Here is a 66,119-nt window from a genome sequence, read left to right on the forward strand (position 1 = left end):
ACCAGAATGCCGCTGCAGCAGTGACAGGCGCAATGCATGCAAGAGGCTGTAATATAAAACCTTGTTGAACAAACATTTTCTTAAGGTAACCCTCTAATTTTTTATCCATTGGATCTGAGAAAGCACAGCTATCCTCCACCGGGATAGTGGTACGCTTGGCTAAAGTAGAAACTGCTCCCTCCACCTTAGGGACCGTCTGCCATAAGTCTCGTGTGGTGGCGTCTATAGGGAACATTTTTCTAAATATCGGAGGAGGGGAAAAAGGCACACCGGGTCTATCCCACTCCTTGCTAATAATCTCTGTAAGCCTCTTTGGTATAGGAAAAACGTCAGTACACACCGGTACCGCATAGTATTTATCCAGCCTACATAATTTCTCTGGGATTGCCACCGTGTCACAATCATTCAGAGCCGCTAACACCTCCCCTAGCAACACGCGGAGGTTCTCAAGCTTAAATTTAAAATTTGAAATTTCTGAATCCGGTCTCCCCGAATCAGAATCGTCACCCACAGAATGAAGCTCTCCGTCCTCATGTTCTGCAAATTGTGACGCAGTATCAGACATGGCTCTCGTGTCATCGGCGCGCTCTGTCCTTAACCCAGAGCTGTCGCGCTTGCCTCTTAACTCGGGCATATTGTATAATTCTTCTTTCATAACATTAGCCATATCATGTAAAGTGATTTGTAAGGGCCTTGATGTACTTGGTGCCTCAATCTCACGCACCTCGCGAGCGGGAGACGAAGGTACTGACACGTGAGGAGAGTTAGACGGCATAACTTCCCCCTCTTGTCTGGTGATAATTTCTTTATCGGTACAGATTGACTTTTATTCAAAGTAATATCAATACAATTGGTACACATATTTCTATTGGGCTCCACATCGGCTTTTAAACATAATGAACAAGCAGATTCCTCTGTATCAGACATATTTAAACAGACTAGCAATGAAGCTAGCAAGCTTGGAAATTACTTTCAATAAGTCTACAAGCAATATAAAAAACGCTGCAGCGCTTTTAAAAAACACAGTTGAATAACAAAGAACTAATTCAGTTATAGTCAACAATTCTTTAAATGTATTAATTAGCAGAGGATTGCACCCATTAGCAAAAGGATGATTAACCCCTCAGTATCCAAAAACGGATATCAAATTAAGATTTAACGCTTTTATCACAGTCAAACACACTGTCACAGGTCTGCTGTGACTGATTACCTCCCTCAAAAATGAATTTTGAAGACCCCTGAACTCTCTAGAGACGTCCTGGATCAAGGAGGAAGAAGCAGGAAGACTGTGCTAGAATTTTAACTGCGCAACAAGGCGCTAAAAAAAGGGCCCCTCCCACTCATTTACAACAGTGGGAGACCTGATATAACGGTTTCTATGCAGAAATATATGTTAGCCATGTGGAAAAAAATCATGCCCAAAAGTATTTATCACCAAAGTACCTCACAAAACGAATAACATGCCAGTAAACGTTTTAAAAAAAAACTTTTTTTAATGTCATGCAAAGTTATCACTAAGCCTGCTACCAGTCGCTTCCACTGCAGATAAGGCTTAAGCATTATTTCAGTATTAACAGTATTTTCTCAGTCAAATTCTAGTCCCTAGAAAATAACTCTACTGTGCATACATTTATCAGCCTGATACCAGTCACTACTACTGCATTTAAGGCTGTGCTTACATCATACGGGTAACAGCAGTGTTTTCTTAGTCAATTCCATTCCCAGAAAATATTGTACTGCACATACCTCATTTGCGGGGGACCCCGCATGCTATTCCCATTTTCTGAAGTTACCCCACTCCTCAGAATGTCGAGAACAGCCAGTGGATCTTAGTTACGCCTGCTAAGATCATAGAAAACACAGGCAGTTTCTTCTTCCAAATACTGCCTGAGATAGAAAAACAGCACACTCCGGTGCCATTTAAAATAACAAACTTTTGATTGAAGAATAATTAAGTAAAAACTCCAACTCCTCTCGCGACCTCCTTCTTTGTTGAGGGTTGCAAGAGAATGACTGGGTATGACATGTGAGGGGAGGAGCTATATGGCAGCTCTGCTTGGGTGATCCTCTTGCAACTTCCTGTTGGGAAGGAGAATATATCCCATAAGTAATGGATGACCAGTGGACTGAACACACTTAACAAGAGAAATCTAATTATATATATATATCAATAATAAGCCTGACTTAGTGATATGAAATACAAAAGACCTTTATCTAGCAAGTAAAATTATTTAATTATTTAGCATTTGTAACTAGTTAAAACTACACATAATATATATATATATATATATATATATATATATATATATATATATATATATATAACTTAAAATACCAAATAGGTTCTTTAAATTAGTAGCTGCAATTTAACTGTAGCAACAAGATACCTTTGATTTAAATATAAAAGTATGAAACAACCTTTTATACGTTATCAGATACACCAAATTGAATGTTCAATTTTTTTTTTTAGATAGGTTCAGTTCACCTCATAAATTAAAAGAGGTATTTTTGCAATTTGGATAAGGAAGTTAGGCCCAGATTTGCTTTATATAGACTGTGTCCCAAAAAGGCAGCAAGGTTATCAGTCAAAATTTTAGCAAGCAAAAGACCCCTTCTTTCTCCTTGCATGAGGTTATATCCCATGATACACCCCACACATTTTTATTCTAATCATTGGTGAATATTGGAAGCGCCCTTACTGAAACTTGTCTGATAGGCCCTTAACAGAGCTGAGCATTGATTGGCCCTCGGAGCTGAACATCTCATAGGCTTACTGGGATCATACCAGTTATAGTCCATTATGGGGCAGCAGATAACCAGAAATGCAGTCTCATTATCAATTTTGCTAACAGTTTACTACATCTTTTTATTGTATATTTAATATACTCACTATTTCCTGATATTAATAAACTTATCAGGTTAACATACATGTCCCATCTAATATAACTTATCATGTATCTAATAGAGACTAAACATGAGTATATTACTTATCATATTTTTGAATATGAGGGACTAGTGGTATAAATCAATAAAATATATATGTCTATCTGACTTATTCTGTATATCAGCTCATTTGATATACTGGTACATATTTCATTTCCTAGTCACATCTTATATCATAGATATACATGAGTATTAGTGTTATTTATTAATACATGTCTCAACAGTGTGTCTCATTAGTGTTTAAGACATGGGTTCAACATCTATGCATATGCATTTATATGTCAAATCATATCATCTTATTAGATTTCTGGAAAACAAAGAAAAATGTATTTATCCTGAAATAAACTGGTTAAACATTTTTAATTGATTACATAGCTACTTATTAAATTCAGCAAATACTTATCTAATATGTTATTGTCAGGCTTTTTATTTCAGATCCACAATTATATACATTTTTATACAATACTGAGGTATACTTGAAATTTAAACATAAGTTGTACTTTTAAATGAATTTCAAAGTTACAATGCAACATATGTTTCTGCTTAACTAGCTTGATGTGCATCTGAGGTTCGGGGGCAATTAACAGGCCTGTGCTAATTACTATATCCTCAGAATTCCGTTTGCATATCTGACTTATGTAGAGAATCTTGTCTCCAACACCCCAGGGTGCATCCAGGCTTGTGTAATTATCAGGCCCATGTTTATCCTTCATGTGGAGCTATGAGCTTCAAAGGCTAAATGTTTATTATCTATCTTCACTAATTGAACAATTGTATCATCCCTTTTGTTTTCTCTTAGATGTATTGAGCAGTGAGGGGGCATGGGCTATAGTGAGACCAATTCATAACAAATTAGATATTAGCCAAAAATGAGATATTAGATTCAGTGATACATCTGTAGTTTATTCAATGTTATTTCACAGGTACCCTGACAATATATACGCTCCCAATGAAAAACAGAGTGAATTCTTTATTCAGATTTCATATCTTCTTACACAATGGTCCCAAAATAGAATACTCATAGCAGGAGACTGTAATATTTCTATGTCTCCTAATACAGCCCCTAGACAAGGTGTCTTATCACACAAGAAGCTACAACACAATCGCTATATTAACAGCATAAGAGAACACCTCTCATCTCACTCCCTCAAAGATACCTGGCAGACGTTATATGGTACCACAACTGACACCACTTTCTACTCTGCAGCACATTAAACATACACAAGTATTGATTACATATATGCATTCTATAATATCTCTCCTATTAGATGGGGTTCAGGACAGCAAAAGAAAAAAATCATGGACATATGACCCACAATACTTCCAACAGCCTTCAGCTCAGGACCAAATATTAAAGCACCTTAGAGAATATTGGGACATAAATGTAGACACCCCCTTAAACCCACTTTAGACATGGGCCGCTCACAAGGCATACCTAAGGAGCTTATTAATACAAGGAAAAACAACACACACCAGATGGTTAAAACATCAAGTAGCTAAGCACCATCAAGAAACAGCAAGCTTGGAGAAGACCCACAAACTAACACACAGTAATACCACCCTACAAACACTACAACAAAAGAGAACCGCATTAGCTAATTTACTAACTAATAACACCTCCAGAGTAATACATTAACTAAAAGTACAATATTATATTTTTGCCAATAAGCCAGGATAGATTTTTAGCTCATAAGTTACAGGAAAGGAATAGAGCACTGGCTATTCCCCTTCTCCAAAAAACAGACAACAGTATTACTTCATCTTCCCAGGGAATAGTTGACGAATTTGCGTTATATTACGGAAAGCTATATAATGGACATAAAACTACCCAATCATCAGAAACAGACAAGGCAACACATAAACTCCTCTTGGATGCCCGACTACCAGTTATTTACGATAAAGACAGAGAGGCCCTGAATGCCCCCATAGAAGTCACACAAGTTATTAAAGATCTAAAAGTAGGTAAGGCGGCAGGGGCTGATGGATTCCCAGGGGATTATTATAAACTGTTTGAAAGGACCATATTACCACACCTCACAAAATTCTGTAACCATCTTTTAGAGGGTTGTGAGATCCCATCGGAGTTACTGGGAGCCAAAATCGTGGTTATCCCTAAAGCGGGAAAAAAAACTAAATTATGCGCTAGCTACCGCCCTATATTGCTTATCAATCAAGAACTCAAGATATTCCCTAAAATATTGGCCAACCGCTTGAAAATGATACTACCGCGCCGGAGGTCTTGAAGATGGGGTTGCTCCTCGTCGGATGGATGAAGATAGAAGATGCCGCTTGGATGAAGATGTTTGCAGGTCCGGATGTCCTCTTCTGCCCGGATAGGATGAAGACTTCTGCCGCTCCGGATGTCTTCTTTTGGTCCATCGCTGCTCGGCTGAGTGAAGACGACTCAAGGTAGGGAGATCTTCAGGGGGGTAGTGTTAGGTTTATTTAAGGGGGGTTTGGGTTAGAGTAGGGGTATGTGGGTGGTGGGTTGTAATGTTGGGGGGTGGTATTGTGTTTTTTTTACAGGCAAAAGAGCTGATTTCTTTGGGGAATGCCCCGCAAAAAGCCCTTTTAAGGGCTGGTAAGGTAATAGAGCTGTTAACTATTTTAATTTAGATTAGGGTAGGGAATTTTTTTATTTTGGGGGGCTTTGTTATTTTATTAGGGGGCTTAGAGTAGGTGTAATTAGCTTAAAATTCTTGTAATCTTTTTATATTTTTTGTAATTTAGTGTTTTTTTGTAATTTAGTTTATTTTATTTAATTGTAGGTACTTGTAGTTAATTGATTTAATTTATTTATTGATAGTGTAGTGTTAGGTTTAATTGTAACTTAGGTTAGGATTCATTTTACAGGTAATTTTGTAATTATTTTAACTAGGTAGCTATTAAATAGTAAATAACTATTTAATAGCTATTGTACCTAGTTAAAATAAATACAAAGTTGCCTGTAAAATAAATATAAATCCTAAAATAGCTACAATATAATTATTCGTTATATTGTAGCTATATTAGGGTTTATTTTACAGGTAAGTATTTCGTTTTAAATAGGAAGACTTTAGTTAATAATATTTAATGTATTTCGTTAGATAAAAATTATATTTAACTTAGGGGGGTGTTAGGGTTAGACTTAGCTTTAGGGGTTAATTCATTTATTAGAGTAGCGGCGAGGTCCGGTCGGCAGATTAGGGGTTAATATTTGAAGTTAGGTGTCGCCGATGTTAGGGAGGGCAGATTAGGGGTTAATACTATTTATTATAGGGTTTGTAAGGCGGGAGTGCCGCGGTTTAGGGGTTCATACATTTATTATAGTGGCGGCGAGGTCCGGTCGGAAGATTAGGGGTTAATAAGTGTAGGTAAGGTAGCGGCGACGTTGGGGGGGGCAGATTAGGGGTTAATAAATATTTTGTAGGTGTCGGCGATGTTAGGGGCAGCAGATTAGGGGTACATAGGGATAATGTAGGTGGCGGCGGTGTGCGGTTGGCAGATTAGGGGTTAAACATTTTTATTAGAGTGGCGGCGATGTGGGGGGGCCTCGGTTTATGGGTACATAGGTAGTTTATGGGTACTTTAGAGCACAGTAGTTAAGAGATTTATGAACCGGCGTTAGCCCAGAAAGCTCTTAACTACTGACTTTTTTCTGCAGCTGGAGTCTTGTCGGTAGAGGGTCTACCGCTCACTTCAGCCAAGACTCTAAATACCGGCGTTAGGAAGATCCCATTGAAAAGATAGGATACGCAATTGGCGTAAGGGGATCTGCGGTATGGAAAAGTCGCGGCTGGAAAGTGAGGGTTAGACCCTTTCGTGACTGACTCTTAATACCAGCGGGCGGTAAAAAGCAGCATTAGGACCCCTTAACGCTGCTTTTGACGGCTAACGCAGAACTCTAAATCTAGGCGTATATTTGTAATAAAAAATGATCAATAAAAAAACATTTAAACATAAATATACTAACATTTTATTTAGAGGACACCGCTGAGATATTCTAATGAACAAAATAACCAATATTACTGGAGGACAATCCTGAGATGTACTAATATTATAAAGCTTTTTTAAAAGTACATTTTGAATTGATTGGTCCTTTTTCAGACCCATTCATCATGCAGCTAATAATTTATGTTGTTAGTTTGCTTTAAAGTAGCACAATATGAGTCTCTGGTCTTTTAATAAAATTCTGATTATCTTAACTTTGTGATGGTATAATCTAGATTTTGTTAAAAGACACTGAGAGGAATATTTTCTCACCCTTATAATACTGGATATTAAAGGGACAGTCTAGTCAAAATTAAAATTTAATGATTCAGATAGGATATGCAATATTAAACAACTTCCCAAAGTACTTTTTATTATCAGATAGTCTGTTTGGTCCTTTTTCTCTGTGTTTGCAAAAGTATCCATCTCATTGGCTATTTATCTCTGTTCAATTTTTTAAACATTGTTTTGAATGTTTTATATTTAATTATCTATTTAGCATTACTTTAACTGCTGTGTTGAGTAAGAAAGGAAAGGTAAAGAAAAATATTCGTATGTGTATTTAATAAAATCTAGATTATACCGTAAAAATGTTTAGGAAAATCGGAATTACTCTTTGCTTGTTTTTTTTCAGTTACTCTGCAATTTACTGGTATGAGCTTATACAACCAGGTTGTAACAGTACTGCAACACCTCTTCCTCTAATTATCCTATATGCCATTTACTATATTGAGTATATCAAATATATTAAATGTACACCAAGATGATGATTATGTGGCCTATTCAAACTACAGTAGATGTGCCTTCCATTACCTGCTGCATTGCTCACCATATATTTGGGTCAAGCCTCACTACTTAAAAGGACACAACAGTTTAAAAAATAAAATAAAATTGTAGTTTAAACACCTCTAGAGACTCTTTTTTTTCTATGCAAAAACCATCACTGCCTATAGATGTAGCAACATTTTTACGTTCAGTAAAAGTGGGCAATACAGCTTCAGATTAGCTGTACCACCCAGCCTGAACAGTAAGGAAAAATAGGCAATTGAGAGCAGCCACGGGATAAGGTAAGGCAGCATACACAGGGGGATAAAAAATAGTTTATTGGGGCATACCGGAATTAGAAGAAGGCCATAATTCATCTAAAATAGAATCATCAATCAAACTAATAAGTTTAAAAATTATTTTTTTATCCCTTTTAATCCATACCAGGAGTATACAAGTGTATTATTTACTTTCAAACCCAATTTTTTTTCTTTTATGATTTACATAGCGCATGTAATTTTAAACAACTTTCCAATTTACTTCTATTATCAAGTTTTTCTTAATTTTCTTTGTATCCTTTGTTGAAAGCAATAAATTAAACTCAGGAGTGTGCACATGCCTGCAGCACTATATGGCAGCAGCTTTCCAAGAATGTCACACATTTGCAAGAGTACTAAATAGCAGTATTTTTTTTCTTGCCATGTAGTGCTCCAAACATATACATGCTACCTACGTATGTATCTCTTCAACAAAGAATACAATTGCATATTTGATAGCAAAAGAAAATTGGAAACTTTTTTAAAAATTGTATGCTCTGTCTCAATCATGAAAGAAAATGTAGAGTTTCATATCCCATATTTTTTTTAGGTTTGTTACTCACCTAGATACAATCTGGATGTATATACACAGCAGATCTGTTTTGAGTGCCACCTTGGGCACTTGTGCAATATTTTCACCACTCTGACCTAATAATAAATTAATATTGGGAGGTTTGCATTATTTTTAAAAAAAAAAAAACAATGGGTGACACATTAAGTCTTGTTCAATAGTTCAGTGATGGCATAAATCCTATTTCTCTTTACACACTAAATAGGAGTAATATGAAGAAGTGACGTATTCACTCATGTAGGGGTTAAAAAGCAAAAAGAAAGGAGGGAAGAGAGTGTACGGAAGAAGAGCTTGGTGGACAGATATTAGAGAGGGAAAAAAAAAGGGGAGGGGGAAAAGATAAAATTTTGCACTTATGGGAGGTAAGGGGGAGGCGGTATCAAGATAGTGTGTGGGAAGCTCTAATGAAATGTAAACCCAAAGGGTGTTAGACATGTTTTAGAGATTTTTACCTTCTCATGTTAACATCATAATTTTGTGGGTCTCTATTCTTCCCGTTTTCAGGTAGTGGAACCTTTACAGCTGGAGTAGGTCCCTAACCCTGGCCTTCCACTCATGTAGATCTGGGGTTTGCTGTGTTTTCCAATACTTGGGAATGAGTCCCTTAGCCCAGTTTAGCATCAAGAGGAGCAAAAGCTGTTAGGTATCCCCAGTAACTTTGGATAATTCAGGATAGATTAAGTAGTTTGGTTTAGGAGGGATGATGATCTTCAGAACCCTGCCGATTTCTGTAAGCGTCTCCTCCCAGAAGGTACGAATGTACGGGGAGGACCACCATATGTGCAAGAGAGTGCCTTCCTCTCCGCAGCCTCTCCAGCACTACCCACTTGTGTTTGGGTATATTTTCTTTAGACTTTGGGGAGTCAGATACCATCGGCTCAAGAAATTATAGTGCATTTCCTGAATTCTAGCTGACACTGAGGACTGCTTCCCTTTCCCAAAAATGTTAAGCCACTCTTTAGTATCCAGATCCAAATCTCTGTGCCAAGCATTTATATATGGTGGCAGAATGGCATTGTTCTTTACAAGCAAAAGCCTATAGAGTAGTGATATTAGGTCATTTGGACTATGGGGTGTAGAGCAGAGGTTCTCAAAAGGTATTTTTTGCCTACTCAGTGAGGGCCTATCTTTATGTGCATTATAATAATGAGTTGCGTGACTCGGAACCAAGAGGAAAACATCTGGCTATCCCACTCGGCTAGTTCTTCCTGTGTTTTGAGTTTCCTGTGATGTAAGGCAATTAGTGATAGAGTAGTCGATTAGGGAATATGTACATCCCGGTATATGGGGTCTGCATACAATTCCCACATCTGGATTCTCATGGATCGGTGTTAAAGGCGAGTGAGGGGTGGAGATATGGCTCTCCACCCGGATCAACTTGTCCCATGTTGAAAACACTTCCCCAATTAGGTGGTATTTTTTAATCAGGTTAGGGTGGCGAGTCGGGGACACCCAGGCCAAAGAGCCAACGTTCCCCCTTTGGAGTATCTCCTTGTTGAGCTGTATCCAAGCCTTATTTAATGAGCCGAGCGTAACACCATTCAAACAACAACTGCAGACTTATGGCTCTGTGATATTCATCCAGATGAGGGACTCCAACTCCTCCTCTATATCTGGGGAGATAGATTGTTTTCCATCTAATTCTGGGCCTGAGTTCATTCCATATGTAGGATTCAATCGCAGTTTGTATCTGGTGTAGAATATGTGAGGCCATGGATAAGGAAATTGTCTGCAAAACATATAGCATTCTTGGCAGGATGTTCATTTTGACGACATGAATGTGTCCCAGCCAAGAGATACTTTTATTTTTCTAACTGGTAAGGTCTTGCAAGACCTCGTCTCTAATACACTTATAATTTTGTTAAACTACTTCATTTAAGATAGGGGTGAGGGTGATACCCAAGTATTTCACAGAACTGGAAGCAACTTTAATTGGGCAATCCGATCGGAGAGTATCAAAGGTTTCGGGATGCTCAGTGATATTCAGTATCTCTGATTTTGAGGGATTAAGGAGGAAGTCCGAAACCGCTCCATATTCTGTAAACTCAGTCAGTGAAGCCTGAAGTGATGGGATCGCATCTGATATAGTCACAAAACAAAAGTAATGTCCTCCAGCACTGGTGATAGGAGTGCAAGCCTGGGGAGCTACTGCCAAAGCTCCAAATCAATCACTGTGTAGAAAAAATTCAAGCAGCTTGATTTTTTTCTACACAGCATCTGATATAGTCAAAAAGATGTCATCCGCGTACATGACAAGTTTTTGCTCGGTGTAACCTATTGTGATACCTCTTATATTCGGGTTAGCGCGGATCCTGATAGGGGGACTTATATTGTGAGGGCAAACAGAAGCTGAGAGAGAGGGGACAACCTTGTCTTGTTTCATTATTGATTTTGAAGGTCATCAATTGCCATTAATGCGTATTTTCGCATTAGGTGTGGAATATAGTGAGAATATTCTGTTAATGAAGCTATGACCAAAACCCAGTTTGACCAGGGTGAGGCGCATAAAAGGCCAGTTAACCTGGTTAAAGACTTTCTCTGCATCTGTTGAGACCAGTGTAAGAGGAATAGAGATGTTGTGAGCATGGGTGATAAGCTGTATGACTTTGAGAGTATTATCTCTGGCTTCACAGGCGGGAATGAATCCCACTTGATTCGTGGAGAATAGTTGGGAAAGGAATCTGTTTAGGAGAATGGCTAGAATCTTCACATCTGAATTGAGCAGAGATATGAGCCGGTAGTTTTCGGGTTTATTGGCTGGTTTATCCGGCTTAGGGACTACAGTGATGTGGGCCTCCAGCATTGTGCTAGGAAGGAGAGGAGTCTCAGATAATTGGTTGAAGATGTTATTCCATAATACCCAAATACATGTTTAAACACTTGAAAGTGATGCAATATAGCTGTAAAAAGCTGACTAGAAAATATCACCTAAACATCTCTATGTAAAACAAGAAAGATATTTTACCTCAAAAGTTTCTCAGTAGCCACATCCCATTGTAAAGGACTTCTAAGCAGCATATCAGTATGTCTGTCCCGGGACAGCCGAAGGGTTAAGCCTCGTGCACTCTCATGTTATTTCCCTATTCAGTATAAGGAAGTTTACAATGAAATCTAATGAGAGTTAAGTGAAATCTCATGAGATCACAGTAAAATAGTTCATGACCTCAGTACTGCTGATGCTGATTGGCTGCTGTTAATTTCTTCATTCATTCTTTTTTTTTTTTTTTTACCTGCAGCTGGGCTGCAGCTGAGTATAACTTTTTACACAGAACTTACTCTGCTGAGCTGAGGAAATTGTGAGGTAAAATATCTTCCTTTTTTATATTGTGATCCTCAGATGATATTTTCCTGTCAGCTTTTTACAGTTATACTGCATCAGTTTCAAGTGATTTAGCATATGAGTATTATGTCCCTTTAAGCAGTTGGGGCGGCAAGCTATCAGAAAAGGTTTTATAATATTTGGCGCCAAAGCCACCCGGGCCTTGATTCTTGCCTGCTGATATATCTTTAATGGTTGTAAGGACCTCAGTCATAGTGAATGAGGTTTATAGGAAATCAGTGTCGTCTTTCGACAGTTGTGGCATGATAGTATCTGAGAGATACTTCAATATGCAAGCACTTACCAAATCCTGCCGTTCACACCTACGCAACATTTCCAGAATTCTTCCCTTCCTTACTCAAAAAACTACAAAAATACTGATTCATTCCCTCATTTTGCCACGCATTGATTATTGCAATCTACTCCTAAATGGCCTTCTAAAACACTGCCTCGCCTTCCTCCAATCTATTATGAATGCTTCTGCTAGACTCATCCACCTAAGTGGCCGATCTACATCAGCTGCTCCGCTCTGCCAGTCTCTACACTGGCTCCCCATACACTCCAGATTACAATTTAATGTATTAACCCTAACTTACAAAGCACTCAACAGTCTAACTCCCAACTATATTTCCTCTCTCATTGTGAAATATTCTCCATCCCGTCCTCTTCAACCTCTGACCTACGTCTCTACACTCCTGTTATCTCTACGTCTCAGTCCCGCCTCCAAGACTTTGCACGTGCTGCTCCTGTCCTCTGGAACTCTCTACCCCACTCCATAAGGCTGTCTCCAACCTTGTATAGCTTCAGACACTCCTTGAAAACTCACCTATTCAGAGAGGCTTACCATCTCTCCTCCATCACTCATCCAAACCAAACTAGTACATGTATATGAACTGCCTGACTGACTGCTGCAAATACAACCGATGTAACAAGCTACCCCAACCTTATGTCTTTGCACCCTTAACCTATAGACTGTGAGCTCTCCGGAGCAGGGCCCTCTTCCTTCTGTACTAGATTTGTTTAGTTTTGTATTTTATCACAAATCTTTGTCATTGTATACCCCTATCATTGTACCCAGTGCTACGGAATTTGGCGGCGCTTTACAAATAAATGATAATAATAATATGGTTTGTTCTGAGTTATGCTGATAAGATAGCTCCTCTGTCATCTGTTTCTGTGTGTGGATGTTATATAGACTCATAGAAATCACTGAATGCATTGGCAATCGATAAGCCATCCGAGGGTTTATTCCCTTGCTGACCTATTATCTCATATACGTAGGGTTTGAGTTTGTTACGAGATATAGCATGGGCCAAGAGCTTTCCCACCATATCATCTTGTTCGAAGTACTGCTGTCTCAGGAACAGAGCTTTCTTCTGGTGTTCTTCCTGTAGGAAATGTAAGAGATTTATTTTAGCTTGAATTAAATCATTCTGTAGTCTGTCATCTTCAGGGTGCTCTTTATGGGCATACTCGCTTTGGGTGACTTGGTCAGGAAGTGCTTTGTATTGCTCTTTTCTCCTCCTGGCAAGAGTAGCTCTGTGCTTTATCAGCTCCCTCCTGAGGACACACTTATGTGCCTCCCAATCAGTTGTGGTGGATGTGTGTTCATCTGTGTTAAGGCTGAAGTACTCTTCCAAGGTTTTACGCAACTCTATTTTCAAGAGATGGTTTTTAACAGTGTGTCATCCAACCTCCACACGTATGGTGTAATTGAAGAGTTTGGCCATAGGGTCAAGCAACTGGTCAGACCATGTTATTGGTTTAATGCTACTGTCAAAGTTAATAGAGAGGCCCACCGGATCTGTAAATAGGTAATCAATTATCATGTATTTCCTATGCAGGAATAAAAAATCCTTGGTGGTTGGGTGTAGTGTGCGCCAAATATCATGTAAGACCAAATCTTACATTACAATCTTAGAATTTGTCAATCGTGTTATGATTTTATGGGGGGGGGGGAGGTGCTGGAGATGCCATAGGGAGGCTTGCATTATTTTAACACAAACATATAACAGCATTATACTAATACAAATATTTTATGCCTTTAAAAACATATTTATATTTTGATATATATGAAATAATGAGAAAATGAAGCAATTAAAAAAAAGTCTAAATAAAAAAGTTAAAAATAAGAATAACTATTAGTACAGAGAATGCAACATGGCTAAACAGATATCCAAACAAACAGCAATCGTTAAAAAAAATCTAAATAATTCCATATGCTTTATCTTTTAGTTATCTAAATAATGAAGAAAAACGTTTAATTTTAAGGTAGCAAGTCAACTAGCTAAATTAAGGACATCAACATTATTTATTTAATAACTCAGAGCATTTTAAATAACTTTCCAGTTTACTTGTATCTGCTTCATTCTCTTTGTATCCTTTGTTGAGAGAAAAATCAATGCACTACTGCGAGCTAGCACAACACTCTGGGTGAGCCAATAACAAGAGGCATATATCTACAGTAACCAATCAGCAGCAGTGCTTTGCTGGTCCTAGGACTACCTGAGTATGCTTTATAACAAAGGTTACCAAGAGATAAAAAAAACAGCTTAGATAATAAAACAAGTAAATTATTCAGTTTTTCCAAATGCATGTTTTATCGGAATGATATAAATATATTTGGCTTTCATGTCCCTTCAACATTTACGTTTAATAAATAGAACGTATGAATAATTATGCTACAGAACCGTAGACGTTTGCTTCCGGTACACGAGTAAACTAGATCCTCTGCCTGTGATAAAGCATTAGCATATAATAGTACAACTTCCTTTTCGTTTGCAGACATATTTGCAAAGTAGTCTATCTGCAGAGTGGAGCTCCACTCTAGACAGGAAACATGTGACCTCCACTGCAATTTTTTTTTTCAATAAAACTTTAATGTAGCACACAACCAATATGCACAATCATTCAGAAACGTTTTTTTTTAAATAAACTTTATGCACAATCATTTAGAAAACGTTCTATTATTGTGTTCTATATTAGGCAAAGTATGAGCAAATGTAATGATTATTCTAAGTTATAAATAGATCATCTCAGGAAATCACAGGACTAATTCTTTAGTTTTCATGTATTATCTACTGTTTTAAATTAACAATATTGAACTATTTAAAGCTCCACTCTACACAACAAAAATGTGACATCCACAACCTCCATGGGGAAGTTCTCTTTAAACAAGGTTTGCTGCTTTCTTTTTTTTACCGTATTTAACCCACGTAGAGACCTTTAGCATTAGCGACCAAGGCTGTTTTTACATTGCTGCGGTGTTTGTGTTTATCTGTAATTTCCCTCTTAATTTTTTTTTACCATATTTAACCCCGTAGTGACCTGACTGTTGTACCAATTTTTTAGCGTTAGCGACCAAGGCTGTTTTTACATTGCTGCGGTGTTTGTGTTTATCTGTAATTTCCCTCTTAATTTTTTTTTTTACCATATTTAACCCCGTAGTGACCTGACTGTTGTACCAATTTTTTAGCGTTAGCGACCAAGGCTGTTTTTACATTGCTGCGGTGTTTGTGTTTAGCTGTATTTTTCCTCTTACTCCTTTACTGTACCCACACATATTATATACCGTTTTTCTCGCCATAAGATTGACTTTCTACAGATACCATTATTTTCATCATATCATATCATTTTTACTAAATATTTTTATAAATTATGATTAAAAATATTAAAAACCACACTTTTTGTTTTTACTTTTACCCCCAAAATCTGTTACGCATCTACTACCCCCGAGAAAACAACATGGCTAAACAGTTTCTTCATTTTGTCCTGAGTTTTGAAATACCCAATTTTCAATTTTTACGATTTAACCTTTTTCTCCTTCAGTGACCTTTTAACCCCAACCCTAGATCTAACCCTCCCCCTAGATCTACCACTAAGCCTAGATCTAACCCTCCCCCTAGATCTACCACTAAGCCTAGATCTAACCCTAACCCTACATAACTATTTATTTTTAAGATTTTTACTATTTAATTTTTTTTCATCTGTTACAGCTGAGGTCCTTAAGGAGATAAAGGGATAGTAAATTCAAAATTTAACTTGCATGATTCAGATAGAACCTGTCATTTTAAGACACTTATAAATTCACATCTATTTTTAAATGTGCTTTGTTCTCTTGTTATCCCTTGCTGAAAGAGAATAAGCACATATTCAACACTAGTGGGAGCTAGCTGCTGATTTTTGCCTGCACACATTTGTCTTTTGCGATTGGATGACTATGGCTCCGTTCGGGCAGCGCTCCAAGCGAACTGGGACTCGCTTGTAGCGTTTTCCTCACATTTGCAAGTGAGATGCCTGGCGTTTTTTGAGTGCTCTGATGACGTAAGTCCCAGCGCTTCCATCGTGCTGGAAAAGCTGTCACTTTTCAGAGCAAGCTCAGACGCTTGGCAACATGGCAGCCTCCACACACGTTTTGCTGTGGAGGCTGCCTTGTTTGTATAAGCAGCAGAGGAGGGACAGGTGAGGCAGATAAGTCTGACAGCAGCATTTAGTACAGGGAAAATTGGAGATAGGTTAAGTAACCTATCTCCAATTTGCCCTGTACTAAATGCTGCTGTCATGCTTATCTGGTGTTATGCTGAGAATTGTTTCCCCAGTGTCTCTGGTTTCCCCTGCCTCTCGGCAAACATCGGAACTCTGACCCACCTCCAGTCAGCTCCTCTCAGCTCAGCACCCGTACTATTATTAGCTTAATGTGGCAGGATAAGCTACAGGGGCTGAGCTAAGAACAGCTGAATGAAGGTGGGTCAGAGTTCCAATGTTTGCCGAGAGGCAGGGGAAACCATTCTCGAACAACGGTGTTGTGTAAACAGCTTAAATAAAAATAATCCTCCACTAATAAAGAGAGACACAATTTAAACATTTTTACAGTCAGCTACAAGGGAGCTTATTTAAAAACGTTCGTTTTCTCTAAGCTCCCTTGCTTGTGACGTCACCTAGCGCCACGTCATCACTGGAAGTGAAGCGCCTCCACTAGCTCCTGAGCGCTGCCCGAACGTGGCCTATATGTGTTCATCTTGCTGCCAGTAGTGCAATGTTGTTCCTTCAGCAAAGGATAATAAGAGAACGAAGCAGATTTTATAATGAAAGTAAATTGGAAACTGTATGTTCTTTCTGATTTATAAAAGTCTGTTTTTGACTTGAGTGTCCCTTAAATGATTTTTTATTTATTATGGAAATAACAGTTTTGATTCTGACTATGACTAAGTTTCCCATGTGCTTGACACAGGAGCCAGCAATCATTAAAGATCTACACATTGCTATACAATGGGTTGTCAAGAATGAGGCACTGTTCTGTGGGCGCATAACCATGCCAAGTTATGGGTCAATGAATGAAGATGACCGCCAGAAGGCCATAGATAACGTGATGTAAAGAGAAGAACCAGAAGCAAGGGAGCCATTCCTCTTTGTATTTCAGCACAGAGAAGATATGGAGTTGTTTTTGCAGGCATGTCTTGACCAACAGGGCCTCCAAGTTAATGCCATGTTCAACAAATGACTGATGGACAAGGGGCGGTGGTGTGTTTCTGTTTAAATTATTGATAATAATAAAAAAATAAGATAATTAACACCATTTCTGAGTCATTGCTTTAATAACACACTACCACAAGTATGAAGGTACAAGATAATTATAGTTAACAGTATATATATATATATATATATATATATAGCAGTAGCCTATTGTTGCTTCTGCTTTCATAGTATAAGGTTAGGGTTATAAGTTCAAATGGTTTCTGACCTTGATTGAACACGATTCTCCAGAGCTCCGGGGAACAGCAAGAAAGCACACAAGCACAGAGAGTGTTTCTCACTAGTTCCGTTTACTGTAAGTATACACAGCAGTTATATAGCAGTCTCACATCATGAGGCTACAGGAAATGCAGTTAGAGGAGTAACATAAAATGTCCATATATGTCTATCTAAGAAACATGTTAAAGGAAGTTGTGGGTGTTGTTTGCTGTATTACAGACAATCATATGAGTTTCAAAATGCCCTCATGTGTCGATTACAAGTCACCCACTAACATAATATACCCATCAACACACAGACACATAAAACACAAAAAGACATAGAGACACACACACCCCCTCACCGAGACATCCAGAGAAAACAGAGACATACACTCTCAGAGAGACACCCACAGAAACTGCACATACATACACACACCCTCACAGAGACAACCAAAGAAAACACACAGACATACTCGCACACCCTCAGAGAGACATCCACAGAAAACGCATACATACATACATACACACACCCACCCTCAAAGAGACATCCACATTTAAAAAAAAGTCATACACATCCACCCTCACAGAGGCATCAAGAGGAAATACACAAAGACATACATACACACACCCTCACAGGGACACAAATAGAAAAAGCACAAAGACATACGCACACACCCTCACAGACATACACAGAAAATGCACAAAGACACACACTCTCACAGAGAGACCAACAAAAACAACAACAACAAAACAGTGTGTGACATGCATGATAAAAAAATTGCAGAAATTAAGAGATCACTTTTTAAACAATCAGATTTGCAAATGTGCAAACAAAAAATAAACTATGAATTCAAAATTGTAGATTAATGTTATCGGTAGATGGCTAGATGAAGAAAAGTACTTTTAAAAGGTTAACATATGTTTGTGTTTTGTCCCCCAAACAAGAGCAACACTTCAATTATGGTGTAAACATGTTCCCATCTGTCAGCTGTACTTATGGATTTTGAAAATGCTGTACTCTATATGGTCTTGGTGGAACCATAAGCCGTGGCACTAGGTCTCATACCATTAGATCTGGTTAAATGCATGATTTAGGCTTGTTTGTATGTATTTCAAAATTAAGTCAGCTGTAGTGTAAACTGAACAGTGTTAAGTTAACCTGTATCATTTGAAACACTGAGAAATCTTAGTTTGAAAGTATAACTTTTTATGCATATGTAACAATCATAGATAAAATGCATCCTTGCGTCTGTAAAGTCCTTGCATAAAGGGGCAGTAAACTGAAATGTAGTTGAAATGTATATGTTACAAAAAAAAAAATCTTTCAAAAGGGCAACTACCATTTGTGTATTAAGGAGGAAACCTTTATGCATGGCTTTAAATATAGAATTTCTACAGCATTGTCAAATAATCATAAATACACTGCTGCAGATTGCTAAAAAAAAAGTTTTTTTTTATGGACCCCTGTCCCCACCATACTACTACCACACTGAAGTTACAATCCAAAATTCCACAAAGAAATAAAAAAAAAATTACTATGTAAGTCCTACCTCCTCTGCAAATGAAAGTGCTCTGCCATCTGACTCAGACACACACTGTCTGGTTAAATGCATGATTTAGGCTCGTTTGTATGTATTTCAAAATTAAGTCAGCTGTAGTGTAAACTGAACAGTGTTAAGTTAACCTGTATCATTTGAAACACTGAGAAATCTTAGTTTGAAAGTATAACTTTTTATGCATATGTAAAAATCATAGATAAAATGCCTCCTTGCATCTGTAAAGTCCTTGCATAAAGGGGCAGTAAACTGAAATGTAGTTGAAATGTATATGTTACAAAAAAAAAAAAATCTTTCAAAAGGGCAACTACCATTTGTGTATTAAGGAGGAAACCTTTATGCATGGCTTTAAATATAGAATTTCTACAGCATTGTCAAATAATCATAAATACACTGCTGCAGATTGCTAAAAAAAAAAAAGTTTTTTTTATGGACCCCTGGCCCCACCATACTACTACCACACTGAAGTTACAATCCAAAATTGCACAAAGAAATAAAAAAAATTACTATGTAAGTCCTACCTCCTCTGCAAATGAAAGTGCTCTGCCATCTGACTCAGACACACACTGTACAAACTTAAAGGGCTACTGGACCCACATTTTTTCTTTCATGATTCAGATAGAGCATGCAATTTTAGGCAGCTTTATAATTTATTCTTATTATAATTTTTTATTCGTTCTCTTGCTATCTTTATTTGAAAAGTTAGGAATGAAAGCTTTGGAGCATGACTATTTTTTGTTCAGTACCCTGGATAGAGCTTGCTAATAGGTGCCTGCATTTAGCCATCCAATAAGCAAGGGTAACCCAGGTTCTCAAACTAACATGGGCCGGCTCAAACCCTTTTATTTCTTATTTTTCAGATAAATATAGGAAGAGAACGAAGAAAATTTGATAATAGAAGTAAATTAAAAAGCTGCTTAAAATTGCATGCTCTATCTGATTCTAGAATGAAAAAAATTGTGTTTAGTATCCTTTTAAGTGCCAAGTCTGTCTCATTACGCATAGTGGTTTAGTGCACACTCAAAAATCCTCTCAAATGCTAATGCTTTACTCATTTTAATAAAATTGACCACACTCAGTAGCACTCTGCTGTAGTACCCTCTGGTGGCTGCCAAAATTGTTTAAAGAAAATAATAGTTGTTCTTGCCTCATGGGGCACCCTGGCCCATTTGGCCCCTGACAGGAGTCACCACTGTAACCCCCTGATGGCAGCCAGGTGTGATTTATGGAGATGATGTATTTATAACTTACAATAATCATTACTTTTGCTTATACTTTTGCCCTAACAGAACATAAGTTAATGTAAAGAATGTGCTTATTTAACCTTATTAATAACAATCAGCATAAACCACTGTGAATGAACATTAAGAACAGGAAAGCAAAATATTTAGTTTTCTGAATTATTGTGTCTATTTATTGTTACGTTAAAGTCCATTTAAAAAAAAAAAAATATATTGAGTGGAGGTCAAATGTTTCCTATCTTGAGTGGAGCTCCAGTTTGGCACAAGTTTGTTTGCCATATAAAGCGTTGGTTCAGGCTTAGAACATACAGAAATGAGTGTCGCAAATAATTTTAAACCTTTTTAAATACAAGTTACTTTTAAAAAAGGTAAAATATATTCAGTGGCAAGGTTGGCACAAGTTTGTTTGCCATATAAAGCATTGGGTCAGGCTTAGAACTTAAAGGGACAGTCTAGGCCAAAATAAACTTTCATGATTCAGATAGAGCATGTAATTTTAAACAATTTTACTTTTATCACCAATTTTGCTTTGTTCTCAATTTCTTAGACCTTGAAGCCCACCTCTTTCAGATTGCATTTTAACAGTTTTTCACCACTAGAGGGTGTTAGTTCATGTATTTCATATAGATAACACTGTGCTCGTGCACGAGAAGTTATCTGGGAGCAGGCATTGATTGGCTAGACTGCAAGTCTGTCAAAAGAACTTAAAAAGGGGCAGTTTGCAGAGGCTTAGATACAAGATAATCACAGAGGTTAAAAGTATATTATTATAAATGTGTTAGTTATGCAAAACTGGGGAAATGGGTAATAAAGGGATTATCTATCTTTTAAAACAATAAAAATTATGGTGTAGACTGTCCCTTTAAAAATATGAAGTGGTTCATGCCCTGTATATATGCACACAGAAATGAGTGACTCATCGGATTTCAACCCTTTTTAAATACCAGTTTAAATACCAGTTACTTATTCAGAAAAGGTAAAATATATGAAGTGGCCAGGTTGGCACAAAAAAATTGCTATAATAAGCATTGGGCACGGCTGAAAATATGTATATTCTATGAAGATGTTCATGCCGAGTATATATCATCACAGAAATAAATGACCAAAAGGATTTTAACTCTTAAAATACCAGTTACTTATTCAGAAAAGGTAAAATATATGAAGTGGCAAGGTTGGCACCAGATTGTTTGATATAAAAAGCATTGTGACAGGCTGAAAACATGTATATCCTATAGAGAGGCTTATGCCATGTATATAAGCATACATTAATGAGCGTCCCAAAGGATTTTAAAAGTTTTTAAATACCAATTACTTATTTAGAAAAGGTAAAATATATGAAATGGCAAGGTTGCCTGCAATTTTTTGGCTATAAAAAGCGTTGGGCCAGGTTGATAACATGTCTATTCTATAATGGGGTTCATGCCCTCTATATATCCACACATAAATTAGTAGCCCAAATGATTTTAACCCTTTTTAAATACTTTTAATTTATAAGATAAGATAAAATATATGAAGTGGCAAAGTTGGCCCCAGATTGTTTGCCTTAAAAAGCATTGGGCCATGCTGAAAATATTTGTCTATTCTATAATGAAGTTCATGCCGTGTATTTATCATCACGGAAATGAGTGACCCAAAAGGATTTTAACCCTTTTAAAATAAGTTTATTATTCATAAAAGGTAAAATATATGAAGTAGCAAGGTTGTCACCAATTTGTTTTCCATAAAGAGCGTTGGGCAAGGCTGATAACATATCTGTCCTATGATGGGGTTCATGCCGTGTATATATCCACAAATAAATAAGTGGCTCAAAGGATTTTAACTCTTTTTAAAATAACATTTACTTTTTGAAAACATAACCAAATTTGTTCCACATTTGCTATCTGTTTATTGCAATACTAGTGTTAAAGTCCGTGTAGACAGTCCAAAATGTGTCCAACTTACTAACCACTCCCTTATTTACCCACCTCTCCCTCCAAGAACCTTTGCCTACCATCTGACCCCCCCATCCACTCAGATCTCCTCTCTCTTATCCCCCCTCCCTCCTTCACCCTCCCTGCCACTTTCAACATCTAATTTTCTGCAGCGCAGAGGTACCACCCGCTCCCGTCTACCCATCTATCACTATCCCTCTATCCCTATCTTAACATATTTTTTTTATGCAGCGCAGTGGTCCCGGCCTCTCCAGCCCCTCCAGCGATGGGGCTCCCACCTGCCTCCCTCCTTACCCTCCCACGCCACCGATTGGCACCACCGCTGCACAATACAGAAAGGGACACAGATTGCAGCAATGCCTCAATATTGAGGCATAGTGCATTAAGATTTTCTAAGCAACCGTTGCAGAGAGGGCCAGTGATGGTGCCGATCGTTGGTGGCGTGCGAAGAATAGGAGGGAGGCAGGTGGGTGGCCCATCATTGGAGGGAGGAGGAAGAAGGCGGTAGGGTGTGTGAGAGGGGCAGGAGCGGGTGGGAATGCTTATACTACGGAAAAAGTTGGAAGCTGGAAGGAGGGAGAGGGGGATAATAGATTAGTAAAATAAACTGGGAGAGGGTAGAGTGGTAGGGGAATGAGGGTGGGCAAATACACTACAGATTTTATTTTATATATCTACTGTATATAAAAAAATAAAAGCAAATAAATATAGTAAAATGGCTACTGGCAGACAGCTGAAAGTACATAACATGTACGCTAAAAGGTAGAAGGGGGGGGGGGGGGGGTTAGAGAGCTGTTTGGGGGGGGGGGGGTCTGAACAAAGGAGATCCCAGAGAAGCATTTACAACCATTTGTGCTATAATTGCACAAGCTGTTTGTAAATAATTTCAGTGATAAACCCAAAGTTTGTGAAAAAGTAAAAAAAAAGTTTTTATTTGATCGCATTTGGCGGTGAAATGGTAGCATGAAATATAGCAAAATGGGCCTAGATCAATACTTTGGGTTGTCTACTACACTAAAGCGAAAATTAAACGTACAAGTTCCCTACAAGCTAATGAATTAACACCTTCATTGCTGGGCATAATAGAAGTGTGGTGCGCAGCAGCATTTAGTGGCCTTCTAATTACCAAAAAGCAATCTCAAAGCCATAAATGTCTGCTATTTCTGAACAAAGGGGATCCCAGAGAAGCATTTACAACCATTTGTGCCATAATTGCACAAGCTGTTTGTAAATAATTGCAGTGAGAAACCTAAAGTTTGTTAAAAAGTGAACAATTTTTTTGTATTTTATTGCATTTGGCGGTGAAATGAAATATACCAAGATGGGCCTAGATCAATACTTTGGGTTGTCTACTACACTAAATCTAAAATTAACCCTTCAAACTCACTATAAGCTACTGAATTAATTCCGTCAATACTGGGCATAATACAAGTGTGGTGCACAGCAGCATTTACCGGATTTCTAATTACAAAAAAGCAACGCCAAAACAATATATGTCTGCTATTTCTGAACAAAGGGGATCCCAGAGAAGCATTTACAACAATTTGTGCCATAATTACACTAACTGTTTATAAATAATTTCAGTGAGAAAAATAAATTTTGTGAAAAAATAAACATTTTTTTTTATTTGATCGCATTTGGTGGTGAAATGGTGGCATGAAATATACCAAAATGGGCCTAGATCAATACTTTGGGATGTCTTATAAAATAAAATATATACATGTCAAGGGATATTCAGGGATTCCTGACAGATATCAGTGTTCCAATGTAACTAGCGCTAATTTTGAAAAAAATGGTTTGGAAATAGCAAAGTGCTACTTGTATTTATGGCCCTATAACTTGCAAACAAAGCAAAGAACATGTAAACATTGGGTGTTTCTAAACTCAGGACAAAATTTAGAAACTATTTAGCATGGTTGTGTTTTTTGGTGGTTGTAGATGTGTAACAGATTTTGGGGATCAAAGTTAGAAATACTGTGTGTTTTTTTTATTTTTTTCATCATATTTTATAATTGCTTTATAGTAAATAAAAAGATATGATGAAAATAATGGTATCTTTAGAAAGTCCATTTAATGGCGAGAAAAACGGTATATAATATGTGTGGGTACAGTAAATGAGTAAGAGGAAAATTACAGCTAAACACAAACACCGCAGAAATGCAAAAATAGCCTTGGTCCCAAACTGTCAGAAAATGAAAAAGTGCTGTGGTCCTTATGGGGTTAATGAAGAACTGGGTTTAAAAATGTCACTAAGCTTTTTAACAGCAAAACAAACTTTCTAGGGACATTTAAATAGAGCTCTGCAGATTTGGGAGCATATAAACAATAAATGTTGTTTATCAGCGCTGGTGCACATATAAGATACATGTCCCATGTTGATGTATGACAATAATATCAAGCTAATGACAAAGACATTTCACTCTCTCCCTAGCAAGGTAGTTATCACAGAAAAAATGCAAAAGATATTCCTAATGCTGCTCTCTGCATTGTTGTCACCAAACACTCATTGTCACAGTGTAATCTCAGTTTCTGTCCTCTATAGCGTCACCAGTATATACAACTAAAAACTGCAGGAGAAAGGCTTCAATATTTAATCTAGGATTAGAATTGTCGGCATCTGTTTTCTGTGAGTGCTCAGCCTCTGCATTATTCAACAACTTGTAGAAATGTAAAAATAGCCCTGGTCCTTAAAGTGATTGTCAATTTTCAGCTTTCTAATCAAAAATTTTGATTGTCAATACGCTTGCAATATAAACCGCTATATTTTTATTTTTTTTAATCATGCTGTCATGTTATAGTTTCAAATAATACTTAGCTACGATTTCAGGTTGAACTCCTCCCATCCATGATTTCCGGCTTGAAAGGTCCTTTCGTTATAGACCATTCCCTCACGCTCGCTTACGTATTACTGGAGCGCGCTCCCGCGGGCAAATCAATCTGCGCATGCGTTTCAATTTGGATTTCAATATGCGCTTGCGTGGCTTGTTCCGTTACTCCGAGCGATTGCGCCTGCTATGTAAATCAGAGAGTAAGGACCAAAGCGCATGCGCTAAACACGAACGAGCACGGAATGTGGATGACGATGTTATGAGACGCATGCGCAGTTGCATCGGTTCAATAGCGTGACGTAAATGAAAAAGGGGCAGGACGCCACGGGGTACGATCTCTAATTTGTCACAGCGGTCTGTCAATCAAATGCCAAACGAGGGACAAGATGGCGGGCGGAGGATTACAGTAAGAGAAATCGGGTTAAAAATGCTTCGTTACCTGAATAGAGCTATATTATAAAAAATTCATGAATTAAACTAACCTTTATTTTTATAGATTAATACATTAAGCAACAACAGAAAGCGTGACTTTACATACACTTTAAGGGTAAGAAAATGTAACAATGGTCGGGTCACTAAGGGGTTAATGTTCATTCACAGTGGTTACCTTATAAATCACAATCTGCATAAAACACTGTGAATGAACATAAGAGCAAGAAAGTTACAAAATGTTTCGTTTTCATAATCATTGTCTATAGCTTGTTTATTACATTAAAGTTGATTTAAAAAAAAAAAAAAAGCTTTGAGTGGAGGTCACATGTTTCCTGTCTAGAGTGGAGCTCCACTCTGCAGTTGGACCCTTCTCCATATTTGTGTCACAAGTTGCCGGAAATACGTGAACCCAATAATGGTACGCCCCTCAAAAAAATGACTGCTATAAAAAAAACAGCCGAGAGCCAGAATATTGTGAACTGCATTTAACGCTAAACTTGTCGAGTATCTTTCCCCCGTAAACAATACCCTGCACAATAGTTTGTGTAAAAACAACAAAAGGTTAACATCTTTATTACTAATGCGCATGCGTGCGTCGCTTAGTCTACTGCGCTCTACGTGAGCGGTTACAGGAAGAGAGGCGTGGCTATGGCTGGTTGTTCGTTTTGATTGGTGGCTCTAGCCGGTGAATCGGGGTGCATTGGTTTAGTTGCACTGAGCGTGCTTTCTATTGTTGGCGCGTTGAACGTGTGGTTTTAGTGTTTTGTTTTTCTAGTGTCCCGGTGTCCTCTGACAGGCTGGCCATGAGCGGAGGCGTGTACGGTGGAGGTGAGCAGAACGCGGCATGAACATCATTTTAACCCTTTGACTCCCGGAAAGGGCTGCTACCCGTTTCTTAGATTTTGCGTTGTAGTGATGTATGGCACCAAGGGGTTATACCAGCCTTTGTAATGATTTACATATTTAATGCTTTATAATCGCATCAGCATAAAAGTAGTTCCACAGAAAAGTAAATTTCCAGTGCCTAAAGCAACAATATAAGCTGCAGTTTACATATATTATAAGAAGGGCATTTACTAAAGTCAGTGCTGGGTCCTCTACGTGTGTGTATGTATATATATATATATATATATATCTTTATATCTCTATCTAATTTAATACACTATATACACATAGTGTTCTACCCAGGACCATTTTAATGGGTGCTGATTTTACTTACTAAATATATATACATACACACACAAGCTGAAAGATACCTGGCTCCTAGATTTTACACAATTTGTCAAGCACTGCTATAGCAAATACTTAAAGCGATGTGAAACCCAAACCTTTCCTTTCGTTATTCAGAAAGACACTACAAGTTTAAATAACTTTCTAATTTACTTCTATTATCAGATTTGCTTTATTCTCTTATCCTTTGAAGAAGCAGCAAAGCACTACTGGTTGCTAGCTGAAAACATCAAGTGTGAGCTAATGACAAGATGCATATATGTTTAGCCAAAAATAAGCAGATATCTCCCAGTAATGCATTGCTGATCCTACCCAGCTATGCTTTGTCAACAAATAACATGAAAACCAAGCAAATTAGATAATAGAGATCATGAAAGTTTAATTTTGAGTTTACTATTCCTTTTAAGTATTTACATTTTCAGTATAGGTGGGGATAGACTGCAGGAAAAGCAGATATTTCACTTACCAAAATAAAGGTAGAAGTGCTATTTGTAAACAAATTTATACACTCCAGCTGGTCAATGGGTTATTGGGACCAGAATTAAGGGGAGAACATTGTACAGTACACTGTACCTTTTTATGGTATGTTTTATGTATGATGTAGGTCTATACCCCCAGCATATTATTATTTTAAGCAGGTTTCAAATAACATGTTGAAAGGAGCAATTTATTTATTTTAAAATAAGCTCCTGCACCTTGTACGCTTTTGTGGTGTCCATCTTAAAATTGGTAATATTTTATGGGTCACATATTTTACTACTTTACACTAAACGAAAATCAGATGTAGCAATTAAGACATACACATATAATAGAATAAAGATATATTGGTAGAACATAGAGTATATTGCTTGAATTGCATGTCATGTGCGTTGACAGATGTTCAAAAATCTCAAGGAAATTTATTTCCGTGTGGAAGTTGTCAGTTCTGAGTGCAGTTGAGGTAAAAATGCACACCCATAGGAGTGTAGAATTTAGTTCAGGGATTTGCAAAAAGTTGAGCAAGTTGATTGGAAGCCTGAATGACTTAAAGGGACACTGAACCCAAAAATTTTCATTCGTGCAATTTAAAGCAACTTTCTAATTTACTCCTATTATCAAATTTTCTTCATTCTCTTGGTATCTTTATTTAAAATGCAAGAATGTAAGTTTAGATGCCAGCCCATTTTTATCAACAACCTGGGTTGTTCTTGCTGATTGGTGGATACATTCACCCACCAATAAACAAGTGCTGTCAATGGTTCTGAACTAAAAATAGCTTAGATGCCTTCTTTTTCAAATAAAGATAGAAAGAGAAGGAAGAAAAAATAATAGGAGTAAATTGGAAAGTTGCTTAAAATTGCATGCTCTATCTGAATTACGAAAGAAAAAATTTAGGTTCAGTGTCCCTTTAATTAATTAACCTGCAAATTTATACTGCAGTGTCTCGCCATTAACCATTTCTTTTATGTTTCTTAATTGTACAGCTCTAACTCCCCCCCCCCACAATTCCTTTTATGGCTGTATATATATATATATATATATATATATATATATATATTTATTGTTGCTTTTGGATGATTTTATTTTATGTAGTATTCCGATCTGCTCACTGTGTTCTTTCAAAAGAGCTAACTTTAGTACGTTCCGTTAACTGTTCTAACTTCTGATGGGTTGTGACGTAGGTAGTGGAATGCTATGACTAAGAGCAGCGCCTGCGCAGTGTGTATTTTAAATCAGCTGACGGAATGTCACTTCCGTTCGCTGATCTGACAGGACACAATGCTTGTCTAAACACTGATAAGGGGGAGGAGCAAAGTGCTTGAGGCAGCATAGCTTTGTAAGTTATTTTGCTTATTTTTATATATTATTTTAAAATACATGCCAACAAATTTTAAACAATGGTTTTTATACAAACTATTTTTACTTAATTTACCCTTTTAGGATATGAACAGATCTCAACCTGTTTTATGGCACTTTAAAGAGGCATAAGTGCAAAAAGAAAATTTGTTAAAGCATTTCATTATTGCACTATTGCTTGTGTTTTACTGATGCAGAGGGAGTCAGTTCCAGAGCAGCAATGCACTACTGTAAGGTATCTTAATACAGCTGATAAGCCAATCAAGAGTCATATACACTCACCGGCCACTTTATTAGGTACACCTGTTCATTTGCTTGGTAACACAAATTGCTAATCAGGCAATCACATGGCAGCAACTCAATGCATTTAGGCATCTAGACGTGGTGAAGACGACTTTAAGTACAAACCGAGCATCAGAATGGGGAAGAAAAGGGATTTAAGTGACTTTGAACGTGGCATGGTTGTTGCCAGACAGGCCTGTCTGAATATTTAAAAAACTGCTCATCTACTGGGATTTTCATGCACAACCATCTCTATAGTTTACAGAGAGTGGTCCGAAAAAGAGAAATTATCCAGAGAGTGGCAGTTGTTTGGACGAAAGGCAACAGTAACTCAACCACTTGTTAAAACCAAGGTATGCAAAATAATTATCTGTATGCACAACACTTTGAGCCTTGAAGCAGATGGGCTACAGCAGCAGAAGACCACACCGGGTGCCACTCCTGTCAGCTAACAGGAAACTGAGGCTACAATTTGCACAAGCTCATCAAAATTGGACAATAGAAGATTGGAAAGACGTTGCCTGGTCTGACGAGTCTCGATTTTAGCTGCGAAATTCAGATGGTAGGGTCAGAATTTGGTGTAAACAACATGAAGGCATGGATCCATCCTGCCTTGTATCAATGGTTCAGGGTGGTGGTGTAATGGTGTGGGGGATATTTTCTTGGCCCACTTTGGGCCCCTTAGTACCAATTGAGCATCATTTAAGCGCCACGGCCTACCTGAGTATTGTTGATGACCATGCCCATCCCTTTATGACTACAGTGTACCTATCTTCTAAAGGCTACTTCCAGCAGGATAACACACCATGTCATAAAGCTCAAATCATATCAAACTGGTTTATTGAACATGACAATGTGTTCACTGTACTCCCCTGGCCTCCACAGTCACCAGATCTCAATCCAATAGAGCACCATTGGGATGTGGTGGAACGGGAGATTTGCATCATGGATGTGCAGCCGACAAATTGGCAGCAACTGCGTTATGCTATCATGTAAACATGGACCAAAATCTCTGCAGAATGTTTCTAACACCTTGTTGAATCTATTCCACGACGAATTAAGGCAGTTCTGAAGGCATAAAGGGGTCCAACCCGGTACTAGCAAGGTGTACCTAATAAAGTGGCCGGTGAGTGTGTATGTAGCCACTAATCAACAGCTAGCGACCAGTATTGCATTGCTGTCCTGAGCCTACCTAGGTATGCTTATCAACAAAAGCACAGTTAGGTAATATAAGCGTTAACTCTGAAACGTAATTAGGTTCAAGGCTAATAGATTTTCACATAATCCGACACAAATACATATGTATCAACCCTTGCCAAGTTACCAATATGTAACTGTCCCATTTCAGTTTTGAACAGGTAGCTCTGCCTTTAAGTCTTTCCAACTTAATATATCTTTCTTTTGAGGTTCCAGAGAGGGATACGAATAAATGGTTTACTATATCCCCTTTCTGCTCTCGGTTGAAAAGGGGATATAGCAAACAGATATGGAGACAGAGCGCTATCTCAGATTCAAGCGTAATTTATTATAAAAGTTAATGTGCTCAAAACACAATATGCACTTCATAAACAAGTATGCCTTCAAAATTGTCCTGTGACTTCGTCTGTGTTCTTAAAAAGGAGTCATTGAACATTCCACACTCGTGGAGGCCTTCTTGCAAGAGTTCCAATGTTAGTCATGGCTTTGGTCACGTGTTTACCCACTACAGTAATCGGTCAAGGACAAGGCTCGAAAAACAGCCTCTACGTGTTTTTGTTGTTGTTTTTTTCTCCAGGTCCAGGCCGTGCTTTTTTAAGAGGAAGAATGAATTGGATATGAGAGATCTTCTCTTGTCTGATTCTTTAAGCATCACATTAGATCTGGGTTGAATTAAAAGTTAAAACACTACTTTTATATGTTGAGCTTGCTAAGCATTTTATACATCTTAACAGAGAGTACATTCTAACACAATATGTTAGAATGGAAAAATATTATACCTAAAAAATTTCTATAATGTACATTGTAGCAAACAGGTCAATTCTTCTGTATCAAAAATCCTGACAAAAAATAAAACTTCATAGTAAATCAGGCACAGTAATACAATCGTAGCACAATATATAGAAATAAAAAACTAACATTTTATAAAAAATTCAAGTGCGAAAATAAAAATTCTACTCTACAAATAAAAAACACATTAAACAAAGGATCACATGACCTCACATGTGCTTGGATATCAATAAATCCAAAAGGATTCTTGTTTCCTTAATTTTAATACCCTGTTCTGTTCAGATGGTTGAACCCAATCTATTCACTTGTATTCTTAAAGAGGAAGGGTTAGCGTTTACTATTGTGATGTTCCAGAAAATGTCTGGATACACTCTTTTTAAGTTAATTTTTCTTTAAAGTGATGGTAAATTCACCTAAGTGAGTGTTCATATTTTGAAAGAACGTATATCGATGTCTTTATTTTTGTACCAAACACAATTAATCTTTTTTTATTTTTTTATTTTATTTTATTAAAAAAAACACCCTTTTTGTGAGGCTATACGTTACCTGCTTCAATGCAGCCTCTTTCACACAATTTCTTATTCTTCCATTTGACAGGCAGCTTTTGCAGCCAGCCAATAGGAGCTGCACCATATGCCCTATGTAAGATTTTGACAGCACACTCCCGTGCTGGTAACTTAAAGCCGACTGCAGATTACCTCCTTTTCTCAGTTCTTTTGACAGACATGCATTTTAGCCAATCCGTGCTGAGCTATAAATAACTCTACGGCAGTGGGCACAATGTTAGTTCATGTGTCATATAGATAAAACACCCTCTAGCTGTGAAAAACTGTAAAAATGCCCTGAGATAAGAGGCGGCCTTTAAGGGCTTAGACATTAGCATATGAGCCTACCTACGTTTAGCTTTCAACATAGAATACCAAGAGAACAAAGTAAATTTAATGATAAAATTAAATTGGAAAGTTGTTTAAAATTACATGCCCTATCTGAATCATGAAAGCTTAATTTGGATTTTACTGTCTCTTTAATGTGAGACAGGAAGTTGGAAAAATGTTGAGTAAGGAAATATTTACTGTAAGTTTCAATGTCAAATTTAGTACGTACTAAAGTATATCTGCATTTTTTCCCGCATTCATTATTTGTTATTAAAACAAATGACGAAAAACGGCTATTGTCTGTAGTATGCAGCTCATTTTTGCGCAGGATTTATTTGTTACATTTTTATATAATATCTGTATTTGCACAAATATGTGTGTGTTGCACATTTACTCTAATGAATCTGGCGCCAAAATGAGCTAAATGCCACAGACAGTGGCCATGTTCGGCTATGTTTTAGTAACAAATAACAAATGCACATAACTTCTAAGATCCAAATGACTTTAATTTTAATGAAGAGGTATATGAAGAGAACTGAGAAGTCTATTCACTTACAATGGCAGCGCTCAGGAGCTAGTGGAGGCGCTTCACTCCCAGCGATGACGTGGCGCTAGGTGACGTCACAAGCAAGGGAGCTTTCGAAAAAACATTCGCATGCGCAAAGGGATCTGCTGCACAATAATGGACTGCGCATGCGAACGTTTTTACTAAGCTCCCTTGTAGCTGCCTGTTACACAACACCGTTTTTATGCCTAGAATGATTTCCCCAGTCTCTTCGCAAACATCGGAACTCTGACCCACGTCAGCTCAGCCCCTGTAGCTTATCCTGCACTGAATAGAGGTGGGTCAGAGTTGCCATGTTTGCCAAGAGACTGGGGAAATCATTCTCGGCATAACACTGTTGGTGTTGTCGAATATGGGGATCTAAAAATCGGGAATCGCCAATTCCTGGAACCCCGCCCACACATCTCTAGTTTGCTAACACACAACGATTATATATATATATATATATATATATATATATATATATATATATATATATATATATATATTATGATTTTTTGTGTGTGCTCTAGATAATGTAGCCCATTTCTTTTCACTTCATACACTACGTATGAAGTGAAAAGAAATGGGCTACATTCTCTAGAGCACACGAAAAATCATATATGTATAAAAACATGGTAGCCTCCACAGCAACACGTGTGTGGAGGCTGCCATGTTTCCAAGCGTCTGAGCTTGCTCTGAAAAGTCCCATCTTTTCCAGCACGCTGGAAGCGCTGGGACTTGCGTCACCAGAGCGCTCAAAAAACGCCAGGCATCTCACTTGCAAGTGTGAGGAAAAACGCTCCAAGCGAGTTCCAGTTCGCTTGGAGCGCTGCCCGAATGCAGCCTATGTAAAAGGACAGGTGTCAGCAGTGAATTGGGTCTTTTGTGTGGCAGGAAAACAGAGGGCATCTTAATGTATAAATATATAGAAGCAGAATGAAAACAATCAAATGTTGTAGACATAAGGAATTCCATTGCTGACTTTGTAAGGGAAATCTATGTGAAATGTTGAAATATAACCTTTCTTTCATGTAATTGGCAAGAGTCCATGAGCTAGTGACATATGGGATATACAATCTTACCAGGAGGGGCAAAGTTTCCCAAACCTCAAAATGCCTATAAATACACCCCTCACCACACCCACAATTCAGTTTTACAAACTTTGCCTCCCTTTATAGTAAGTTTGTGCATGATTTTCTTAGTTGATATGCGCTTCTCAGTTTTTTGAAGTATAGTGTTTGTCAGAGGGATGTGAAGAGAGTATCACCTATTGATTCCATGATTTTCCTTGCAGGAAATCTTTTCAAAGGTTCTCTATTATCGGTTGTAGAGATTCATCTCCTACCTCCCTTTTCAGATCGACGATATACTCTCATATTCCATTACCTCTACTGATATTGTTTCAGTACTGGTTTGGCTATCTGCTATATGTGGATAGGTGTCTTTCGGTAAGTATGTGTTCATTACTTAAGACACTCTCGACTATGGTTTGGCACTTTATGTATAAATATAAAGTTTTAAATATATGTATTGTACTTATTTGCCATGAGTCAGGTTTATGTATATTTCCTTTTTGCAGACTATCAGTTTCAAATTTGGGAAACATATTTAGGAAGTTTTTTTCTTACCTGGGGTATCGTCTTTTCTTCAAATTGACTGCTTTTTTTCATTAATTTTCACGGGCAAAATTAGGCTTGCGAGGTCGCAAAATGCTGATATTTATTGCGTCCATTCCGGATGTTAGCGCCAAAAAATCTAATTTTGCATTGTGCGTCATTCTTGGCGCCAAATCATTCAATTATTTAAACCCCACTTCCTATATGCCTCTTTCCTTTTTTATGCTTACAAGGGCAATGCTGTTTGCATTTTTTCCCATTTTTGAAACTGCCATATAAGGAAATTTATATTTTTGCTTTATATGTTGATTTTTTTTTTTCTCTTACATTTGCAAGATGTCTCAATCTGATCCTGTCTCAAAAACCACTGTTGGAACCCTGCTGCATGATAACAGTTTTACCAAAGCTAAGTGCATCTGTTGTAAATTTGTGGAGATTATATCTCCAGCTGTAGTATGTAACAGTTGTCATGATAAGCTTTTACATGCAGAGAATGTATCCATTAGTACTAGTACAATGCCTGTTGTTCCTTCAACATCTAATGTACATGATATTCCTGTGAATATAAAAAGATTTTATTGCTGATGCGATTCAGAAGGCTTTGTCTGCTATTCCGCCTTCTAATAAACGTAAAAGGTCTTTTAAAACTTCTCATAAATTTAATGAAATTTCAAATTACAGACAACATAGTGAATTATCCCCCTCTGAGGATCTATCTGGTTCAGAAGATCCTACCTCAGATATTGACACTGACAAATCTACATCTCTCTTTAAGATGGAGTATATACGTTCCTTGTTAAGAGGTGTTGATTACTTTGGATATTGAGGAAACTAGTCCTCCTTGATATTAAAACTAGTAAACGGTTAAATTCTGTTTATAAACCTCCTGTGGTTACTCCAGAGGTTTTTCCAGTTCCTGATGCTATTTCTGATATGATTTCAAAGGAATGGAATAGGCCTAGTACTTCTTTTATTCCTTCTAGTTTTAAAAAGTTGTATCCTGTGCCAGCAGCTAGATTAAATTTTTTGGAAAAAAAAAAAGTTGATGGGGCCATTTCTTCTTTTGCCAAACGTACTTCTATTCCTATGGGAGAGAGTACTTCTTTTAAGGACCCTTTAGATTGGAAACTTAAATCTTATCTAAGGAAAGCTTATTTATTTTCTGGCTACATTTTTAGGCCTGCTATATCCATGGCTGATGTTGCAGCTGCATCAACTTTTTGGTTAGAAAGCTTAACGCAACAGGAAACAGATTCTGATTGGTCTAACATTGTTCGCTTGCTTCAACATGCTAATCATTTTATCTGTGATGCTATTTTTGATATCATTAATATTGATGTTAAAGCTATGTCTTTAGCTATTTTAGCTTGAAGAGCTTTGTGGCTCAAATATTGGAATGCTGCCATGGTATCGAAGTCTAGATTACTATCTTTCTTTCCAAGGTAACAATTTATTTGGTTCTCAGTTGGATTCCATTATTTCAACTGTCACTGGGGGGGAATGGAGTTTTTTTTTACCTCAGTATAAAAGATCTAAGGGTAAATCTAAAGCTTCTAATCGTTTTCTTTCTTTTTGACAGAATAAGGAACAGAAAGCCAATCCTTCCCCCAAAGAATCTGGTTCCAATTGGAATTTTTTTGCAAGTTAGAATAAATCCAAGCCTTTTAAGAAACCAAAGCCAGCCCCCAAGTCCGCATGAAGGTGCGGCCCTCATTCCAGCTCAGCTGGTGGGGGGCAGATTAATTTTTTTCCCAAACATTTGGGCAGTTTCTGTCCAAAATCAATGGATTCAGAGTATTGTCTCTCAAGGGTATTGAATAGGTTTCGGAGTAAGACCTGTGAGAAGATTTTTTTTCTTTCACACGTCCCAGCAAATCCAGTAAAGGCTCAGGCTTTTCTGAAGTGTGTTTCAGGTATAGAGCTTTCAGGAATAATCATACCAGTTCCGTTTCAGGAACAGGGTCTGGGGTTTTATTCAAATCTCTTCATTGTCCCAAAAAAAGAAAATTAATTCGGGCCAGTTCTGGATCTGAAAATTTTTAATCGTTTTGTAAGAGTGCCAACTTTCAAAATGGTGACTATAAGGACAAGGGGTGTGCATCTTCACTGGTCTCGCAATTCGATTACGATTATCCTGTTAACGATTCGATTCCGCGATGCATCACGATTACTGCCCATGATTTTCATGAACTTGTTCTATTATATATATTATATATACACTCTCACACACACGATAGCTGCATTTTGATTGTCAGGGTGTCATCTACTATTTATTGGGGAAGGAAAAACTGCTGATATTACAGGCGCCACTCCAAGCTGCAGGTGGCCAGCTATAATTATGACCCTGCACTTTAAGGTTTTTTGTACTGAGTTCCCCGCTTCTGTGAGGTCACAGTGTGGGCATTCTGCAGCATCCCGGTAATAGCCAAAGAACACCTTTTGAAGCCGCTTCCCTTCGTTCATGGTGTCCAGATGGAATGTTACAACCCCTGATCCGTGATCTGATGCTGTGAGTCCATGGACACTGGGTAGCCCTGGGAGTACGCCATGGTTCTGTGTAGTGCAATAGAAGAGAGGGGGGCAGGGGCACTTTGTATCTTCCCTTGCCAGGCTCTAGTGTCGGACTGGAGGCGGGGTCTCGTGGTATATAGTAGAGCACTGCATTGAGTAGATACTACAACGGAACGCGGTATACTACTCACCAGGCTTTGCACTGGCTCCTTATGATACGGCACAGGACTCACTCTGCATGACAGCCGCAAAACGCCATTGATAAATTGCTGACTGAAGCAGATTAGATGCTCCACATGCCGCTCGCCCAGCCGCTGTCTACTAGTACACACTGTCACTGGAGTCCCTAATTGTTGTTTGATTGAAAGTGGCTGGCAGTGTCAGAACTCTTTACCTAACTGAATAATTCCTACAAGGCATCTGCCTTGTTGCGCCCCAACAGGGGGGGGGTGCAAAGTTAATAATTACTGATTCACTGAGGTTTCACGGCTGACATTACTATTGGTCAGTCTTCAACATGCAACACACTGCAAACATAGCAGGAACTGATGCGGTATTAACTCTTTGCATGTTGAAGACTGAACAATAGTAATGTTAGCTGTGAAAACTCAGCGAATGGATAATTATTATGGCGTTGGCTGCAACTAAGGATCCACCACTCTATCTTTCCTTGCCTCTGGTGTCGGTCTGGAGGAGGGGTCACGTGACATTGCATGAATCGATTAGACTCTTCACTGTATCGATGCACCATCGTTAAAGGCTGCGTCGTCATGCATCATTGTTCCGATTATTTTCAACACCCCTAATAAGGACTATTCTGCCTTTTGTTCAGCATGGTCATTATATGTCCACAATAGACTTACAGGAGGCATATCTTCATATTCCGATTCATCCAGACCACTATCAGTTTCTGAGATTCTCTTTTCTAGACAAGCATTACCAATTTGTCGCTCTTCCATTTGGCCTAGCGAGCGCTTCAAGAATTTTTTTCAAAGGTTCTCGGTAGGGATGCACCGAAATTTCGGCTGCAGAAAGTTTCGGCCAAAAATTGCATTTTTGGTTATTTCGTTTTTTTTGCCTTTTATTTTCGGTAAAATTATTGTGTAGCATATTTCAAATTTGATGCCAGCCTAGAGCTGCTGTTTGAGTTCATTACTTGACTTACTGTTTTGCATATAATAGTTTTCTAGGACTATACTTTTATTTTGATAACTGGTAAAAAAAAAACGTTTAAATCTAATTCTGTTACACAGAACTAAATAAAGAATAATACTAGCGATGCACCAAAATTTGGGCCGCCGAAAATGTGCAATTCCAATTTCGGCCCAAAAAGGACCAAAATGGCAAAAAATGCACAGCCCTCCCCTGTTCTATTGAGTTACATGTCTATCCTTAGCATAAGGTGAGCAGCACAGCACTGGCATGGTACACAGAGCGCACACATAAGTTCCATGACATGATGATATTTGAAACCAGCAGTGCCCTTTTTTTTTAGAAGGAAACCAAGTTCTAAATAGAGTATTCAAAGGAGGAAAAGTAACATGTTTATAAACGCTTGATATTATCAGACACAGCCCTAAGCACACACAGTGAATATGTATAAGCCTTATATACAGTGCTCATTCATCAGCCTCTTGTGCGTAGACATTCTATTTGCCGTAGGCAAATATGCATGCACACTATATATGCATAAGCCCCAAGCTCGCACATAGTTGGTACAAATTAGCACCCACCAGACAGTGTATACAAAAAAGCACAGTAACTTTCTATAACCACCTTGCACTTAAGGTCGTAGCTAACTCTGGTGATAGGTGACAGGCAGACTCCATTTGGGGCTTCGGACATATAATCTGACGGGTCAGTGTGAGACCCAAACCAGGAACTAGGCGGAGATACGATGAGAGACGATCAGGTGCAGCCACGCCCATTGCACGGATAACTACACCCAAAAACAAAACACATGTCCACCTCTTACTGTTGTCTGGCTATAACCACGCTCTCCCTTGTAGAGCTCCACCAGTTTCACTGCAGATCACGCCCTACGGTACAAGTGACCATGCCCATTTGTTGGAGCTTTCCCGCCTACAAGTTCTCTCAGCTACACACAAACACACTGTAGTTAAAAAAGAAAAAAAAACATTTTTGTTTTCGGCCAGGGGCATCCTGAATTTTCGGTATCGGTTTCGGTCCAGAATTTTTATTTTGGTGCATCCCTAGTTCTCGGTGCCCTACTGTCTGTAATCAGAGAACAGGGTATTGCGGTGTTTCCTTATTTGGACGATATCTTGGTACTAGCTCAGTCTTTACATTCTGCCAAATCTCACACAAATCAACTAGTGTTGTTTCTTCAAAGACATGGTTGGAGGATCAATTTTACCAAAAGTTCCTTGATTCCTCAGACAAGGGTCAGATTTTAGGTTTCCAGATAGATTCAGTGTCCATGACTCTGTCTCTAACGGACAAGAGACAAATAAAATTGGTTTCAGCTTGTCGAAACCTTCAGTCTCAATCATTCCCTTTAGTGGCTATGTGCATGGAAGTTTTAGGTCTCATGACTGCAGCATCGGACACGATACCCTTTGCTCGTTTTCATATGAGACCTCTTCAGCTTTGTATGCTGAATGAATGGTGCAGGGATTATGCAAGGATATCATAATTAATATCCTTAAATCCCAATGTTTGACTCTCTCTAACTTGTTTGTTAGATCACCATCGTATAGTTCATGGGGCCTCTTTTGTTCGTCCAACCTGGACTGTAATCACAACAGCTGCAAGTCTTTCAGGTTGGGGCTCTGTCTGGGGATCTCTGACAGCAGAAGGGGTTTGGAAATCTCAAGAGGCGAGGTTACCAAACAATATTTTTTAACTCTGCTATTTTCAGTGCTCTTCAGGTTTGGCCTCTGTTGAAGAGAGAACCATTCATTTGTTTTCAGACAGACATTCTCACAACTGTGGCATATGTCAGTCTTCAGGGTGGGACTCGCAGTCCCCTACCTATGAAAGAAGTATCTTTGATACTTACTTGGGCGGAATCCAGCTCTTGTCTAATTTCTGCGGTACATATCCCAGGTGTAGACAATTGGAAAGCGGATTATCTCAGCCGTCAGACTTTACATCTGGGGGAGTGGTCTCTCCATCCAGATGTGTGTTTTCAGATTGTTCAGATGTGGGGTCTTCCAGAAATAAATCTGATGGCTTCCCATCTAAACAAACTTCCCAGGTACTTTTCCAGGTCCAGGGATCCTTAGGCGGAATCGGTGGATGCGTGAGCAGTTCCTTGGTTTTACCAACCTGCTTATATCTTCCTGCCTCTAGTTCTTCTTCTTAGAGTGATCTCCAAGATCATCATGGAACAATCGTTTGTGTTTCTGGTAGCACCAGTATGGCCTCACAGGTTCTGGTATGCAGATCTTGTCCGGATGTCCATCAGGATCTCAAATCGTTAAATTTGAAGTTATGGAAATTGAATGCTTAGTCATAGAGGTTTCTCTGACTCAGTGATTGATACTATGTTACAGGCTCGTAAATCTGTTTCTTGGAAGATTTATTATCGAGTTTGGAAGACTTATATTTCATGGTGTTCTCATAAATTCTCCTGGCATTCGTTTAGAATTCCTAGAATTTTACAGTTTCTTCAGGATGGTTTGGATAAAGGTTTGTCTGCAAGTTCCTTGAGGGGACAAATCTCTGCTCTTTCTGTTTTATTTCACAGAAAGATTGCTAAGCTTCCTGATATTCACTGTTTTGTTCAGGCTTTGGTCCGTATCAAGCCTGTCATTAAATCAATCTCTCCTTGGAGTTTTAATTTGGTTTTGAAGGCTTTACAGGCTCCTCCTTTTGAGCCTATGCATTATTTTGATATTAAACTACTTTCTTGGAAAGTGTTGTTCTTTTTGGCTATCTCTTCTGCTAGAAGAGTTTCCGAATCATCTGCTCTTTCTTGTGATTCTCCTTTTCTGATTTTCTATCAGGATAAGGCAGTTTTGCGGACTTCATTTAAATTTGTACCTAAAGTTGTGAATTCTAACAACATTAATAGGACAATTATTGTTCCCTCTTTGTCCTAATCCTAAGAATTCTTTGGTTAGATCCTTATATTCTCTGGATGTTGTAAGAGCTTTGAAATATTATGTTGAAGCTACTAAAAATTTCAGGAAGACTTCTAGTCTATTTGTTGCCTTTTCTGGTCCTAGGAAAGGTCAGAAAGCTTCTGCCATTTCCTTGGCATCCTGGTTAAAGCTTTTGATTCATCAGACTTATTTGGAGTCGGGTCAGGCCCGCCTCAGAGAATCACAGCTCATTCTACTAGATCGGTTTCCACTTTGTGGGCTTTTAAGAATGAAGCTTCAGTTGATCAGATTTGCAAAGCAGCAACTTGGTCTTCTTTGCATACATAAATTCTACCGTTTTCGATGTATTTGCCTCTTCGGAAGCAGTTTTTGGTAGAAAAGTTCTTGAGGTATCTTTTTCAGTTTGATTCCTCTGCTTATGTTTAAGTTTTTTTCTTTTCAATTATGAGAAAAACTTATTTTTTTGGATGTGGATTTAATTTTTTCAGCAGAAAATGGCTGTTCTTATTTTTATCCCTCTCCTCTCTAGTGACTTTTCTGTGGAGTGCCACGTCTTGGGTATTCCTATCCCATACGTCACTAGCTCATGGACTCTTGCCAATTACATGAAAGAAAACATAATTTATGTAAGAACTTACCTGATTAAATTAATTTTTCATATTGGCAAGAGTCCATGAGGCCCACCCTGTCTATGGTAGTTATGATTTTTTTTGTATAAAGCACAATTCTATTTCCAGTTCATTTTTTTATGCTTTCTACTCCTTTTTCTGTCACCCCACTACTTGGCTATTCGTTAAACTGAATTGTGAGTCTGGTGAGGGGTGTATTTTATGGGCATTTTGAGGTTTGGGAAACTTTGCCCCTCCTGGTAGGATTGTATATCCCATACGTCACTAGCTCATGGACAATTACCAATATGAAATAAATTTATCAGGTAAGTTCTTACATAAATTATGTTTTGTCATTATCTTTTGCAAATTTGATCATATAAATATGTATTATAAAATTATTTTCCTATCAATATATATTCATGTTTACTCTTATCCCTCTTTAGATGAAGTTGGCGCTTTGGTGTTTGATATAGGCTCTTATTCTGTTCGTGCAGGTTATGCTGGAGAGGACTGTCCCAAGGTAAACATGATGATGTGTGGCTTGCTAGTGCAGTTGGTATATTTTATAGTCGCTGTATTTTTTTGGTAGTGAACCCCAAAATACTATTAATGGTTAACAGTGTTTTTACTCCCAACAAGTTATTTAGTATACGCATAAATATATACACTTTTCATACTTTATAAAATTTTATGCCAAAATTAAAATAAATATCCATATTTTTTTTTCCAATTTTAATAGCATCATGGTGTTGATTTGTGGAACTACCATGATAAATAATTCATGGCTATGTTTACCCTCTTTTCCCATAGATAAATCAATCTATATTTTGGAATAATTTGTATATGTGCATCTTCAAAATGGGACAGTTTGTAGAGGGGATGGAACCAAGTGTAAACAATATCTTATGTTATTTAGATATTTGCATTACGTAATGCAGCTTATACATGTAAACTAAACGTAGTATATCATTTTTAATACTTTTGTATATATAGTACCCTCAGAAAGAAAGTACAGTACTGTAATCAGATATTTGTTGTTCTAAAATACAAATAGTCAATATTTATTTAAAACACATAAAAAAATACACATGCAGAGAAAATTGTGACTTACAGGCATTTAGAAATAGTAAATTTTGATCATTTAATTTTAAGAAAAATATTATTTGAGAAATTTCAATTTCAGAATGTGTGGATTTTTGGAATTCTGGTTTTGCGGATTTGTACCTGTATAATATACACACACGTCTTGTTACCTGGCTATGCACTATCACAAGTATTGTAGAGAAATACTCATCATGTTTGCACTGAATGACAAGTGTTCGTAAATGCATTGTTCTTTGCCTTAGTTGCTTATTGTACAAGTGAACCTTTTGTTATACACTATTGTGAAACATGTGGTTTTGCTGATTTTATGTATAAACCATTTTGACAGCTGTTATCATCATCCAGGTCTATGGCTTCTAGCCTGTGCAAATAGTTTGGTCTAACAGATATGTTTGGTTTATGTTTTTTGCCTTTTAGCAGTCTGTATTCCATTTTCAGGTAGATTTTCCCACCACAATTGGTGTGGTTATGGACAGGGAAGATGGAGGAGCACCAATGGAAATTGATGGAGATCAAAACAAATCAAGAGGACCCACATACTATATAGATACCAATACACTCCGGGTACCAAGGGAAAACATGGACAGCTTTTCACCCCTGAAAAATGGAATGAGTAAGTCTCTGTTTTGAAATTTAGCAAGTAGTGTTTTTATGGTTTTTTTTATATATTTTTTGAGAATAGCACCCACATGCCATATTAATGGGACATTCTAACATAAAGACAAAATGTTTTTAAATATTATAAAATATAAATAAAAATATTTTATTCTTCAACAAACTCCCCCTTCTTACCATGGGCCTGAAGATCTAAAGGTATTCGCTCTGGGTAGTAATCGAAGATGCTTTTTTTTATCATCGGGCCGGATATGTTTATCCCATACAAAGGGTCAAAACACATATTATTTCCACAGCCAGTACCCGACCATGCAACTTTAGATGGGAATACAGCCAGTGATTGAATAATATTACTGTTTACCAAATTTGGTTACGCTCATTTTAGATCTGAGAATTTAATGTAGCCTAGTAAATTCTCTCACTTATATTCTCATTATGGCACCTGGATTTTGCATGCAAACAGAGAATTTGTCTTTTTCTGTCAAAAAGGTTGAATGTTCAACCTTGGAAAGATTGGTGTTATTCTTAGCCAGTTAGTTTAGTTCAGCATATCAGATTGCTCTAAAGATTATAATTCTCTGCTTGGGCGAGCCTCATAGAAAGGTTGTTCTCTGATACTGATGGTATAATCTAGTTTTATCCCAGTAGGAGGTGTTTCATTATTAAAGGGACAGTCAACATCAGAATTTTTGTTGTTTAAAAAGATGGATAATCCCTTTATTACCCATTCCCCAGTTTTGCATAATCAACACTGTTATATTAATATACTTTTTACCTCTGTGATTACCTAAGCATCTTATGCAAGCCCCCTGATCACATGACATTTTATCTATTGACTTTAATTTTAGCGAATTAGTGCAGTGTCTGCCACAAGTCACGGGCGTGATCACAATGTTATCTATAGGGTTTACATGAACTAGCTCTCCCTTGTGGTTAAAAGCAAATAAAAAAGCATGTGATAAGAGGCGGCCTTCAAGGGCTTAGAAATTATCATATGAGCCTTCCTAGGTTTAGCTTTCAACTAAGAATACCAAGAGAACAAAGCAAAATTGGTGATAGAAGTAAATTGGTAAGTTGTTTAACATTACATGCCCTATTTGAAACATGAAAGTTTTATTTGGACTTGACTGTCCCTTTAAAAAGTGAAGCAGGCATTGTCCTGGTTGGTAAAGGTATGTTTTGCTCTAGATAAGACAGAATCACCAGACTCCTGATGGGTTTGACAGTGTACTGTAAAACTTGATTCCCCTTAAAGGACTAGTAAATACAGTCAAATTGCATGATAAAGACATTGCAATAGCACTTAGTCTGAACTTCAAATGAATAGAAGTTTTTTTTTCTGACAAATTTCAGTTATGTCTATTTCCACTCCTCCTGTGTCATGTGCCAGCCATCGGCCAATCACAAATCCAAATACGTATATTCTGCTAATTTTGCACATGCTCTATGAGCTGGTGACACAAAAGTTCTGAATATCAAAAGACTGCACATTTTTGGTAATGGAAGTAAATTGGAAAGTTGTTGCTCTATCTGAATCATGAAATTTTTAGGATCACAATTGGAGATGAAAAAAAGTATATTTGTATCACCAAGACAATTGGGCTATTATGACAACATAGACCAAGCAGTCTGAGGTGAAATATAATAAACTTAGGTAAGTTGCTGTTAATGCAAGCACAGCAAATTAAAGCACACAGATTTCTCAGATCTTTTATTGCCTCACAGATAGGAATCAGTGTAGAATTGCAAGTAATTCTAAAAGTCTTTTATGGTCAGTAATAAGCAACACTAAACTTCCTTTATATACCTGCCTGCAATAAATTGAGAGATTATGCAGGAGTGGTTGTTTGTTCAAAAAAGAAGAGAGAGAGCAGCTTGATGTTTCCCTTTTTAATGGGTTTCCAATGACTTGTTATACCAGCTGAAGAGTATAACATGGGTGGGAAATCGTTCCTTTAGATTTATCTTTTAATATGAAATAGTTTTTGCTCTTGGAAACCGCAAGTCATCAAAATGTATCTCTGTCTCTGTAAATAGATTTTTGGGAACATATTAAAGAGGGGGAAATTTTATAGTACACTGTAAAACTAGAATGGGGAGTGACAGTGCGGAATTTTTCTTGTTCAAGGATGTTGCATGTAAATGTTGTGGAAATCAGGGTAATTGGTCTAGATCTTGACTGCTTCCTGTATTGTTAGTAGAATATGAAATATTTTACGTAGCGTATAACTCCAATATCCTACATCTGACTTCAGAGATACTCTTTAGCTGACCTAGGAAGTTATATGTGGTTTTGTGATGTCTAGGAGGTGTGCAGCTCTTTACAATTGTTTATCTTCTAGGACCAAACAAGTGCCAGGCAAACTGAGTTCTACTCACAGAATAGAGCCTCAACAGAACACATTTTTATCACCAAACGCTGCCATAGGAAATGTTGACAATTACATTATTAAGTCAGTAGGGTGTGCAAAATGGTGTCCATTCTCAAAAGCATATCTAATAGACAATGTCACCATGTGGTGGGATTTCCCACTTTCCCATGCATTTATTTTGATTTCATCTTCTCTCCTCTGTCCTAAATCTTCACCAAGATAAGGTAGGTTTTGTGAACGTTCGCTTACATTCTTCTTTTGACTGATTGTTGATGGACTTTTACTTAGACCTCCAGATGCAAGGCACATTCGTTCAGCCAGGCCCAGCTTGTTAGCTGAGAGCGCCATTTGAATAAGACTGGCCTTTCTGATCACATGGTGACGACCAAGGACGTACGCCACAACTCCTCAAAAAAAAAAATACAGTTAATGACCGAGGACGTGTGGCGTACGTCCTTGGTCTGGAAAGCAGCTGGAAGCGATCCTGCTCGCTTCCAGCTGCTTTCCGGTTATTGCAGTGATGCCTCGATATGGAGGCATCCTGCAATAACCCCCCTTGGCCATCCAATGCATAGAGAGCTACTCTGTGGCCCTCTCTGCACCGGACATCGATGGCCGGTATCGTTGGTGGGTGGGAGCTTACGTGGGAGGCGGGTGGGCGGCCATCGATGCTCTGTGTGGAGTGGAGGGGGGCGGGATCGTGGGCGGGACCTACGGGGGCGCGCACGGGGGTGGTGGGCGGGAGCGTGCACGGGGCGGGAGCGGATGGGAACCGCTACACTACAGAAAAAAAATAGTTATAAGTAAAAAAAACTTATTTTTAAGCATTAAAAATTGAATCTAAGGGATCTGGAAGGGGTTGGGGGTTGGTCTTGGTGGTGGGGGGGGGGGGGAAAGCTACACTACAGAAAAGGGCATTTTTTTTAAAAAAAGGCACATTTTTTTACTAAACTGGGTACTGGCAGACAGCTGCCAGTACCCAAGATGGCGCCCATTAAGGCAGAGGGGAAGGGTTAGAGAGCTGTTAGGTGGGGGATCAGTGAGGTTGGGGTCTAAGGGGGGATCCTACACATCAGCATATGTAAATATGCTTTAAAAAAAAAAAAGGCCAAATACCTTTTTATTTTAGTACTGGCAGTTTCTGCCAGTACTTAAGATGGCGGGACAATTGTGGGGTGGGGGAGGGAAGAGAGCTGTTTGGGAGGGATCAGGGGGTCTGATGTTTCAGGTGGGAGGCTGAGCTCTACACTAAAGATAAAATTAACCCTGCAAGCTACATAATTAACCCCTTCACTGCTAGCCATAATACACGTGTGATGCGCAGCGGCATTTAGAGGCCTTCTAATTACCAAAAAGCAATGCCAAAGCCATATATGTCTGCTATTTCTGAACAAAGGGGATCCCAGAGAAGCATTTACAACCATTTGTGCCATAATTGCACAAGCTGTTTGTAAATAATTTCAGTGAGAAACCTAAAATTGAGAAAAATTTTACGTTTTTTTTTTTAGTTTGATCGCATTTGGCGGTGAAATGGTGGCATGAAATATACCAAAATTGGCCTAGATCAATACTTGGGGTTGTCTACTATACTACACTAAAACTACCCCAAAAAGCTCCCTAATTAACCCCTTCACTGCTGGGCATAATACACGTGTGGTTCGCAGTGGCATTTAGCGGCCTTCTAATTACCAAAAAGCAACGCCAAAGTCATATATGTCTATTTCTGAACAAAGGGGATCCCGGAAAAGAATTTACAACCATTTATGCCATCATTGCACAAGCTGTTTGTAAATAATTTAAGTTAGAAACCAAAAGTTTGTGAAAAAATTTGTGAAAAAGTGAACAATGTTTTGTATTTGATTGCATTTGGCGGTGAAATGGTGGCACGAAATATACCAAAATGGGCCTAGATCAATACTTTGGGTTGTATACTAAAAAAAAGTATATTCATGTCCATGGATATTCATGAAAGATATCGGTGTTCGAATGTAACTAGCGCTAATTTTGAAAAGAAATGGTTTGGAAATAGCAAAGTGCTACTTGTATTTATGGCCCTATAGTTTACAAAAAAAGCAAAGAACATGTAAACATTGGGTATTTCTAAACTCAGGACAAAATTTAGAAACTATTTAGCATGGGTGTTTTTTGGTGGTTATAGATATGTAACAGATTTTGGGGGTCAAAGTTAGAAAAAGTGTGTTTTTTTTCCATTTTCCCCCATATTTTATAAAAAAAATTATAGTAAATTATAAGATATGATGATAATAATGGTATCTTTAGAAAGTCCATTTAATGGCGAGAAAAACGGTACATAATATGTGTGGGTACAGTAAATGAGTAAGAGGAAAATTACAGCTAAACACAAACACCTCAAAAATGTAAAAATGTCCTTGGTCCCAAACGGACAGAAAATGGAAAAGTGCTGTGGTCATTAAGGGGTTAATTCTCAATGTCTCTACCCCGTTTGTCTTTTCTCTGTATAGATACAATAGCATGAAAATTAATTTAGATTCTTTGCTGCTCATCATATCCATTATGAGAGTCAAGTGTGCCCAGTAAGCCAAACAGAATTTCCTGATACAAGTACTTTTAATCAAGCTATTTCATCACTTTTCCTTTTATCAACTAGAAGTGCAATCTGAATCTAAAGGTATTGTTATCGATGCAATGTTGCAAGCTTATAGCCTTTATACAGTGTAGTAATGTGTTTTGACATAGTGGCAGCTGGCCTCGGGCAAGAGAGCAGCTTTGTTCTCACCAGTGTAAACATTGAAGTCATTTTAATAAGTTACTTTCAGAAAGAAGATATCGTATACCACCTAAGAGAAGTTTTGGGTGTTCAAGGGGTAGCTTCTCTCTGTTTTATGTGTCTTAAGAAACAGAGCTAAAATATGGACATTTCAGTTGGTATCTATGATTACTTATTTACAGATTACTTACTTTTCAATAAACCATTTTGATTGTAGTGTGTTGAACAAATTTAAAAGGACAGTCAAATGTTTTAAAACAAATTAACATCCTTTTACTCCAATTATTTTTCAACTACCAAACTCCACTCACCGTATGCCTTTTTTTTGAAGAAGCCAATCTGGGGTTTGGTCCACAGAAACAAGGCTAGCCACTTTCACTAACGTTAATATAAAGAGCATTGTTCTTGAGGATTTCTGGTGGGCGGTGACCCAAGATAGCCACAAGTTTGTGAGGCTCTGCACATGGTCACTTTATTTTTATTTCTCTTACATTGGTGTGTCCAGTCCACGGCTTCATCCTTACTTGTGGGATATTCTCAATCCCTACAGGAAGTGGCAAAGAGAGCACACAGCAGAGCTGTCCATATAGCTCCCCTCAGGCTCCGCCCCCCCAGTCATTCTCTTTGCCGCTTTAAACAAGTAGCATCTCCACGGGGGTGGTAAAGAGTTTGTGGTGTTAGTTTGTAGTTTTTATTTCTTCTATCAAAAGTTTATTTTAAAATAGTGCCGGCTTGTACTATTTACTCTGAAGCAGAAAATGATGAAGATTTCTGCTGAGAGGACTATGATTTTAGCATCGGTAACTAACTAATATTTATTTTTATTTTTATTAAACCTTTTTAATATTTATTTAAATCTCCGGTTGCTGCCTCATCATTTTTCTCTCCCTGGGCTGAGCCTGGTGAACTTCCTTTGGCCTCCATTACCCGTATTCCGTTGGATCTCTGGTCAATAGGATCTGGCTGGGTATCTGCTGTTCATCTCCACCTGTACCCCCTCTCTTGGACATCCCTGGACTCTCCCTGGTGAGACGAGGATCTCCATCTGTGTGCCCCACCCACTGTGGTCGACCGGACGACGTATAGTTCCGGACTGCTATTTCTGCACTTTATTGTGCGCTTCCAATTGTGAGTAGGATTCTTGTGATCATTCTGTGTTTGTTATTATCTCATTGATCTGCACTATGTGGCGCCCTCCATCTAATTCCTTCTAGTAACTAAAATCCATTGCTGTTCCCACGCAGGACTGTTGAATACAGGAGAACCTCAGTTGGGGGGAACAGTTTGCAGGCTTAACTGCTTCAGGTATGATCAGTCATTTTTCTAACAAAACCCAGTAATGCTAGAAGACTGTCAGTAATCCCCATAGGGGAAGATAAGCCATGTTTCTTAGACTATGTATAAAATAATGGCTTAAATAAAGGGCTTAGTTGCTGGTTGACACTATTTTGGGCTTAATCGATTGCTTCTTAGCATAATTATTTATAGTTTAGGTGTTTTTGTGACTTATAAAAATGCTTATGGGGTTTTTTATTCGCCTGGCATTTGATTAGACTCCTAACCTCCTCAGAAAGGCCCCAGCACTTTGTAATGCAGAGGGAGGAGGCCTCATTTTCGCGCCTCAGTTGCGCAGTTGTTTTTGACAAGACAGTTCATGTAGCCTCACGTGTGGTGTCCAGAGACTTCAGAGGGACTTCAGACAGGCTTATTTCTACTCCAAATAATCCCTAAGGACGGTAAAAGCCTCAGCAGAAGCTGTGGCATAATACTGTAGTGTGTTTAACCGGTCAAATTCATGTTTTAGCTCCGGTTTGGGCATTAAGGGGTTAATTGAGCTGAAAGTTTGTGTGCAATCTTTTCAAAGCATTAGGATAATGTGGTGATAATTTCATTAAAATCGGATGTTTCCTTGATGGTTATTTGATGTTTTGGTAATAAAGTGTGCACTTTTATTATTTAAAGACACAGTAACGTTTTTGTCAAAAGTATTTTTTATTGCATTTTAGTTCTGTCTAAGTCTGTCAAACATATCTGAACCTTCAGATAGCGCTTGTTCTATATGTTTAAAAGCCATGGCGGTACCCCCATTGAATTTATGTTTTGAAGTGTGCTATAGCGTCCAAGCAGTTTAAGGACCATGCAATGACACTTAAAAATGTAGCCCAAGATGTATCTTTAGCTGAAGGTAACGAGGAGAGTATTTTATCTTCCCCTTCTGTGTCAACACCAGTTATGCCTGCGCAGGCGATGCCCAGCACATCTAGCGCATCGATCCCTGTTACTTTGCAGCAATTAGCAGCAGTCATGGATAATTCTCTCGCAGCTTTTTTATTCAAACTGCCAGCATTTCCAAGAAAGCGCAATAGCTCAGTTTTAAATACAGAAAATGAGCAATCAGACGCAGCGGATAATTTATCTGTAGTGCCCTCACATCAATCTGACTTGGCGGTGAGGGAGGGCCTGTCTGAGGGAGAAATTTCTGACTCAGGAAAAATTGCTCAGCAGGCAGAGCCAGATACTATAGCATTTAAATTTAAGCTAGAGCACCTCCGCGCCCTTCTTAAGGAGGTTTTAGCTACGCTAGATGATTGTGACCCCTTGGTGGACCCAGAAAAATTGTGTAAAATGGACAAATTCTTAGAGGTCCCTGTACACACTGATGCATTTCCGATACCTAAGAGGGTGGCGGATATTGTGACTAGGGAGTGGGAGAGACCAGGTGTACCTTTTTGTTCCCCCCCTATATTTAAGAAAATGTTCCCCATTGTTGACCCCAGAAGGGACGCGTGGCAGACGGTCCCTAAGGTGGAGGGGGCAGTTTCAACACTAGCTAAGCGCACCACTATACCAATAGAAGACAGTTGCGCTTTCAAAGAACCTATGGATAAAAAATTGGAAGATTTGCTTAAGAAAATATTTGTTCAACAAGGTTTTCTTCTTCAACCAATTTCTTGCATTATTCCTGTAACCACTGCAGCAGCTTTTTGGTTTGAGGAACTAAAGAACTCCCTACAGAGGGAGACCCCTTATGATGAGGTTATGGACAGAATTCACGCCCTGAAGTTGGCTAATTCTTTCATTACAGATGCCGCTCTTCAGTTAGCTAAATTAGCGGCAAAAAATTCTGGTTTTGCAATCGTGGCGCGCAGGGCGCTTTGGCTAAATTCTTGGTCGGCGGATGTGTCGTCCAAAACAAAATTGCTTAATATTCCTTTCAAGGTTAAGACCCTTTTCGGGCCAGAGTTGAAAGAGATTATTTCTGATATTACTGGAGGAAAGGGCCATGCCCTTCCACAAGATAGACCTTTCAAGGCTAAAAATAAGTCTAATTTTCGTTCCTTTCGCAATTTCAGGAACGGACCCGCTTCTACTTCTACAGCCACTAAGGAAGAGGTTAACGCTTCCCAGTCCAAACCTGCATGGAAACCCATGCAAGGCTGGAACAAGGGTAAACAGGCCAAGAAGCTTGCTGCTGCTACCAAGACAGCATGAAAGGGTAGCCCCCGATCCGGGACCGGATCTAGTAGGGGGCAGACTTTCTCTCTTTGCTCAGGCCTGGGCAAGAGATGTTCTGGATCCCTGGGCGTCAGAAATTGTCTCTCAGGGGTACCTTCTGGAATTCAAGGACCTTCCTCCAAGGGGAAGGTTCCACATGTCTCGCTTGTCTTTAGACCAGACAAAGAGACAGGCATTCTTACTTTGCATAGAAGATCTTTTAAAGATGGGAGTAATACACCCAGTCCCAACTGCAGTACGAGGACAGGGTTTTTACTCAAACCTGTTTGTAGTTCCCAAAAAGGAAGGAACTTTCAGGCCAATTCTGGACTTAAAAATTCTAAACAAATTTCTCAGAGTTCCATCATTCAAGATGGAAACTATCCGGACAATCTTACCGATGATCCAGGAGGGTCAATATATGACTACCGTGGATTTAAAGGATGCGTACCTGCATATTCCTATCCACAAGGATCACCATCAGTTCCCAAGGTTCGCCTTCATGGACAAGCATTATCAGTTTTTTGCTCTTCCCTTCGGGTTGGCCACGCTCCAAGAATTTTCACGAAGGTGCTAGGGTCCCTTCTAGCGGTTCTAAGACCGCGGGGCATTGCAGTAGCACCTTACCTAGACGATATCTTAATACAAGCGTCGTCTTTTCACAGAGCAAAGGCGCATACAGGCATTGTGTTGGCCTTTCTAAGATCTCACGGGTGGAAGGTGAAGGTAGAAAAAGTTCTCTGTTCCCGGTCACAAGGGTTCCCTTCCTGGGAACAATAATAGACTCGATAGAAATGAAAATCTTTCTGACGGAGGTCAGGAAGTTAAAACTTTCTAATTCCTGTCGAGTTCTTCATGCCAATCCTCAGCCTTCTGTGGCTCGGTGCATGGAGGTAATCGGTCTAATGGTTGCTGCAATGGACACAGTCCCCTTTGCCAGAATTCATTTGAGACCACTGCAACTGTGCATGCTCAAGCAGTGGAATGGGGATTATGAAGATTTGTCTCCACAGATACAAATGGACCAGATAACCAGAGAATTGCTCCTCTGGTGGTTGTCTCAGGATCACCTGTCTCAGGGAATGAGTTTCCGCAGACCGGAGTGGATCATTGTCACGACTGACGCCAGTCTCTTGGGCTGGGGTGCGGTCTGGAACTCCCTGAAAGCTCAGGGTCTATGGTCTCGGGAGGAATCTCTTCTCCCGATTAAACATTTTAGTATTGAGAGCGATATTCAATGCGCTCCAGGCCTGGCCTCAGCTGCCGGAAGCCAAATTCATCAGATTTCAGTCGGACAACATAGAACTGGACCTGATGGTGTCCCGCCAGAACTCAAAAGTTCCCCTTTACGGGTCCAGGTCCAGGGATCCCAAGGCGACATTGATAAATGCTCTAGTAACGCCTTGGTCATTCAATCTGGCTTATGTCTTTCCACCGTTTCCTCTTCTCCCTCGGCTAGTAGCCAGAATCAAACAGGAGAAGGCTTCGGTAATTCTGATAGCTGCTGTGTGGCCTCGCAGGACTTGGTATGCAGACTTGGTGGATATGTCATCGGCTCCACCATGGAAGCTACCTTTTGAGGCAGGACCTTCTAATCCAAGGTCCATTCAAACATCCAAACCTAGTTTCTCTGCAACTGACTGCTTGGAGATTGAACGCTTAATTCTAGCTAAGCGTGGGTTCTCTGAATCAGTTATAGATACTCTGATCCAGGCTAGAAAGCCTGAACTAGGAAAATGTATCATAATATATTGCGAAAATATCTTTGTTGGTGCGAATCCAAGGGTTACTCGTGGAGTAAGATTAGGATTCCAAGGTTGTTGTCTTTCCTCCAAGAAGGATTGGAGAAAGGATTGTCAGCTAGTTCGTTGAAAGGACAGATATCTGCTCTGTCTATTCTGTTACATAAGTGTCTGGCAGCTGTGCCAGATGTGCAGGCGTTTGTTCAGGCCTTAGTTAGGATCAAACCTGTTTACAGACCTGTGGCTCCTCCATGGAGTCTAAATTTAGTTCTTTCAGTTCTTCAAGGGGTTCCGTTTGAACCTCTACATTCCGTAGATATTAAGTTACTATCTTGGAAAGTTTTGTTTTTGGTTGCTATTTCTTCTGCTCGAAGAGTTTCAGAATTGTCTGCTTTGCAGTGTACCTCACCCTATCTGGTGTTCCATACAGATAAAGTTGTTTTGCGTACAAAGCCTGGTTTTCTTCCAAAGGTAGTTTCCAATAAGAATATTAACCAGGAAAGAGTTGTTCCTTCTCTGTGTCCTAATCCAGTTTCTAAAAAGGAACTTCAGTTACACAATCTAGATGTGGTTCGTGCTTTAAAAATCTATTTAGAAGCAACAAAAGATTTCAGACAAACATCATCCTTGTTTGTCGTTTATTCTGGTAAGAGGAGAGGTCAGAAAGCAACTGCTACCTCTCTTTCCTTCTGGCTGATAAGCATCATCCGATTGGCTTATGAGACTGCTGGACGGCAGCCTCCTGAACGAATTACCGCTCACTCCACTAGAGCTGTGGCTTCCACATGGGCTTTCAAGAACGAGGCTTCTGTTGATCAGATTTGTAAGGCAGCGACCTGGTCTTCACTGCATACATTTGCCAAATTTTACAAATTTGATACTTTTGCTTCTTCGGAGGCTATTTTTGGGAGACAGGTTTTACAAGCAGTGGTTCCTTCCATTTAGGTTACCTGACTGTTTCCCTCCCTTCATCCGTGTCCTAAAGCTTTGGTATTGGTTCCCACAAGTAAGGATGAAGCTGTGGACCGGACACACCAATGTAAGAGAAAACAGAATTTATGCTTACCTGATAAATTTCTTTCTCTTACGGTGTGTCCGGTCCACGGCCCACCCTGGCGATTTAGTCAGGTCTAAAATTATTTTTGTAAACTACAGTCACCACTGCACCCTATGGTTCTCCTTTTTCTCCTAACCGTCTGTTGAATGACTGGGGGGGCGGAGCCTGAGGGGAGCTATATGGACAGCTCTATGTGCTCTCTTGGCCACTTCCTGTAGGGATTGAGAATATCCCACAAGTAAGGATGAAGCCGTGGACCAGACACACCGTAAGAGAGAGAAATTTATCAGGTAAGCATAAATTCTGTTTTTTCTATTATGAGTGGTCATATCGCAAGCCATCGTTAAACTCCTTAACAGTATAGCTATTAGTGAAAACTTGCGGGATCAAGAATTGCATTACTTGGCCCCCGAGAAGTCATAACAGTTTGAAAAGCATGTGTGGTGTTTGCAGTGGCTTACTGCCTGCGATGTTATACACAGATTAGGAACAAAAAGGGTGCAACAGCACTACATTAATATTAGGGGAGATGCTATTATAGTAGGATTAAATTTCCTTAGCTGGAGTTCTTATGCATGGATAAACTAGAGAACGAAATCAACATAGAGGTTGAACAGAAGTATGCATATATATAGCACTTATTCTCCGAATAAATAACCGTAATTATACCATCAAAATGGGAGATATGAATAGGTGATAGAAGTTAAAATATAACCTTTGTTTTTCAATTTTAAATAAACCAATAAACAACATAAAATTTAAAAACTGCAAAAAGTTTTGGACCAATGTATAGGCTAACCCGTAGATATATTGAATGTTGTGGTAGTTATCAGATACGTTGGGGGGGGGGGGGGGGGTTGAATTCCTTGGTTGGGATTAATATAAGGTCTGAATTGTCAGCTAAATAATGTGAATCCTCCAAACCAAATAAATAAGGTCACCCCTGTTCATGAGACAGATATTGTCATGTAGTGTCTTTTGTCAGTGGCTCAATTGTGTGAATGGTAAATTGGTTGTATATTTCCACTTATACTGGAAAATAGATATACTTGGCTCAGTGTGAATACCAAAGCCTTATATCATTTACCAATAGTTTAGCACAAGGTCTTTTAATTATAAGAGCTTATTTGCACAAAGTGTTAGGTCAGTGACTCTCGTTGTTCTAATGTCAAGCAAAATAAACCATTATTGTAGGGTTGTTAAACACTTTCTAATAAGGTAGAATATCTTATCCATATATATTTAACCAACTATTGTATATCTTAGGTGTACTATATTGAAGCCTCTGTTAGCGTATATGATTCTATGGTATCCAGTAATTGGATCACTTGGTGATATTTTAATATTCAATATCATATATTATAATGTTGTGTCTGTTATCAGTGGCTCATGATGTTCACTTTTGGGTAGGAAATCAAAGTATTTTTTTCACCAACTTTATTAATTGTTTTCTATATATAATGGCTTTAAATCTGAAGATTTGCACTGTAATGTTAGTGCCAATTTACAGCCATATAGTTATCTAGATATCTGCTTTTCAGTTTGCAGAAATAAAGATTACTTTCAAAAGTGGCGTTGAGCCTGTATTTTAGCCCATGTAAATTCAACTTGATTATTCACCCTTGTTTATAAGTACTATACCAAAAGTTGTATTATTATATTCATGAGTAATAAAATGGACAATATATGCGTAATAGTAAGAGCTCTTAAGTAATCTGTTGGTTAGCACTATCAGCTTGAAATTTATTTAGCCAACTATCTTAAGCAGCACAGGGAAACTCCCTTTTGTTATCTATGTGTATTAATATACACTTGTTTTAGATTTTATCAGGTTGCTACTTTATAGCTACAATTGCAAGTAAACTTTGTATCGAGTGCTAATGTTATTCCCAAGTAAATGTCAGAAGGTCTTAACACTCTGCTCAAAGCTGAGCTACCTTATTACAGACATTCAATTTAAGTTAATATTGACTGTTTGTAACTTATTTTAACATTTGAGTATATATATAGATCACTATTCGGATTGTTAAAGAAAACGTATCTGGCTCACTCCCAACTTAATATCTATTCATTAAGTGATAGCCTTAATTATTAGAGTTAAATTGTACGGTAGCAATACAGTCTCCTAAGTGTCATTGGTCTAAGCCCATATTGGCTATTCAACGGTCTAAACTTTTGCACTGTTTAAAATAGATAGGGGTTGACAAGAGGTCCAACACCCTCCCCTGACATGTTTCGCCGTCTCATTTGCAGCTTTTTCGAAGGACCTCGAATGGGCTTAGACCAATGACACTTGGGAGACTGTATTGCTAGCGTACAATTTAACTCTAATAATTAAGGCTATCACTTAATGAATAGATATTAAGTTGGGAGTGAGCCAGATACGTTTTCTTTAACAATCCTAATAGTGATCTATATACTCAAATGTTAAAATAAGTTACAAACAGTCAATATTAACTTAAATTGAATGTCTGTAATAAGGTAGCTCAGCTTTGAGCAGAGTGTTAAAGTGACACTCAATCAAAATGAAACTTTCATTATTCAGATAGAACATGCCATTTTAAACAACTTTCCAATTTACTTCCATTAACTAAATGTGCACAGACTTTTTATATTTAAACTTTTTGAGTCAACAGCTCCTACTGAGCATGTGCAAGAATAAGTGTGTATGCATTTGTGAATGGCTGATGGCTGTCACATGGTACGTGTATGCATTTGTGAATGGCTGATGGCTGTCACATGGTACATGGGGAGTAGAAAAAGACATAACTTTTAAAATTGTCAGAAAAAAAATCTACTACTCATTTGAAGTTCAGACTAAGTGCTATTGCATTGTCTTCTTATCTTGCATTTGTTGATTATGCAAATCTACTGTGTTGACTGGTCCTTTAAGACCTTCTGACATTTACTTGGGAATAACATTAGCACTCGATACAAAGTTTACTTGCAATTGTAGCTATAAAGTAGCAACCTGATAAAATCTAAAACAAGTGTATATTAATACACATAGATAACAAAAGGGAGGTTCCCTGTGCTGCTTAAGATAGTTGGCTAAATAATTTCAAGCTGATAGTGCTAACCAACAGATTACTTAAGAGCTCTTATTATTACGCATATATTGTCCATTTTATTACTCATGAATATAATAATACAACTTTTGGTATAGTACTTATAAACAAGGGTGAAAAATCAAGTTGAATTTACATGGGCTAAAATACAGGCTCAACGCCACTTTTGAAAGTAATCTTTATTTCTGCAAACTGAAAAGCAGATATCTAGATAACTATATGGCTGTAAATTGGCACTAACATTACAGTGCAAATCTTCAGATTTAAAGCCATTATATATAGAAAACAATAAAGTTGGTGAAAAAATACTTTGATTTCCTACCCAAAAGTGAACATCATGAGCCACTGATAAGAGACACAACATTATAATATATGATATTGAATATTAAAATATCACCAAGTGATCCAATTACTGGATACCATAGAATCATATACGCTAACAGAGGCTTCAATATAGTACACCTAAGATATACAATAGTTGGTTAAATATATATGGATAAGATATTCTACCTTATTAGAAAGTGTTTAACAACCCTACAATAATGGTTTATTTTGCTTGACATTAGAACAACGAGAGTCACTGACCTAACACTTTGTGCAAATAAGCTCTTATAATTAAAAGACCTTGTGCTAAACTATTGGTAAATGATATAAGGCTTTGGTATTCACACTGAGCCAAGTATATCTATTTTCCAGTATAAGTGGAAATATACAACCAATTTACCATTCACACAATTGAGCCACTGACAAAAGACACTACATGACAATATCTGTCTCATGAACAGGGGTGACCTTATTTATTTGGTTTGGAGGATTCACATTATTTAGCTGACAATTCAGACCTTATATTAATCCCAACCAAGGAATTCAAACCCCCCCCCCCCCCAACGTATCTGATAACTACCACAACATTCAATATATCTACGGGTTAGCCAATGCAAGCTCCATTGGTCCAAAACTTTTTGCAGTTTTTAAATTTTATGTTGTTGTTTGTTTTTCAATTTTAAATAAACCAATAAAGGTTATATTTTAACTTCTATCACCTATTCATATCTCCCATTTTGATGGTATAATTACGGTTATTTATTCGGAGAATAAGTGCTATATATATGCATACTTCTGTTCAACCTCTGTTGATTTTGTTCTCTAGTTATACACAGATTACATGTAAACCGAATAATATAATTATAGAAGACCGGTGTCCAATGTGGGACATACTCCAGCTCTACGGAATTTTGTGGGGCTCTATACGAATGATGACAATGATACTCTCTGCCTTGAAAGGGTAGCTGATTCCAGTGTTTTGCAAGCTGGAAATAGCCATGCAGCGACTTCTGACTACCTTCCTTAATATGGCACCAACCGCCAAAAATATTTCACCTCAAGATTGTTGACAAAGCTCAAGGAGTATATAAAAAGAGAGAAGCACTCAACCTGGGAACGAACAATAGCATAATAGCTTGTTCTATGGCTAGTTACCACCCAAGAAGCAGCCTCTTTTTGCTCAACATGTGCCTTTCACAGAGAAGAACTTTCCTGTAGTATATCAGTCTGATCCTGACTTCACAGTACAGTCCAGCCCCGAAATACCAGGCAATCCCTCTCTGAACAAGAGAAACAGCAAAACCGCAGACGTACGTTTCGGCCTATTGTGGGCCTCGTCAGTGATGTGCAGCCATATCACTCTAGCAACACTGAGCAACGGGTCCACGTCTGGGTTCCCGCATCACACTTAAGGGGACTTCCCTAAGTGTCATAATTTGCATACATAAAAAGCTCAAGCAGTGCTTCTCCCAGGACAGGGATAGAGAAATGAGGGACGAGTGTTTGATGTAACTTAAGAAAGGTCTCTGCTTCACCATACGAGATGGTGCAACTGAGGCAATTGTGAAAGCTGGACTGGCCACTTACTCAAATGTCTATGGGACAATCATGGAACTTGTAACGTTCACCCGGAAAAGTTGTAACTGAGGGTGATGGTGTGCCTATAAACACGTTAACAGTCCACTGATTTTTGAAGGCCTAAATATCTAGAAAACAAAGATTTGTTAAGTCCATTTTTCGACGGCCATAGTAACAAAGGCTCAACAAATCACAGAACTTAATTATAACGTTAAAAAGAACAGGTAATGAATGAGCTTTCCAAAGAGACCATGTGTAGCTGTATAGCAATTATGGCCAATTCAAAAATTTTCTGAAAAGGCAATTTTAAGCTATCCTTACAAAAAGTAATTACCTATATCGCACATTAACTTTTTTAATTTATTTTTTAAATCTGAAAACTTGGGGTTTTGCTCAAAAAGGGTGAAAAAAATCACTACCAAAATTTGGGAGACATAAAAATGGTAAGGAAACTTTTTTTTTTTTTTTTTTTTTAGTAACACCCTTCAAAATTAGTATTCCTGTTTTATTTAGCCTAGTTTCTTTTAGTTATATTAAAAATGTTTAGTGCTGGTGATTTTTTCTTAATAAAATTGTATGCTTCTGTGGTTAATATCAACTATGGATCAAAATTGTTTGATTACGTAGATCTTGAGTCAACTGTTTCCCCCCCCCCCCCCCCCCCCCCCCAAACGTGAACGGTTGATCCCTAGAATTGGAAATTCTCTTGTGGTTCAAATTACTGCAGGAGCTCAGTTTTGTTAATTAACTCTACTTTTTTCATGAACGGGAAATGTATTTCTGTATACTGACTAGTTTTGTGTGTATTAACCTTTCAACCCAAGATGTGTGTTATATGCCTGTGTTTCTCAATAAAGATATAATTTTTTTTTAGGGGGGGGAATCCATTATTCTGCCTTTATCTGTTAAAGCAAATTATGGAAAGCTATGTAACAGTGTTAAGCTTGAGAAGTCAGCAGGGTGTATTTCCAAGCTCTGAGAACTAGAAATTGCTAAATTTTCAGAGCTAAATTAAAGGGGGCAAATACATAATGGGAATATATTGCAATGTTGCTTCATTGTGCATGACTACACATTTTTATATACAAATATCAAGAAGGTCTTTACTGTCCCTTTTTAAAGCTAAAAAAAAATCCAATTTGTAAGGGTTTCAGAAAGGCAATTGCTAAATATTTTAACCCTTTTTTTTTTTTTTTTTTTTTCATAGAAAATTTTTAATGCTGAATGTTTCTTTTCGTCTTTTTAGTTGAAGATTGGGACAGTTTTCAAGCCATTCTAGATCACACGTATAAAATGCATATTAAGTCTGAAGCCAGTTTACATCCAGTGTTGATGTCGGAGGCAGCGGTAAATATGTCTATATTAGAGGTTATGCTTTATATGAACATTGTTTTCAGAGTTTTACTCTGTACAAATGCAGAGAAGAATTGTCTAGCTGACTCTCATGGCCTCTTCAAAGTTTGCAAGAGGCTGTAAAATTTCTGGCAGTTTTTTTTTGTTTAGACATAAAGGCTTTTATCAGAAATGGAGCTTGTCGCACCAATGTTACTTTAGGGCCTAGCATCAGACAACATCCAAATTATAATTTCTTGCTATTCACTATATTTCACAAACCTTTGCAAAGGCTGCATAATCTGGTGCTCTACAAATACCTAATAATAAAATAAAAATATACAAATATCTATAGAAATAGAACTTTTTCTCTCTAACTTATGTATGAACACATTTCAAAAAATGTTATTTTTTTATTTGCTTAGTGAGTCAGAATGATGTATGTTTATGTAATCACAGTTCAGTAACTTTACCAGGGAGCTTAAATTTCCAAACTTCTTATATGGAGGGTCAGTCACAAATGACTAGATTAGACCACTTTTATATCGCAGTGATCCTATTTTGTTACGTACCTTTTAAAAAATGAGTTGGTTATCGAATGTAATTTAAATGCAGATAGTTCTAAGTTACTATCTCCTAGATTTAGAGTTCTGCGTTAGCCGTCAAAAGCAGCGTTAAGGGCTCCTAACGCTGCTTTTTACCGCCCGCTGGTATTTAGAGTCAGCCAGGAAAGGGTCTAACGCTCACTTCCAAGCCGCGACTTTTCCATAACGCAGATCCCCTTACGCCAATTGCACTAACACCCACAAACTACCTATGTACCCCTAAACCGAGGTCCCCCCACATCGCCACTCTAATAAATGTTTTTAACCCCTAATCTGCCGACCGCACACAGTCGCCACCTACATTATCCCTATGTACCCCTAATCTGCTGCCTCTAACATCGCTGACACCTACATAATATTTATTAACCCCTAATCTGCCCCTCCCAACGTCGCCGCTACCTTACCTACACTTATTAACCACTAATCTGCCGACCGGACCTATCCGCTACTCTAATAAATGTATTAACCCCTAAACCGCCTCACTCCTGCCTCCAAAAACCCTATAATAAATATTAACCCCTAATCTGCCCTCACTAACATCGCCGACACCTAACTTCAAGTATTAACCCCTAATCTGCCGACCGGACCTCGCCGCTAATATAGCTACAATATAACGAATAATTATATTGTAGCTATTTTAGTATTTATATTTATTTTACAGGCAACTTTGTATTTATTTTAACTAGGTACACTAGTTATTAAATAGTTCTTTACTATTTAATAGCTACCTAGTTAAAATAATTACCAAATTACCTGTAAAATAAATCCTAACTTAAGTTACAATTAAAGGGATGGTAAACTCAGTATAGGCATAATATTTTATCAATATTGTCGATTTACAATACATCTTCACACAAAATTTCCATTTAAACATCATATATACATTTACTTACAATTTAATAATAAAGAATATATAGGTTCCGTAAAATCGCCATCCCACCGTGACGTCACATAGATTTTTCAATTCTGTGTCCAATGAACAATCCTGTCGCCAGACAGGCTTCCTGCAATATAATTTTTTGCGTATGTGCCTTAACGAGCAAAACCTTAGATCGTAAGACCCAATCAACAGCCTATAAATCCTTAGATTTTGCGCTTGCAAGTTATATGTGGCGCATGCGTGTTATGTTATTTTCCATACAGCACGCTAAGGTAAGCACTGTATCGTATGCTATTAGTATACGATACATTCTTTACTTGGAACAGTGCCAGTAATATCGGGAGCGAGCGAACACTCTGACGTGAATAGAGGGTGGAGACAGGACAAAGCACAGAATAGTGTTAGAGAAAGATAAGAGGGGCGGAGCGAGGCGGAGAGATGCGGCGCAAAAAGGTTATAGAAGATAATTAAAATTTACAATAAAATGCATATAAATATAAAAAAAGGATAATGCGGTTTTGTAATTTGTAAACATACTAATGTAAATATGTAATTGTAATTTGCATGAGTTTACCATCACTTTAAACCCAACACTACATTATCAATAAATTAATTAAATCAATTAACTACAAGTACCTACAATTAAATAAACTAAACTGAATTACAAAAACCCCCCACTGAATTACAAAAAATAAAAAAAAGATTACAAGGATTTTAAGCTAATTACACCTACTCTAAGCCCCCTAATAAAATAACAAAGCCCCCCAAAATAAAAAAATTGCCTAATCTAAATTAATATAGTTAACAGCTCTATTACCTTACCAGCCCTTAAAAGGGCTTTTTGCGGGGCATGCCCCAAAGAAATCAGCTCTTATGCCTGTAAAAAAAACACAATACCACCTCCAACATTACAACCCACCACCCACATACCCCTACTCTAACTTAAACCCCCCTTAAATAAACCTAACACTACCCCCCTGGAGATCTCCCTACCTTGAGTCATCTTCACTCAGCCGGGCACCGATGGACCAAAAGAAGACATCCGGAGCGACAGAAGTCTTCATCCTATCCGGGCAGAAGAGGACATCCGGACCGGCAGACATCTTCATCCAAGCGGCATCTTCTATCTTCATCCTTCCGACGAGGAGCGGCTCCATCCTCTTCCTACCGACGAATGAAGGTTCCTTTAAGTGACGTCATCCAAGATGGCGTCCCTCGAATTCACATTGGCTGATAGGATTCTATCAGCCAATCGGAATTAAGGTAGGAAAAATCTGATTGGCTGATTGAATCAGCCAATCAGATTCAAGTTCAATTGGATTGGCTGATCCAATCAGCCAATCAGATTGAGCTCACATACTATTGGCTGATCGGAACAGCCAATAGAATGCGAGCTCAATCTGGCTGATTGGATCAGCCAATCCGATTGAACTTGAATCTGATTGGCTGATTCAATCAGCCAATCAGCTTTTTCCTACCTTAATTCCGATTGGTTGATAGAATCCTATCAGCCAATTGGAATTCGAGGGACGCCATCTTGGATGATGTAATTTAAAGGAACCTTCATTCGGCGAGTAGGCATCGGTAGAAGAGGATGGATCCGCGTCGGCTGGAAGAAGATGGCTTTGTTCCGCTCCGAATGGATGAAGATAGAAGATGCCGCTTGGATGAAGATGTCTACCGGTCTGGATGTCCCCTTCTTCCCGGATAGGATGAAGACTTCTGCCGCTCCGGATATCTTCTTTTGGTCCATCGGTGCCCGGCTGAGTGAAGACTACTCAAGGTAGGGAGATCTTCAGGGGGGTATTGTTAGGTTTATTTAAGGGGGGTTTGTGTTAGAGTAGGGGTATGTGGGTTGTAATGTTGGGGGGTGGTATTTGTGTTTTTTTTTTTTTTTTTTACAGGCAAAAGAGCTGATTTCTTTGGGGCATGCCTCGCAAAAGCCCTTTTAAGGGCTGGTAACGTAATAGAGCTGTTAACTATATTAATTTAGATTAGGGTAGGGAATTTTTTTTATTTTGGGTGGCTTTTTTATTTTATTAGGCGGCTTAGAGTAGGTGTAATTAGCTTAAAATCCTTGTAATCTTTTTTTCTTTTTTTTTCTTTTTTTGTAATTTAGTTTAGTTTATTTAATTGTAGGTACTTGTAGTTAATTGATTTAATTAATTTATTGATAGTGTAGTGTTAGGTTTAATTGTAACTTAGGTTAGGATTTATTTTACAGGTAATTTGGTAATTATTTTAACTAGGTAGCTATTAAATAGTAAATAACTATTTAATAGCTATTGTACCTAGTTAAAATAAATACAAAGTTGCCTGTAAAATAAATATAAATCCTAAAATAGCTGCAATATAATTATTCGTTATATTGTAGCTATATTAGGGTTTATTTTACAGGTAAGTATTTAGTTTTAAATAGGAAGACTTTAGTTAATAATATTTAATTTATTTCGTAAGATTAAAATTATATTTAACTTAGGGGGTGTTAGGGTTAGACTTAGCTTTAGGGGTTAATACATTTATTAAAGTAGTGGCGAGGTCCGGTCGCAGATTAGGGGTTAATACTTGAAGTTAGGTGGAGGCGATGTAAGTGATGGCAGATTAGGGGTTAATACTATTTATTATAGGGAGTGCGGCGGTTTAGGGGTTAATACATTTATTATAGTGGCGGCGAGGTCCGGTCGGCAGATTAGGAGTTAATAAGTGTAGGTAGCGGCGACGTTGGGGGTGGCATATTAGGGGTTAATAAATATAATATAGGGGTCGACGATGTTAGGGGCATCAGATTAGGGGTACATAGCTATAATGTAGGTTGCGGCGGTGTCCGGAGTGGCAGATTTGGGGTTAATAATATAATACAGGGGTCAACGATAGTGGGGGCGGCAGATTAGGGGTTAATAAGTGTACGGTTAGGGGTGATTAGACTCGGGGTACATGGTAGGGTGTTAGGTGCAGACTTAGGAAGTGTTTCCCCATAGGAAACAATGGGGCTGTGTTAGGAGCTTAACGCTGCTTTTTTGCAGGTGTTAGTTTTTTTTTTCTGCACATTCGGCCCCATTGTTTCCTATGGGGATATCGTGCACAAGCACGTTTTTCCAGCTAGCCGCTACCGTAAGCAACACTGGTATTGAGAGTTGAAGTGGCGGTAAATATGCCTGTACGCTCCCTTTTTGGAGCGTAACGCAGCCCTTCAGAGAACTCTAAATACCAGCGTTATTTAAAAGGTGCGGGGGGGGGGGGGGGAAATACGCGTAGCTAACGCACCCCTTTGGCCGCAAAACTCTACATCTAGGCGTATGTTTTGTAAATGTACCAGGGTGGATAAATCAATGCTGTATGTTTTTTATTTTTATCAAAAAAATAAAATGCTTTTTGAAGAAAAATCTGTCTAAAGATAGTTTCTATTTAAGATGCATTATAATGCTAAATCTTATTCATCCTGAAATATAGATTAGTTTTTAATTGCATAGCGAGATGATTGTATATTCATGGCTGTCTGTAATGTTTGTTTTGGTAAACCAATTCCATTAATCACTTCACAATTTCATGCTATTCCTGAGGTTTCTGCCAGATTATATTGGGCAATTTTTCAATCTTGAAGACATCACATTGGGCCAGATTACAAGTGGAGCATTAACTGTGCTAGAAGTAAGCTTTTTGCACGCATCGGGTTGCGCTCATATTACAAGTTGAAAGTAAACTTTTCGCTTGCATGCTAACCCGATGCGCATAAAAAGCCAAACTTAGAATATTGTACACGTAATAACCTATTCCCCGTAGAAGTTAACGGCGCAAAAAAAGGGTGGGGGAAATCTAACACCCTCCTCGTGGGCATATTCTCAAGTGTACAGGAAAATATGAATATTTCACATTCCAATCTTCTATTTATTCATAAATTTCTAAAGATATCTGATGGTGTTTTGGTACAAACAAATAATAAAAAGAAAAGAAAGAAAGAAAAAATAAAAAAATATTTTATATATATATATATATATATATATATATATATATATATATATATATATATATA

The 66,119-nt window shown here is 38.1% G+C and overlaps 1 protein-coding gene and 1 long non-coding RNA gene across 2 annotated transcripts; both read left to right on the plus strand.

Annotated features, from left to right (window-relative positions):
• Positions 1-14,840: 14,840 nt before the first annotated feature.
• LOC128655397 (uncharacterized) lies at positions 14,841-17,459 on the plus strand. The gene is made up of 2 exons (XR_008401778.1): positions 14,841-15,062; positions 17,115-17,459. It is a non-coding gene; the product is annotated as an uncharacterized LOC128655397 (long non-coding RNA).
• Positions 17,460-26,259: 8,800 nt separating this feature from the next.
• On the plus strand, positions 26,260-60,748 carry ACTL6A (actin like 6A). Its single transcript, XM_053711841.1, has 4 exons — positions 26,260-26,432; positions 41,612-41,688; positions 42,711-42,885; positions 60,519-60,748. Exons 1-4 carry the CDS (start codon positions 26,408-26,410, stop codon positions 60,746-60,748), a joined length of 507 nt encoding a protein of 168 aa, XP_053567816.1. The 5' UTR covers positions 26,260-26,407.
• Positions 60,749-66,119: the final 5,371 nt, after the last annotated feature.

Source organism: Bombina bombina, chromosome 4 (assembly GCF_027579735.1).
Source record: "Bombina bombina isolate aBomBom1 chromosome 4, aBomBom1.pri, whole genome shotgun sequence".
Taxonomy (NCBI): Eukaryota; Metazoa; Chordata; class Amphibia; order Anura; family Bombinatoridae; genus Bombina; species Bombina bombina.

Bases quoted from the DNA above. Each gene is read 5' to 3' on its own strand.
- ACTL6A (XM_053711841.1), top strand. From the start codon at position 26,408: ATGAGCGGAGGCGTGTACGGTGGAG. The intron at 26,433-41,611 runs GTGAGCAGAACG...ATCCCTCTTTAG, and splicing joins CGGAGGCGTGTACGGTGGAG to ATGAAGTTGGCGCTTTGGTG. The intron at 42,886-60,518 runs GTAAGTCTCTGT...TCGTCTTTTTAG, and splicing joins ACCCCTGAAAAATGGAATGA to TTGAAGATTGGGACAGTTTT.